General features: G+C 29.0%; 2 protein-coding genes across 3 annotated transcripts; one reads left to right on the top strand and one right to left on the bottom strand.

The window, feature by feature from the left end:
* Positions 1 to 9,173: 9,173 nt before the first annotated feature.
* LOC100569723 lies at positions 9,174 to 20,247 on the top strand. Its single transcript, XM_003245108.4, has 7 exons — positions 9,174 to 9,790; positions 10,344 to 10,440; positions 10,579 to 10,643; positions 15,887 to 15,922; positions 16,011 to 16,125; positions 19,783 to 19,847; positions 20,001 to 20,247. Exons 1-7 carry the CDS (start codon positions 9,737 to 9,739, stop codon positions 20,070 to 20,072), a joined length of 504 nt encoding a protein of 167 aa, XP_003245156.3. The 5' UTR covers positions 9,174 to 9,736; the 3' UTR covers positions 20,073 to 20,247.
* A 2,055-nt stretch (positions 20,248 to 22,302) lies between these two features.
* On the bottom strand, positions 22,303 to 64,957 carry LOC100163711. Of its 2 annotated transcripts, XM_003245107.3 has the most exons (9): positions 64,376 to 64,957; positions 35,325 to 35,444; positions 34,720 to 34,822; positions 34,516 to 34,643; positions 34,198 to 34,387; positions 31,533 to 31,728; positions 29,177 to 29,394; positions 27,980 to 28,249; positions 22,303 to 24,809 (listed from the first exon to the last, which is right to left on the bottom strand). In XM_003245107.3, exons 1-9 carry the CDS (start codon positions 64,481 to 64,483, stop codon positions 23,848 to 23,850), a joined length of 2,295 nt encoding a protein of 764 aa, XP_003245155.1. In that variant the 5' UTR covers positions 64,484 to 64,957; the 3' UTR covers positions 22,303 to 23,847. The 2 variants fall into 2 exon arrangements, with proteins under 2 accessions (XP_003245155.1, XP_001945493.2); XM_001945458.4 differs by lacking the exon at positions 27,980 to 28,249.
* Between the last annotated feature and the right edge of the window lie 7,132 nt (positions 64,958 to 72,089).

The following is a 72,089-nucleotide window of genomic DNA, read 5'->3' as shown; positions in this document are numbered from 1 at the left end:
TGTTTTGAATGTATCTCCATTTTTTTGTATGTAAATTAGGGTGCAGTCGTAAAAAAAAGTTGAGAAGCTCTTAAATAAAAAAACTGTTGTGATTTTTGACAATTTGGGGTATTCTTAAGGGTGCCAACCTTACAGCAGATTAAATTTGAACTTTAGAACCATAGCAGAGCGATGAATGTATTGCGGCTATATTTTTTATCATTTATGTGTCCATATTTTACACTTTTTATAATAAAAATGCTTCGATATTAAGGTGGTAAGAAATCCAATCTAGTTCATCCTTTAGGTCAAAAGCAACAACTTACTACTACTTTTAAAAATAATCGGAAAATAAAAAAAAACAAATTAGGAAAAACAGGAAATTTCACGCAAAACCAATTGTGACGCCGAAATTCTTGAAAATGTAATATGAAATCTCTCATAATTTGTAACATAATTAATTGTTCACACCAGTGGCTTAGCCAGGATTATGAAATGGGGGGTGTTTTAATAGTATAGATTAAAACCAAGTTTTTACAGTTTTCGTATATAAAGAAATTAAGGGTTCAGAACTTGACTTGTTTCACTAAAAATTAACGAAATATGCAGTCAAAATGCTCAAAATATGCTTAAATATATGTACTATGTAGCAACATTTTTATATTATTTTTGAAAAATCATAAAACATATTGCAATTTTGGTAATAAAAAACTAAAAAATAAGTAGGTTATATAAACCTGATAAATAAATAAATAAATAAATAATAACTTAATTTTTAAAAATACTGGCATACAATTCTAAGTTAATAAATAAGTAATAACTAATAATGTGATATGCGAACACCGTGATAAACGAACACGTATGATAATGTTCATTCATTCGTACAATTTACAATCTAAATGTCAATTGATAGTTTAAACACAGTTTTGTCACAAAGAGACTTATGAAATCTTACATATGCGAACATAAGGCCAACTGTAGCCAAGCTCCACCAACAACTTTAACAGCCTTCCACCCCTCCCAAACATTTACTTAATTTTTTTAAGCTCATTCAATTTTATAATAGTATGGTATTAGGCTTCGGCCTCCCCAAATCTCAAAATGATCGCCTATTGTACCTAACCAAACATAATATTTTTTAAGATATTTTTCAATGTTACCTAACCAAATATAATTTTTCCCGGTATGTACATTTAAGTTAAAAAGTACACAAATATGCAAATTCAAACTTTGTATTTAATTTCACCATGTCATAAAACAAATTTATAACATGCAAGCAGTCCCAAACCCTATATACAATATATTTATTAGGAGGGAAAATGTCAAGGGGGGGGGGGGTTCAAACACCCAAAACCCTCCCTGGCTACGCCATTGGTTCGCACTGTTCTAAAAACAACTTGAATCTCAAAAATAAATAATCACAATTTGTTTAGAATATTTTCAAAATAATATTTATATTGTCGTAATTCATTAAATATTATTCGTAAGTTCTTGTAATTTTCCACCATTATGTTTATTATTATTAATATTTGAATATATACAATGACATTTTCAAATATTTAGATTAATGTAGGTATAGCTATTTAGTATAGTTTAAACCACGGTTCTATTCACAATAGCTATAAAAGCTAATTATTATACTATCATTATATTTTACAATTTGTTGTTGTTCAATTTTTAAAATATTAAATGTTAAAAGAAAAAAGTTTTAATAAGATTTATTCTTTTAAGTTTGATGATAAAATTAGGCTTGCACGATGAGTTTAAAAAAGGGTTAGGGTAGTTTGGGTAGTTCGACTGATTTTTAATTTGTATTGTACGTTACGTGATATACCAGTAAAATATTCTCCGTTTACAATAATTATTTATTTACTGTCCTTCGTAAAAAAATAATTAAATCGTTATTATAAACTGAGGATATTTTATTATTGTATAAATAAAAAAAAATCCATTCACTTTATATAAAATACAGCCATACAGGATAATACAGCATTTGTAATTTTATAATATTAATTTAACTTACCGACTATACCGTATTAATAATAAGTATAATAACAATTTAAATAGGTATAATATAAAACATTTACATTGACAAACCATCTCCGCTCAGAATAGTGTTTCGTATACAATAATAATATTATATCATTGAATTCAAATTTAATATCATCCATTATACGCAGTAACCTTCTGTGCAGCAGAGCGACATCCATTTCCCCACCTTTTTTAATATTATTTTATAGCTGAAATCATAATAGGTTTTCTTCTTAATATTAATCATTAAGCGGAAAAGTTGTGCATACTGCATAGAGGAACATAAGTATATATAGGCATAAAAGTATTCATGCTCTAAAGTCTAGGCCTCTATAGGCCTAGAGGCCTTTTTTTGTTTTGTACAGGTTATTTTGGCTGAACAAATTATGGAAAATCAATTTTTAAAAAAAATGTTTGCCTTGAACACCTTTTAAGAAATCAGAAACTAGAAAGTAGAAAGACTTTACAAATGTAACACTTTAATATATGATTTGAAGATCTAGGCTACATTATATAGTAATATTGAGAAAATTATTAAACATTTAAAAAATCGTTTTTATTAAAATATTAATAAATAATCATAATAGTAAAAAACAACAATATAATATGCCAAACAAAATTCACAAATTATTTATAGATCTTCCTCGAATAAATTTTTAAAAAAAAACTAAAGCCAAAAATTCAGAAATATGTAAAATTAAATTTAATACCTACCTATTTTTTATAACTGCTTCTACGTGTCATAGCAAATGGAATTACAATTTGATCTGCAATGTACACACTTAAAAAAAATTTATTCGTATAAGTCATAAACATATCCGGACCCCATTTATAATATTATAGGCTTAAGCACTTCAGTCTATATCTTCTACACGCATAGTGTATATTATGCAATATATTGTAATAGGTATACGCGTATCTATTATAGTAATAATAAAATAGCAATAATAATTATCATGGCATCCAAATTTCTGTAATTATTTCGAAACAGCGCGTATTTTAGCTACGATATAATTATAAGGTAGGTATCATATTATTATTATGTGCTCAATAATAATATATTGTAGGTACCTATAACATGAATAAAATGACTTAAACAAGTGTATTGTATTTTTTTTTTTTTTTTGTAATAGTAAAGCCACGTGGAGTTCAATCCTTTATGGCTATAAATCACCAATCGGTCATAATTATTTATGAAATCCAATATATTGTATACATATTATATTATATTGTATCTGTCACAGTTATTGGGAATTTATCAATTCCACCAGAACAAGTATTTTAAAAATCAACCCACTGATTCCGCAAATTTTAAATAATTCTAAGTTTAACGGAACCTGCAACTTGTAAAAAAGTATGGGAAATACCTATATAAACTTCCCGAACAAACTTCACAAATCGTAATTTTATCGATCATTTTTAAATTGACATAGACTATATATATTATTTATATACACAGTTTTATTGATTTGAGTTAATGTATTCGGGGTGCTCTCTTCCATCGTCATGTTCTTCTATTTATTTTGTTATTATTCTATGTCTATTTCTTACCATTCTATCTCATTTCCTTATTGTATTACTATAGGTAAATATAGATTGTAAATATACCTTATTTTGTAATAATGATAAAAAAAATTAGTGTATTGCTTGAAAAGTTAAAATTGATGATCATTCAAAATGTTGAAAAAATAATTTATAAAAAATGTACATGTATTATAGTTTATATTATTTTTTATATTATTATATTGATTATGACATTTTGATTTTAATATTTAAGTGATCGGTACTGGTTTTATTATTTTGTAAATCATCATATTATCATATATGTATATTTCTTTATTAACCTTGACATGAGAAATTATTTCCAAACCTTCGTGTTGTGTGATATTCAATCATAATTAGTTTCCTGCAATGTGTATCTAAAAATGAGCAATTATATTATTTTATTAGGATATTAAAAAAAATATTTTGTTAAAGTTAACGAGTGACCAAGATGCATCTTATGCATCTTATATTTCTGGTCTTCATAATGTAATAAATTATAATTAAAAATATTTTTTACAAACAGTAATAGGCAATAGGTAATAATTTCAATTTTATACTTTTTTTTAACGTAATTGATGTGTTAATTAATCTGTTTTGGATATTTTTATTTTTGGTTTTTGGCTATAAAATTTAAAACTGATTACTTGTATAAGTATATATGTTATATACACTTGTTTGCAGTTTTGAACATTTGAAATTAAAATTTTCAAAAATAAATTAATATAATAATGCAATTTGTAGAACTGTTCGTTGAAATGTGCGTGGAATCATTCGCAATTGTATGTTGTTCTGCATTAACTATCACTGAAATTGGTCATTGTAATACCTACACACTGTGGAGTATTAGGTTACGTACCTACTATTTACATTACTTAAATTTAAATATAATTTTTAGAATTCTATAAAACATACTAGGTACACTAAAATATGAAACTACAATTATGACTATTGGTTATCAAACAATAATTTTGGAAAAATAATAAATTTGGCGGAAAGGATATGAAACGAAACATTTTTTTCATTTAGTCGGAAACAATCCGATATTATAGGAATTATCGTTGTATTCATCTGTTGGAAAAGATAATCATAGCCTACCAACAAACATAAAATATTACCAGGTTACCAGTTGCATTTTGATTTATGACAATACATAATACATGTGACTTTGATAAAAGCTTACAATTGTTTATACAAGGGAGGCTTAACTGTAAGATTTTTCATAAGTTTGGTATTCTATGTCGTGGGAATATTTGTAATTTTGCTCTCTGTACATAATTTTATTTATAGGGACTTTATAGTTCATACCGTCAAACGGGCCAAATTGGGCGAGTTTTGAAATTCTATTGTAAATAACTTTAAGATTGATTAATCTCGAGGTATTTTCAATGTGAAATTTTAGTTTAGGTTTGATTTATTAATTTCTGTTGCGTTTAAACAATACAAATTAATCCTTCTATGTTTTTTTTGTATTTTTTGCATGCCCCATGTTGTACTGAATTTCGACAACATGTTGCACTCATGTTTTTCTTATGGAAAACCTATTTTTAATTTACTCAAACCAACTTGGGGCACTATTTAAAATGTTTAAAAAAATACTGTACAATTTTCTGAATTTATACTTGTGAGTATATATTAACATTATATAAAAATGAAAACATTTTGGTTGACCAATTAAATAAGTATTATAATAAAATCAAAAAATAATAACATTCTTGTTAGGTATTAAATAATAGGTAGGTGACTTTCTTGTTTACCAATTAAATAAGTAGGTATTATAATATGTAAATAATACTAAAAAACCGGCCAAGTGCGAGTCGGACTCGCGCACGAAGGGTTACGTACCATCATAAGCTATAAACATGTTGGCAACAATGCTTATATTATAAATTCTAGGATTTTTAGTATTTGTTGTTATAGCGGTGAGATGTCATAATCTGTGAAAATTTCAACTTTCTAACTTTCATGGTTCATGAGATACAGCCTGGTGACAGACGGACGGACAGCGGAGCCTTAGTAATAGCTGGGTCCCGCTTTACCGTACGGAACCCTAAAAACCAGGGTTGAATAACTGTGGCTCAAGTTGGACTAAATAAGTAAAACGTAATTTACAGAAATGTATGCAGTATTATAATAATAATAATTTATAATATAGAGTAGTAAATTTAACACACGTTCGTATTTTTTATCATCATTTTTTATGTAAAACGTTTGATTCAATGAGTATTAGTGTTAGTTTTCGGAGATTTTCAAAACGATAGACATTAAACATAAAATTAATTAAAAAAATTAATACTTATGTTCAAAATTTGATGCGGTAATACTACTAAAGTGATTTTAAATATTGTTTAGATAACAACAGAATATTTGTATCACGTTAATTAATTGATTTGAGACCGTATGGATGTAAAACTAAAAAATAATATTTTTGACCCAAGTTAAACGCCGCAAGTTGGCCCGTTTACTAACTTCGTAATTATATAGGGGCAGATTACAAAATGACAAAACTAATTAAAAATCAAACTCCAAGGTACTAAAATTCGACTCATTTAAAATGTATTGTAGCATCATACATATGGTAATTATTCATTGCTATAAGTATTTGTTTTTTACTATTAATTTGTAGTGTATTTATATTTGTCGTTATATTAAGTATTAACTGATATTTTATGTAATTGACCCTGGTTAATCAATAATTATAGGCTATTAGTGACCATAACCATGGATTTTATAATATAATAATTAGGAACTTATGTTATATAGTATATACTATATACAATATACTATATTACCATATAATATATATAATCTATACGCATCATATATTATGCAATATAGTATAATAGGTATATACCTATAGTAATAATAATTATCATCGCATAAATATAATACCTAGTACCTATACAGTATAATATTATGAAATCAATACTTTTAATTTTAAAAGAAAGAATGGAATGAATTATGAATTCCCTTTGTATTAATACAATTTCAACATTAATAAAATAAATATATTTAATGAACAAATAATAACAAAACGCTTTAATGAACTTTCGTTAATATTTTAAATTTTTTAAATAAAAGTTATCAAGAAATTAGATAAAGATGATATTTTATAGTATTAATCTTATAGCCTTTCCGCTATTTAATAATTTCTCTAATATTTATCACCGGAAATTTCAAAGTATCTATGAATAGACTAACAAGTCTGGATCCTGATGTTGTATTTCTATTTTATAACATAGGTTTTATTTTTTTGTTTAGGTACCTAGGTAGGTTGCATACAAATAATTACAATTTTGTAATGCAAGATTACACCTTACGTTCACAAGACACTGAAAGAATTTTAAAATTCTGAAATATCGCGGATGATTGCCGCCCTCTCAGCCCATTTGGCCACGTCGCTGATTAATGATGGACGCATAAAACAAGCAAGGACTCATATTATAACAAACTTGACATAAAAACTGATTTTTTAATAATTTTTTATTTTTGAAAAAACTCATAGTTTTTTATGTCATTTTTAACCCAGATCGTGATCTCTGTGCGCACGCAACAGTGATGGCTATCAGTTTATGTTATAAATGGGTTATTTACCGACAAATGAAATAACAAAATCAAGGAGAAACGGAGGTAATAATATTCAAACGAAGGTCTGCAGCCATCTGCACAATAAAGTATAAACTACTTATAATTTCGTCATTATTTTCAATAACATCAATAGTTCCATTGGCCATTGTTTGACATTTTTTGCATGAATATAATAATATATCAAATATTAATACCTATGTACTTGATTATTTTTACACATAACAAATATAATATATTATGTTTGACATTCCATGCGATATTATGAGTGATGAATCGAATTTACGTTGCACGTCATATACGCCGTATCACAAATATCACACAAGGCCGATAGTTTGTACTTAATACCTACTTATAATTTATATATATAGCGAGAAGAAATATTTGTATTGTAAATTATTTTAACAATATTATTTAAATATTATGCGTGTACATTCGAAAGATTATTTTGTATTTGTTCACCTATATATTGTAATATATCTAGAGTTATGACATCTGGAGACGATTTCTAACTACCATGATGTATGCAATATAAATGATTTGCAAACAAATCGCCATAAATATTATATTCGTATAAGGATAACACTATGAACGAATAAATTTCTCTCAAATATTTTAAATAGAAGAGATATACTAGACTAATAGATTTTCCCTTCCTTATAATCAGCATAAAAATTAGTTTTTATCAACTGTCAACGACGTAAAGAGATGATTATTTCCATATTATAGTAATGCTAGTTGTTTCCAATATTATATACCTATACCAGTGGTTTGGAGCTTCGCGTTGGCTGCTACCAGTCGTAGAATGTGACTGAGAGTAAGTAACACCCGCTGCTACTAGCTCCTGGATGGGTGACCACCCGGCTTCATAGTTGTAAAAACATTGCCACACATACACGTGTTTACTTACCTACTGTAACAACACCCTACCGCACCAACCTTACCAACTATAGTTCATAATTCCTTACAACAGCTAATGGCCACAATCGCCGGGCTTAAGTTCAATAAAAAAAATTTAAAAAAATACCTATACCATTATTTCAACAAATATATAATATATTAACGTTTTTTTAAAACAACAATTTTTTTTTTATTTTTTATTATTATTGTAATTATTAAAAGTTTTACTTTTTTAATGACAACATGAATTTTTAATTTCTTATTCCAAAGCAGAGTCTTTTACGGGGTACTTCAATATTATATAAAAATAAATTTTGGAGTAATAGTTTTGAGTTAATCAATAGTAGTGGACCATCATTTTGCGAAGTATATCTACTTAGCACTCCACTCAGCTCATCAAAATTTAATACTTGTAAGTATAACTCAAACTACTAGTCCAAAACTTTATTTTTACAGATCGAAATAATTTAAATAATATTTAACTTAGTAATATAAAACTAAAAATTTGTCATTCAAAAAAGAAAAATCTCAAAAATTATACTTAACCATAAAAAATAGTACAAAATATTATTTTTTTCAAAAATATTGTTTAGTAACCACCTAAAATTGTAAAATAAGTTAATTTTTAAAATAATTTTATGATTTAGTGGTTTCTGAATAATTGAGTGTCTATAATATGTTAAGTGGATCACCCCACGTCCCCATATCTTATATGATAAATTACCATTTAAAGTTACCTAACAAATGACTATATAATAATTTAATAATTGGGGGACAGAGTGGCTGAGCAGGCTAAGGCGTCGGATGCGATACGCCGGTTCGATCTCAGCTACGGGTGGCATTTTTCTTTGGGCAGTCACGGTGTCCGGAGAGAAAGGCCGCCATCCCCTACCCAGGCATGGCAGATACCTACTATAAAAAAAATAGTGCCCACTTAAAAATTCTGCCAAACACAAAAATTCACTGTTTCAAACCTTACCTCCACCAAGATACAACCCTACAAACAGCTAATGGCTATATGTCGGGCTTAAGGATCAATAAAAAAAAAAAAAAATGAAATAATTTAATAACAGTTTATAGAGTGTAGTAGGTATATAAATATTATTTTTAAAGCTTTTTAATTTTTAATTACACCTAAAAGACTTTGTCAATAAAACATTTTTCAGTTTATTTTATGCACTGTACACGTTCAGTATTGACAGTTGAGATTTATTTTTTTTTATGTTTATTTCAGATAATTTAAGTCTGGAATTTTCGTTCTAGAATAACTTGGCATGGCCGTTTGGACATTTTGATGTCTTTTGTATGATAATTGATAACTCAATTATTAATACAATATTAATTCCATATTTTATTTAATCATTAATGTGGATAATGAATCATGAAAGTACCAACCTAAGACTTGCGTAGCTTGGGTTTTTACATTTTTTTTTTCAATAAACTGAATGACATTGTTGAACAAAACATCCGGCGAATAAATTAAGTAAATTAAATGTTATACATACAGGTAATAATAAATTACCTTTATAAATATTTTTGATAAAATCAAAAATTTTTTGTTTGAATAATGTGTGGTATTTCCTGTCAAATGGTGCATTGAGTATAAAACGAGAATGACTATTTTGCAGCTTCCATTGATGAGTAATTTCATTTGCATATTATACGTTGTTCGTGTGAAATAAAATATTTCAATACAAATATGTTTACCAAAATTCTGTTGATTTGTCTTTTGGCGGCTTTTTCGGTGATAACTGTGAGTATCGACATAATAATATAATATATAATAATATATTTTTTGAATCAATTAGGTATGATAACCAACTATCATATTTTTCTCGACGTTGATTAATTTCGTACTTAAGTTAAACTAGTTGGGTAAAAAAGAAAATATTTTGGTATTTAATATCTACTTATACACCGACCTCTGTCTTATATTATGTCTTCTACAATTATTATATTCATACATTTTTTTAAACAGGTAAATATAATATAATGACAAAAAAAAATAACCACAACGATTTTAAAAATAATTGAAATTCAATTTTAAAAAGCATTTATTATTTAAATGTATACCTACCTATAGTTCTATCCAGCACCTATGTCCTATATTTAATAAGTTAAGAATAAAATATTGTTTGTATATAATTATAGGTACATTTGTACTTTACAATAATATTTTCTCCTCAATCGGCCAGCCCTTTACAATCAATCAGTCTCTTTTTCTAGACTAATAATACCGAATTAAAATAAAGTTGACATCGATGCAAGATATTATAATATGTTTTGAAAAACGACTTGTGTTTCAGGTAAGTGCCGAAAAAAAATATAACAACCAAAGTGAACTCATAGATGACATGTTAGATAACGTGTTTACTTGTATGCAAGAACTGGACGTAAACCCTGGTAATTATTATATTATTATATTATGTCATTATTTGTAAGTTTAAAAAAATATTTTAGAAAACAATTTTAATTTTATAGCGGCATTTAAATAAGTACGAAACAATTTTTATATTATATTAATTGTTTACTGATCAACAGACGTTTGCGGTGAATTGTTATTGAAGGACAAAGATCACAGTGATAAGAAGTACGATAACTGCAAGGTGTGTATAATATTATATTCTAACTTCTAAGTATTAGCTAAATAGTACATTTTAGATTCTAAGCGGGGGGATTAAAGTAATAGTTCTACGATGATGTTTGTGATTTTGTGTCTGCAGTCATCACCTTTTGTAAATTGTAATGAAAACTGCTTCAATCTTCCACTTTGAAGGTGGTTTCTGAGGTAGGAAATTGGATTTAGTTGGTACATTGTACTTTGCAGGGGAGTCAAGAGTAAATAGGTGACTACTCTGCTGTTGGGTACAATAGGTGTCATCGTCCAGTATCTCGTGTATTGTAGTTATTTGTTTTAAGTAGGATACAGCTAAGTGTTTTATAAATGTATAATTTGAATTCGATAATAAATCTATAATCATTGCATAGGTACGAAAAATGATTCTGTCAGTCTATACCTCTCTATATCAGGGGTGACCAGACTTTTTTCAGCATAGATCAGGGACTGGAACCGGAACCTAAAAGAACCGGAACCTTTAAATTAAGAACCGAACCGGAACCGAAACCTTTATTTTAATAAAATAATTTTATTTATCATATTTAAAGGTATTACGGTTTTGTATATGTTCAAAAATAAAATTATTTTATTTATCATATTTAAAGGTATTACGGTTTTGTATATGTTACGGTAAAAGTACGAATATCGATTAAACCTAGGATTTACCGGTAAATCCTAGGTTTCGCCAACTACTGTTGGTAAAACCTAGGATATACAACATCGTTTGGTCAAACCCCGAATGATTTTTGTATTTCGGACTTTTACAAATGAGATTTAGTAAATCTTAGGATAAACAATCAGTGTTAGTAAAAGTCCAAAAATGTTTAAGTTATTTAAAGTTATTAATTATTATTATTATTTATATTAGGTAGGTACTACATCAATGACTAATATATTAAATACACACATTTATATTATTGTTATATGTATATTATGACAACTAAACTGAGATCGGCTTTTATCTTGATTATCATAATTATTATTATTTAAGTATTGACTTTCGGAATTTTCATTTCGACTTGCATATACATCGTGATAATGGAAGACAGAAATAAACAAAGACAAATGTTGCAAATGTCAAACAAGTAAATGCCAATTGTACTATTTGGACAAACTGTCAAAATTAAAATTCCCGAAATTGATCGAAGTAAATTGATGCTCGCACATTAATGGCTAGTGTCACAATTGTGATGGAGATTTTTATCGCCTGGTACAAAGCGGGAACTCTCTCACAACTGTCACTCGTAATCAGTTATGTGAAGAAAATTTTTAGAATCGGCAATATACCAGATAATGAAATTGTTATTCGACAAGCAGTATCGCAACTGTCTTTGACTGGTGGACAAGGTGTGATTGTTTGAAAAAATGTGTAACAAACATATGTAAATGCCGATCCAAAAATGTACAGTGCAACTCGAGATGTCACAGTAGCCAAGCCTGCACAAATAAATAACTTAATAATACAATTAATTTAATTATAATAAAAATAATATACTTGTAATAAATGTACCTATTGCATTTAATATGTCAATTTTCGCATTAGTAGGTACTTAATAATAAAATAATATACTAACACTACAGTAATAATATTATATAAAATTTCACTTGCTGCATATTTCTAACTTTGAATTAGTACTTAATAATAATAATAAAATAATAAACTAGCACTACAGTAATAATATTATGTAATAATTATATAAATTTGTTGTCATAATATATAACAATAATATAAATATGTGTATTTAATATATTAGTCATTGATGTAGTACCCATCTAATATAAATAATAATTATAATTAATAACTTTAAATAACTTAAACATTTTTGGACTTTTACTAACACTGATTGTTTATCCTAAGATTTACCAAATCTCGTTTGTAAAAGTCCGAACTACAAAAATCATTCGTGGTTTGGCCAAACGATATTGTGTATCCTAGGTTTTACCAACAGTAGTCGGCGAAACCTAGGATTTACTGGTAAATCCTAGGTTTAACCGGTATTCGTACTTTTACCGTAACATATATAACCTATGTATCTATGCTATATTATGAGTTTTCTAATATTTCTCATACCTCAATTAACCTAACCTAACCTCAATTATACTCACATTCTAGATGACTATTTGAAATTATTATACTTTTTGGTACCGAAATTATCTGGAACCGGAACCTAAATTATTTGGAATCGGTACCTTTGTTTTTTTTCATAAAAGAACCAGAACCGAACCGGAATCGTTATTTTATTTTTGGAGAACCGATACCGGAACCGATACCGATAAATTCAAAAGGTTCCGTGGAACTGCAGTCCCTGGCATAGATCTACTAAAAATATACGTAGACTTTGAGGATAAACTTCCATAATAAAATTACATCCGTATTAAGTATATTCTATGATATATATTTATATTATTGGCATTACTTAAAGTAATTTATTTTAATATTAGTAATAAGATAGGTTGAATTTATTTTTGCCGAAAACGTTGCATTTGAAAATGGCGTTGTATGAATCTATAGTGATTAATAATATAGTGATAAAAATATAGTGATTACGTTAAAATGTTCAAGTACCTATAGGTACCCACAAATAATATTTTTTTAAATTACAGCAAAATAACTTAAGTCGTTATTCTTCGTTTAAATAGGTATCTAATTTCGTCCTAAAAACTACCATCTTCACAGTTTATAATCCAAGCACTTTTTCTACTAGGAAAACTGCCTTCACCAACGTCCAAAACACACCATCGTAAATTTAATAGATTCATCGCTCTACTCAAAATCTAAAAATGACCAGTACCTAGGTACTTTAAAAAATAATTGGGGCAAAAAAAATTACGAATAATCGGGAAAATGTACACAACATAAGTTTTCGATGAATTGTTTTTTTTTTCATTGATAGTTTAAAACTATTCAGGTGCCGTACCATCAAACTGATGCACCACTCTCAGACCGCACCACCGCTGCTGTTTCACCACATTATTCGTTCACGTATAGAACAGTTTCACGTAAAGACCATTACGTAACCACTATACCTATGTATACATTTGCATAAATTATTATGACCGCAAGTAATGACTATCCTTCACAGTCATCGAATACATTTATGTATTTGATACCATATATTATGTAAAACACACTTAACGTATATATAAATTTGCATACATTCGCGTAAAGTATTATGACCGGGAATAAACATCACCCTACAAATATTTATGTAGGTATATACGATAACTATATAGAATAGTGTTTACTCCCATTTATAATGATTTATCCAAATGTATTATATATTTATACGTTGAGAGCCGTATTCATAGTGGATGCTTAAGAATAAGTGTTGCTTAAACTACACTAATGACTCAAATGAGATTCACAAACGAGATTTTGGCTCAAGAAAAGAAAAAGTATTACTTGTTTTTAAGGTAAGACCTTAAAGGGCTTTTAGTTATTGTCACAACTTTTTTTATTTTTTTTACTATCAAAATTAGCAATCTTAAGCATTCTTTAGTATTCTTAAGCATCGACTATGCATAGGGCCCTACGACTTTAAGAGAGTTCTACACATTATATCTTTACGTTATCAATATATAAATGTATTCAATGGCTGTGTAGGATAGTGTTTATTCTCGATTAAAATAATAATGCGAATTTTTATATGTATATGTATAGTAGTCATGCCGTAACGTACTAAAAAGTAAAAACTGTTCTATAACTTTAACGAATGGCGAGGCGAAACACTGAAACGGTGGTGCGGTAGTGATGGTGCTGTCGGAGAGTGTGCAGGCGTCGGACTAACTGATAGTGGGTCCCCAGAACCAGCTTTTTTGATCATACTCTTACAAATCCCACCGCTTCGCCACACGCGTAAAGTGGTACGTCAATACAACCCAAGTTGGGTAAATTTCGGTAAAAAATTAGTCTGAAGTAAAAAGTCCTACATAGAGAAAAATTCCTGATGGTAAAATGAACCGAAGCATAAAAAATTCATCATCAAATAGTACTAACGGTCGATTATCTCCAAAGACGTCTAATAAATACTCATAGGTGTAATATAATAAATATAGGTACAATATTTTCATTTATCTTGTAATTATAAATTATTATGTCTTTAACCACGGGCTAAGGTATATATTATTATAATATATTATAATTATTACTGTAGAGCGCGGATTTATATGCATTATAAACCAACCAAATAAGCGCTGAAAATCTTAAATATGCATAAATATAGGTATGCACTGAAATATTAAAATACGCTTGAAAAATAAAAATTATACATAAAAAAATTAGCAAAAAATTTTATTTTTTGAACATTTAATTTAAACAATATATTTAAAATTATGGAACCCTACTATAAATATTTTTCTTCATTTTTTTCTGAAATAATGTCATTTGTCAAAGCCCAAACGTCGTAATCGACATTTTATCATCTTGGTATACGTTTTTTATTATACCGATTATTGATCTAAAGTCATCTTTGGGAAAACCATTTATACCTCCAAGTATATCTATTGATTTATTTTGATATTAATTGAAACGATAAAAGCGTAAAATATTTTTTTCTTGTATTACAATAGTACCTATATATTTTTAAAATGTCTAATAAATATCGAAATATGCACTAAAAGATGAAATATGCAATTAAAATTGTAAAATAAGCCATTAAAATAGAAAAAATGGGTAAATGTCAAAATATGCAAAATATGCGCTAAAAAGTTTCATTTTTTAAATCGTTATGTCATTAAGCAAGTTTTGTGCTCACTTAGTAATGTTAGCATATTATCTTACAATCAACCAGAACAATAATGTGCAAATGCATATAAATCTACCTACTAATTATATTGTATAGTATATCTTAGTCCGTGTCTGTAACACGAACCTAGCTCGTATGAGTTTAATGCGGCTGACTTAAGGTGGGTTCACATTTTTAAGTCACGTGCGTGTGTCGCGTGCTTTTATCGTATTCTGATTGACCGTTGCAGTCATGTGGTACCTAATTACATATTATCATAGTCACTAACTACGATCTACCGGGAAATTTCATGTGACGGGCAGATCTCAACTTTTGGACATGACACGACAGACAACGCAGCCGTGACTCTATGTGGTCCGACATGGATCACCATGTGCATTAGCGCATCGTGCATAATATATTATAATTTATAATACCTACGTAGTTTAGTTTTGTGGAGCTTCAGCAAAATTTAAAGATTAACAATGGTATTTATTTTATTTTTTAGTGCCTCGGACCATGCGTGGCGAAGAAAATGGGAACGGTATGATTATTATTGTATACCTATTATTATTATGTATAGTGTACTGCAGTATTGGATTATTTCATTTGCGTTTTTGTTGCTATTTCAGATGAACACAGATACCGGCAAGTGGAACTGGGCTAGATTTAAAGAGTTAGCGGAATTGATGGAAAACGACATTCTCAGGAACGAGTCGAAAATAATGCAAACACACTGCATAGACGGTGATGATGATATTTAAATGCTATTTTATTTTGATATAAATATATATAATATTATATTATCAGACAGTGCCCCTACACATGCGCAACTAGATCTCTAAAACGTGAAGTGCTATAATTTTAATGCATCACAGAGCCGTAGCCAATACCCTCATGTACCCTACAGCCCTACTACTACAATTACTTAGTCTTAAGGCGTCCGTGCCGATGCCATTTTGTCCTCAAAAATACACTCTGCGGGAATAACGATACCGACTTGTAGAGTCAACCAAATTTCATAATTTTTTTTTAAATTTCTAGAGGGAAATATTCTACAGCCCGCATCGATTATTCTCAAACTTTATAATACCTATGTCTAAAAAAATACAAAATAAAAAGCATTTCTTACAAATGTTTTAATACAATTATTTGAAATAAAATACAATCAGAGATCGATGCGGGCTGTAAGAATTCTTCTTCTTTCAGATAAAAAAATAGTCATCAAAAACCGATAATTCTACAAAGCCTGAGAGTTATTCCTGTGAAGTTATCTTTTTCGATATAATATACCCTATCAACCCTCCCTAAATAGGTATCGGGCAGTAGATTAGTGGAAAAGTTTTATAATTGAAGTGGCAACCAAAGTATAAAATTTAATTTGAAAAACTGGCACCGGGACTCTTAAAAGTAAATCTATAAAACATTTTAACACACTTCGTATTAACGATATACCTAAACAAAATATTAATATAATAGGTATTTTTTTATTTATAGGTATATTAAAATGTAGCATATCATAAAACACATAGGGGCTTACCAGTAATGAGGGTTGGGCGTGATACTCAAAAAAAGTTTTGGCAAAATAAGATACATGATACTAGTATAAAATGTATCATGATACATGAAACATCGAAACTTGATACTTTATAATTATGCATTACGATACAAGATACAATTGTATCTTTGATACTGCCCAACCCTGACAGTAAGACACAGTCCATCACAGCGTACATCAGATCCTATATAGCTTTTTGGTGTGAGCCATTGACTAAAAAATGCTCGTAACAAATCCATTTCTCCGTAATGTGTCTTAATGCTAATCGTCAATGGTCCATCAATTATAGGAATATGTAATAAATTATAACAAATTAATAGTATGGCCAAAATAGTATATATTAATTTTTTTCGGTATATAACCACCTGGCATCCCCTTTCCTAGTAGCGCCAATGTGTCCTTACTGATAAATATGATATTTATTAAAAGTTTTAATTTTAATTTTTTTTGTATTTGTATACAATGACTGTAAATGAAGAGTATTCTAAAAAATGCTTTTGATTTTCAATTTCGGGGCTGGTTTCTGGTAAGAAATTGGGTATAGTTGGGACTTTTTAAAGACCATAATTGGTAATAGTTAAAGAAGTTTTCAAAAGCTTCGGGAAAAACCAAAAGAAATCAAGAAAAACCGACAATTTTTACGCAGAAACAGTTTTCAACGACAAAATCGATGTTGTTTTTTTGTAATTACTTAAAAATGTCAATAAACGTAGATACTTTAAATTGTCACCAAATGTTTATACAAGTTTCCATAAAAGAAAACATTTTCAAAATATTTTGACACTTTGTAGGCACTTGAAAGTTTCAAATTTCAATACATTTTTTTCTATAAAATATATAAAATATAGATAAAATATAGATAAAAATAATAAAAATTGAAAAGCTTGAAAAGCTTGAAAATGTAATACAAAGTTGCTTATAAATTGTTATATTAGGTTGTTAAAAATATTAAAGATACATGGCATTATTTTTTTTATAAGCATTTAAAATTCAAAAGTTTACCTAATTCATCAAAATTACGAAAATGTACAAATTATTTTGTGGTTAAAAATTATAAAAAATTTAATTTTAATAGATAGGAATTGAAAATTTAAAACAAGATTTTTAATAAGTAGCTTATATACCTACTGTAAACAAAAAATCTAAATAATATAAACGCAGTTTTTTACATAGATGTTTAAGTTCATATTTAGTATCTACTTGAAACTTTTGAAGTATTTTATTATATTTTTTACACACAAATTTATACACTAGAATTAATATTTAATTTTAATTTTATGGCTGAAATTGCATTTTTTTCTGACTCATATTAATTAATAATAATGATTATAAAATATAATAGCCAACATATTTTCAAAGGTATCTCCAAATCTTAAAACCGGTTATTAATCTTTTCCTAAGCTCGACACGAAAATATTATAATAGCAATATAGTATGCGGTATATGGTGGTATACCATATATTAGTTAATTAACGGCCATACTATCTAATACATATATAATATTATAGTCGCTATAACTATACCTACACACTATACTAGGTGCCTTCGACAACCTGCGATTTTCGATCGACTGATTTACGAATGTTCAAAATCTGCAGATCGTCCGGATGTGACGTAAAGCGGCTAATGATAATAATATGCCCTATTGACGTATATTATAGTGTCAATGACAAAAACATTTCTATGGGCATAGTTTAATGACCGCGTACGTAATAATAGTATAACGCCCATAATATATTATTATGTAAATCACACGTTGTACAAAACTGTTATATTCGACGTACAATGAACAGGTAGGTACCTAAGTATTGTCGCGTTGTATGAAAAAATCTCAAATCGACTTTTATAATTATAATCTAATAGGTATACATATTATACAGGGAGTAATTGCCAATTTTTTCATTTGATGATAAATTTATTCAAATTCTGATGTTTGGAATTTTTAAATATACTTAATACCATATTTTCAAATTTTTGGAATTTTTTGTACTACTAGGAGTATCCTGTGGTGATATAAACTTCTATTTTTCAAATGAGAACCCCTTTTGTTTACTGTAAATTATTTAGCGGATAATTTTTCTGAACATTTTTAGATATCGAAATCGTAATGCAAACGAGTATAGATTTTAAGTTATTTAACTATGTGTACCTACTAAGGACAATAGCTCCATGATAATGGGTTTAGATATGTAGGAAATGGTAAATCGTTTAGTAATTTATATTAATGAGTAATCTATCAATACCTATTTATAATTTATAATGGTCTAAGTATAATAAATACTAGATCCGATACTACATCTGTTTTATATTTTTATAAAACGACTAATTCGGAGAGCTATTTGGGGGGAGATCCCCCCTGTTCGCTGAAAGTGGAGACATAGTCGGTTGAATTATAAAAGTCGCGCCTGTTGATCGGTCAAAACTCAAAAGTCAGAGGAGGTGATAAGGCTTGGCGTTTTAGCGGTCTCGTTTCGAAGGCGGTAATGTTTGAAAGTTGAGTTTGAGCATCTAGAAATTCATCACGCCCCTGCGCCCCCTGGAAATCGGTGATTAAACGGGCTTGGTAATTGATACGGTCCAGTCGTGTGCTTTTATGAAAATCAAAAAGCGTAAATCTGAAAGCCGTATTTGATTGTCAAGCAAGTCAGTCACCTCAAGCGAACATCAATGGCTAGATTGGAAAAAAGACTATAATCCTTCCCCCAAAAAAAAAATTGGCTACAGCACTGGTTAATGGCTAGTATACTTGTGTATTATAAAATTTTTATGTATTAATCGACGCTGTATATATTGTATATTATTTATTATTATATATCTAAACGTGACATAAAATGTCTCTATTGCAGAAGTGAACACTCACTGTACAGCCGGTTACGTCTTCATGAAATGCGTCTTACAGAATTCCCCGATGGTATCTATTTATTTATTTATTCATTCATTCAATATACGGACGTGAGTCCTATAAAATAATTATCATAACATAATGTGCAGAAAGCTTTATTGTATACAATATATTATAATAACGTACCTATTTATTCTAATTTTATTTCGTTACTTTTTACAGGCTCAAGATATGGTCAAAAATTATTTGTCCACGAAAGAAAACACGCCAAACGAACAAGAAGCCGCAAAATAACAGTATTTACGTAATAATACCTATAATTAAAAAACTGTACAATACACGATAATTACAATAATTATTGTTATACGTACGCAAACAGTATAATGCACACAATGTCCACGTCGTTGTTATGTTTTCAAAAATAAATAAATACGTTAACATTAAATCATATATCTACTACTATACTTTATACATCCATGTTATATTTTTTTGTTTAATCCCACGACGAAATAATGAAAGAAAACGGCAGTTATAGTAAGTCGTGGTACCTACTCGTGCAAGTAATATTATATATTATGCCTAACCTACCTATATATGTTGTTCTTAAACGTCTATCGTGTATCGAATGACAATGCGCATGATATGTATATGATTAATAACCAGGTAACCGCGGTGTTCCATGATGTCGCATATATACCTAGGTATAATAGCCAATATACCTTCAACCTCGCCAGCGTGCGGGTATAACGTTACATTAGTTCGGTCATGACAATAATACATAATATTATTAATTATTATTGACTATTGTGCCGAGTAATGGGAATCTATAAGCTCAATATTCATCGCAATCATCCGACATTGTTCGTCAGGATACCGATAATGGCGACGTTATATTATTTTTATTACTTAGGTATTAGTTATTATTATTATTATATTATCTCGACGGAAATCGTGAAACTCGTAACACATTAACGACGACTGAATCATTAAAATGTATTATTTTTTTTTAAATAATAATATGACAAAAGTAATTATGGAAATGGAATTGTAATATTATTTAGTTGTACGTACGTTCAAACCTTTTGTGAGCATTTTTTTAAAATTTTTTTTTTAAGTATACTACTATACTAGTCTCCAGTATGCAATCTATACCTATACCTATATATACACAAAAAAACATTTTGCATTAACTAGTTATAAAGTTAATTTTTTCTTATTTCAACTTATTTTAAGCAGCTAGTTAAAATTTATTTTTAATTAACTTAACTAATTTAATTTGACACGCTGTTGAAATAGCTTGTGTTTTTTTAGTTAATTTAAAAATAATGCATCTCTGCAGTGAAAATTAAAAATATTTTTGGGATTGTTGGTTGTAATTGTTTCCCACGTTAATTACTGTATATAGTAGTATATACACGGTTTTAGTAAAAATATTATTATATATACGAGATAGATATGAACCACTCTTATTATGTAACCTACCAATTAAAAAATTAAAATAAAATAACAAATATAACTTTTTTATAAAGTAGGTTAGGTTAATATTTTTTTCTTTTTAAACTTGGTAAATGTATTGTTTGATAACTAGTAAGGCTGCATGCTTACATCCAAAATCTGCACACTCATGATTACGACTACAAAACGGTCGATATATACAAAACCTGAAAAATCCCACACTTAGTGTGAAATAAACCATACACTGTTTTTAATCTACAGACTATAGCGTTGTATTATGAACGTTAACAACTTTGACCAATTTTATCAAAAAGTTTGGTAAGAAAAATACATTTAATTTTGAATTATTGTGATATTCTTACCTCCCAAAACGAAAAAACCTAATTAAGTTTACAAAAGATATGCAATTGTTTTGTAACGTATAAAAAACGTAATTTTTTGTATTTTTTGTAATTTAAATAAATAACATATTTTAACTTTTAAAATTGATACATTTTAGAGTAATAATATTATAAAGTGTGCGGTTTTGTCCTGTAGTAAATTTGTTTATTATTAGTGGTTTTTTGATTCAATGACTATTAATTTCTAACTTGACGCATAATATGTGAGTGGATAATTTAAACGCGAAGACGATATTATGTGAGACGATAAACTAGTAAATTACCCAACAGTAACAACGTAGTTTTTATTTATTATAATTTATAACACATAAATCGCAATTAATAAAAACTAAAAAGTGACTTACACATTTGTATATACTAAAGCCATACCTTTACTCCTAATCTTTGATGATTGACGAACAATAAAAATACATAGGTACAAGTTAACGAGTACGTTTGCTTAAATTACAGGTTTTATCGGTTCAAAGTTCAAACAGACAGCCTACATTTTGTCAGTACATCCGTCTTCCGTAGCCCGTTTGGGTTAACGACGTATCTCACAACTTTTTTTCATAATTTATTAATACAGTGAACTATTGTGTCCTCTGATACAGTCGTTGATGGTTAAGTGACCATAACTAACCATATATTTTGCCTATCCAACACATAAAAACACTAGATACATAGTATTATAATTATATGTATATTATTTATTTTGTGGTTCGTTATAACTTACAAACAGTATCTGTATATAATAAAAGTCTACAAAAAACGTTGGGTTCTCTAGTTTTTGATTTTTTTCTTATATTTATTAAACTAATTAAATCTTATTGATGTAATTTAATATATCCCAATATATATATATATACAAGTACGATTCAGTGCGAACTTGATAATCAAAAAAGAAAACATTTACAAAGTTTATAAAAGCAAATAATTATTACACTGGCACGCAAATAAAAATTTAAAAAAAACACATTACATATCGTGTGAATCAGTGGACCATAGATGTAGAATTTATCGCGGTTAAAAATCGACCCCTCCAATACACAACAGTAAAAATACGTTAAAAATGTATATTATTATAATATAATAATATGAACTCGTATATGGACGCAGTAAGCTCAGGTATAATACGCGTATCTATTTTACGCGTAAAACAATATAATAATTATATTATTATTTATTACCTAAATATTATAAACAGTGACAGCACACGAATATTTTGATTTTCAATATTTTTTAATCGGCCTCGTCCCGATCATGTGGGATCGATACGCGTTACCGCTGCAGTCGTTTTGGACGATGAGATTATATAATATGTTTTCGAACGAAACTATGCCGTGGACATCTTAACAATATATATATACCTATATATCAATGACCCACAGCGATCCAGAGTAAAAAATTATTCGTCACGAAAAACTAACTAGATATTATGCTATTTCGACCATACACGTAATAATTACTGTTATTATAATAGTTTATTAATAATATAAAACATTGTACAATTGGCGAGGAGATTGTTTTCCAATGAACCTCCGTCTCGAACGTCTTAAAAATATGTACAACTCGCAGCAATATCTAGTGAAAAATAGTCTGTCACTGAAAACTAACTATAAATATGCAGTTTCGACCATACACGTGATAAGTATTATAAGTAAATGGCTAAGAATATTGTAAAATTGGCGCCGTCCAATCCGACTGTGACGGCGATACAGACACATCGAAACCGACAAGCCAATCAAATCCACTATTTCACGGTTTAAGTAAAAATTCAAACATAATACTATTATAATATACGATACGATACGGGGGTAAACTATATTATATTTTAAGACCTTAGGTATTAGAATAATATAACAATAATAATAATAATATGGTTGATAATAAAATAACGCGTAGCTTAAAACTCGGATAATAATAGTAATTAGTAATTTACTACCTAATATAATATTATATAATAATTGATGACTAGAGATAAATCTGAGGATATTGTGTAATAATATTATCGTAAATATAACGAAAGAATATGCATAGACAAAAAATCACATTATGGCGGGGTATAATAAAATATCTAATATTTGTTATGATAAAATTTCTCGTCGCGTAAAAAAAAACCCGATTACAATAGAATAGACGAGGTAAAGAATGAAAATTTAAAAAAAAATGTATAACACAATAAAATAATAATAATTAATAGTACAATAATAACGCGTTGTTGGAGATTCTCATCAAAGCCTCGTCACCTCGGGCGGCGGTGGCTGCTGATGTTGTGCTGCGTATCTGCGGCAGTCAGTCTGACTGGCCTTGTCGTTCCTGACGTATCCCGCGAAGTAACCGCCGGCCGCCAACGACGACGACGACGAACATGCGTCCAAATACTCACAGCTGGCCGAAGACTCAATAGCCGCGATCGGGTACTGCGGCGGTAGCGTGAGCAGCGTTTCGGTGGACTTGGTCGGGTGACGGATCCTGCCGCCGGCGTTGTGGCGATGGTGATGGTGGTTGGAGCGTTGTTGATTGTTGTTGTGATGGTTGTGTTGCTGCTGCTGTTGCTGCATGCTGTGCTGCTGCTGCGGGTGTTGATGGTTGTGGTGATGGTGGTGATGATGACCGCCGTGGTGTTTCTGTCCACCCTTGACGTTCTTCAGCTGCAGGTACACCATGTGATGCTGTCCGGTACCTGTGCCGCCGGCGCCGTTGTTGACGATCTGATCACGGTCCAAATACTCGTAGCCGAACCCGTAACCACCAAACGCCTTGGTGGTCAGGTTGTCCCAAGACTTGACCGGCTTGACGGCGCAGTTGTCACGCCGGTACGTTGACGACGACTGCGACTTGACTGAGTGCTGCCGGGACGCGGCTGACGGCTGACCCGCGGCCATCGGGTCGTCGTCCCAGTACAGCGTGTCCGTACTCAGCGACGTCGTGTACGACGCTGGACTGTTCTCCGTCAGGCTGTTTTGCGAGGGCCGGCCGCCGCCACCACCGCCTCCCCCGCCGATCGACGTGCTTTGGCACATCCGCTCGTCCGACGCGTACCGATCGTTCACTAGATTTGAGTAGCCGTGGTTACCGCTGGTACTGGTAACGTGCTGCAGTGACGGGTTGTGTTCGTCGGGCACTTCGTTCCTGGTCGAGTTGCGCCGCTTCTCGTGTCCCTTCCGGCAGTACGAACTCTCTGATTTGCAGTCTGCGAACACACACAACACACAACGCCGATTGCTCCGATTATAAACGTGTCGTACATGACAATAATATTATATAACAACAATAATAGTAACAGCAACGATGCAATGATTTGGTCTCGTGTTATAATGTGTACTATAAAGGTGATTCACCATTAAGCTCACACCCTTTTTTTCTTCGATAATGCAGTTTTTAAAATCTGATTTTTGGAATTTTAAATTATATACTTGGATAATATATTTTCAATTTCTTGAGACTGGTTGTGTTACTAGTGTCCTGTGAAGATACAAACTTCAGTTTTTCAAACGAGAAAGCCAATTTTATACTGTAAATTAAAGAACTTGAAAATATATGATCTTTAAGTATATTTAAAAAATCCAAAAATCAGAACTTGAATGAATAATTTATCAAAGGAAAAAATTGGGAGGGAGGGTTTTTAAATATTGCAGACCAACATTACAATTTTTATTCGTCATAATTTTTTAAGTTTTCATTTTTTTTGAAAGATTGCATACCCACATTTATAATTTATAATCTGAAGCACAATATTTTTCATTATTCAAATTTAAGTAAGGAGTGGCTGCCGGCTAAGGGTATACTCCGCCAAAATATTGGTCCACCACTTAGCTCATCGAAACTTAAAATACCTTATTACAACTAAACAACGTTTAGAATTCGATTTCTTCTGTATCAAAGTGCTTCAAAAAATATTCTGCTTCGGAACGGAATATAAAATAAAAATGTATGTCATTAAAAAATGTAAAAATTTATAAACGATGGTAAAAATAGTAAAAAAATTAGTGAGATTTTATTAAACAGTATAGGTAAGTAGGTATAGGTACTCTATTAAATTAATTTTTTTAGCCGTTGTCAAGTTTAATTACTATGTACATCGATTAGTCAGGTAAGTACATGCAAACATATTTTAAGTTAAATTATTATAAAATAATGTAAACGAGTCCTGTTTGATGTCAATGAACCCACATGGCCACATATACGCGAAATCCGAACACCGTATTTTAGATTGTTGGCTAGAGGTGACCGACAATTTACACTTTCATACCGATGTGATTATTGGCTCTACAAGCTAGAATCTGGATAAGCGCACAAACAAAAGTTTAAAAATACGCACCATGTGTGTCTGGCACCAGAAAACATTTTTTTTTGCCCTTTACGTGCTAATTAAAAATGCATGTTGCAATTTATGCCCATGTTCCGTGTGACTAAGTGCAACTTTATATACCTATGTCCTATATAGACGTTTTTTGATTGATGATTTTGGAGTTATAATGGTTTTTAAATACGGGCTGCACATCATGATTACTTGTTTTCAGTTTGACTCCAGCGCATTTCAATGATACAATAAATGTCACAAGTACAGGTATCCATATATACAAACATTTTGTAGTAGTAACTAGTTTACTAGTCTGTGGCGTGGCCAAGGAGGGTGAAGGGACTGTAGAACTTCCGAAAAATTTAAAAAAGTTTTTGGTGTATTATGTAAACGTAACCATAGTACCTATGTGTTAAAATTGTAATTTGAATGAAGATTGCTGTCCAAAATGTTATACCCACGGCATCATGATCATATGAAACTTATGAGGGATCCTAGCTGAACATCCCCCATGTAATAAATTATCTGCCTCCAAAAGCAAAATCCTGGCTACACCACTGCACTGTTAGTGTATCACATAAACCGTCAACTCTACTGGCATGCAAGACATGGCTAAAAAAATAGTAATAAATAAACGTATAAATCCATGCATTTATAATATCTATTATTATTTCTAATATATTATGATTATTTGTTTTAAATGGATAAAATAATATATTTCTCACACGAATAGGTGTATACAACAACGTGTTTATACGAATGAAAAAAAACTTGTACACGCGTAAAATATTTAGGTGATATAATTTATATAATTATAAAATACATGAATGAAAAAAAAAACAATAAAAATATTAACGCGTCCGAACGTGATATAAAAGTAGTAGGTTGGTAAAATCGAGCACGCGAGTAACTAGTGGAGTAACATTATAGAGGGACGGGGTCAGGGGTATTAATAATTATAATATTATATTATGTTTTATTATGACGACGATTTGTTAATGATTTCTGTTTTTAACTGGAAAGGTGCAAAAAACGTTTGAAAAAATGCAAGTACCTACCTACCCGTTATTTGTGTATAATATATATATATTATTTTAATTATGGGAACATATTATGCCACAAGGTCGAAAAACATAAAAAAAAATCTACCCCTGCAGTCTTCGACACCAGTATATCATAACTCTCTATACGCAGTCCTTGAATTTAGAAAAAATCAGAAGGGTGGGTAAAAGTGCAAAAAAATATAGCTACCTGAATATTAAAAATGTCTCATTAATTAGAATGTAATTAGTTGGATATACGTAGTTTTTTTTTTTTTAATAAGAGAGTTTTTGTCACTTTCAATTCGAGCACTAGCTATTTTAAAAAACAACAATAAAAACTCAAAAACAAACAAACGAACAATGATGCACCGGTGTATGCGTAGGTATACATTTACGTATATATATATAATTATCATTACACCTATCATGCTCACAATTTTATAATCTATATAACATAATATTTATATGTGGTCGGAGTAAAATATTTAAGAAAACAAAAATATTAACGAAAAATATGATAAAAAGTATTTATAGGTATATAATATATTATGGAAAAAAGTCAACGACGAATAATATATTTAGGTACATCTAATAATATTATTATCTAGTATAATAGGCGTATATACGTGCAGCTCTGCAAGTAAGTGGGGTGTGGGTGGGCAGATGACGAGTGTGCGGTATATTATATTTAAGGTGTACTATACTATATAATAATAACAATGATATATTGTCTTATACTATACACTAGGTATACTACAACATTACTATATAATATACTGTCTACGATACCGCAAACTATAATATAGGTCATAACAACATAAAATATAACAACGAAAATATAATGCGTATTTGTCGTTGCGTGCATATTATACATATCATGTATACGATTTCAAGTGCGTGTGCGAAGACCACAGCCACAACAACAACCACTAAGTTGGCATCCGCCGAACAACAGGGACAAGCAACGCGGCCAACACCGAGGTCCCCGGGACCGCTGGAGCAGCAGTCGTAGCTTGCCTGGGCTTTTGTCGCGGCCGCCACGCGCTGACGATGACTTGCGCCTGCGCCGATGTCTCCTGGTGGGCACACACTGCGATCCCGGGCAGCAGGCCGCCCCGCCGTCCGCCGAAAGATCGTACGCCTCCACGCTGCCTCCATCGTCATCGTCGTCGTCGTCGTTATCATCGTCGTCGTCGTCGGCGTCATGTCCTCCGCCGCCATCGTTCCTCCGCCGACTGGATGCGCCTCCACCGGTGCGTATGCAACCCCATCGCGGACAGTTATCGCCTACACCGGAAAGCATATAGGAAACAACAAACAAACAAAAACGGAAAAGAAGAAGAAGAAGAAGAAGAAGTAAGAGAAGTACAAGAAGAAAAATAAATACACCACCGCCTACCGTGTTATATTTAAGTATACATACGACGAGTGAGCGAGTGTAAAGGTGCAAAGCGGCTCCAAAGCAATTCATATAGGTATAAATAACGCCACGAGTTACGCACTTACGCGGCTGTAACCGCAGCAGGACTTCTACAACTCGAAAACCAATGGAGGCAAAAAAAGGCCAATAGGTACATAGTTTCAAAGTTATATTTTACGGTTGGCAAGAGCAAGTTATTTTTTTAGCACGTTTCAGGTAAATTACATACTATATATTATATAAATAGGTATATACTTGTACCTATATGTTTCTACTTTCTATATATTATGTTTTTCGAGTTGTGCAAGTTCTACTGTAATTATATTACCTATATATATATATATATATATATACCGTTATTGCAGCGAAACGCATAGTTATTATTATATTATTGGCACGCATAGACGCAATTCGGGGTGTTTGTGAGGAAGGAAGGCGATAAGGGGATATTATTAGATTTACCCCCAAAAAGAGTTTTAAAGTATATACTTGTATAGGATAATAATATAATATCTTATGCTAAAATCGTATATAAATCTACAACCCTTCCAAAAAAAATATATTTCCATCAAATTTCGCCAGTGAACGTAGCACATAATTCATAATTACCTATATATAGGTACGCAATTTGTTGGTGGGTAAGTAAAATATTTCCACAGTAATTTTAGTCTGACGACGTAAATTAGTTGCGATTTTAATATTATACGTCATATATGAGCATTATTGTTTATAATACATTACGTTATACGGACGTGTATGTACATGTCGTAGTACTAGGTATATCCGATATTTACCTTGTGACGAGGACCGCTGCGATGCTCTGTTGGTGAAGTTGTGCTGTTTGCAGTGCGGTTGTTGTTGCTGCGAACGATTTGGTACGTCCGACGACGTGCTGCATCGCCGGCTGACTTCCACCACGTAATGCGATCTTCTCCTCTGCTGAACCGGTTGATCCGGTGGCGCCCAGTTTTCTTGTTGGTCGCAGCTTTTACTGCTGTTAATCGAGCGATTGCTGAAAATACACGGTTAGGTTACGATTAGTATATGCGCATTGATGATTGACATCTATAGGTCATATATACATAGATGACCATAATATGTCCATAATATATTATGTTTTAGGTCAAAACGGGACAATAACCGTGTAGGGAGAATACAGTCGAATATTGTGTTGGCGCTGAATGTTGATATCGTGGCGATTATAATATTATGTCCTCGCATATTTCATTATTCTCTGGTTACCTATCTCGGTGCGCCAAATAAGTGTAAAAATCGGAAAAAAGTTTTTCCCACAATAGAATATATAGATGGTACAAATTATAATTCATCGACAAAAAATTATTTTCCTATTTTCTAAAAACGGGAAATTTTAGTGTCCCAAAAATTTCACCGTGGACAACGTAACAGCTTCTCTGCAAAGAGCCAAAAAACGGGACTGTCCCGTAAGAAATGGCATATGGTCACCACACTCGCACTAAGGCAAATATAAGAACCATAAAAAAAATATTGACTGTATATGTGCTACTATTTATATAATAGGTACCTATTACATAAATTATAAATACGATAATAATTAGGACCTCGCTTATTATTTATTTCATATAAAATAAATACAGAAATTATAATGTAATTGAAGTTGCTTAATATTCAAAATTAGCTATTATGGTATTAAAATTACGTCATGTCAGTCTTTGTAGAATAGTCACTATATAGAGAAGCGATAGAGTGGCTAGAATATTATTGATTGTCTATGACCACAAGTATATATTATATTTTTAACGGTATAATTATAAGTCAACCGCGATAAATAGAGCCCAAAGCGAAAAGATATTTGACCTCGCAATGAAAACGGAAAATGAACAGTCTCTTCATCGGCGATGGCGGGGAAAAGGTATTCTCGTGTCAACCCCACCGAAGCGCCATCAATAAAAGCTCATGCCGCAATTTATACGGTTCGTTCAGTGGTGGTGTTTGACAATTATAATTAATATTCTTCCCGCAGACAAAGACTGCATGTCCGATTATTGGAGACTTGTTCCAAGGATGACTCGAAGCTGCAGGAGCATTTATGTCTGTCCCATATATCGTTTCTATTTATACTATTATAGAATATCATAATCTACATAATTGTATAGAATAAGTACGGTTAAACGTTTTCACGAAAAGCGCCCAAAGGGACCCGCATATACAATTTTTCGTCATTACGATGAGTTTAAATCTCACCGACACCGAATAGCTCTACACTTAATATTTTATATAATAATGATGAATAATATAAAAATCAGGGCTACATTATTAAAATAATTTTCAGTACATATGAGTTGGTGACTGGTGAGTGTTGTGACCCTATAATTTATATCACATTTTACTTTTCAGAACGAGGTTGGCAATTTTATTTTTTATTAAAGCATCTGAAATTAATATATGATCGGGTATGAAATTATTATCAAATAAATCAAATTTGACGACTATATAGAATTGAATGACGCAAACCGTCACAATAATTTGTGACCTACCTATTAATTTTATCAGTATCTTTGAAAAAGTTAAAATTTAAAGTAGGTACATAAGTACCGAATAAATAACATGATATTGCTTAAATAATTGTAGTAATTAGGTTCACCCAAACATAGACAAATAATGATTATTTCACATTATGAATAACAACTGTAACATTAACCGTTAACACGGGTGAAAGTAATAAATTAACTTTTATTTTTTTCCTTAAATATTTAATTAGTGTATTAAACATAAAAACAAATATTACATATTAAGGTATAAGTACTATTGTATTTGATTATACTATTTGCATTAATATATTTCCATGATTTCTAGTTCATATTATATCATTAAAATTAGCATAATGATAGATGGGCTGGTAATAAATTATTAATTAGGGTTTTTTTCTTGGTCAGTTTTTGCATGTAAACTGGTACAAATTACTTACGCAAAGTTAACTCTTATTTAAAACTTAAAAACAAATTTATTTTGCACCAATAATAATATCGGAAGAATTTTAAATATATGGAACGGGAATAAAAGATTTCAAACATTTTAATTGTATTTTTATGTATAGTAAATATTGCAATGACCTATGATGTATATATGGCTGTAGGTATATACAATATACATTATACATATTCTAATTACCTGTGCCAACCGACGTAACTTGAATCTCCATTGATTATGGCAGTGGCGGGCTGATGCAAGTAATAGGAACGTCCGTGCTGATCAATGAAATGGTGTGGTCGATAAGCCAACATAAAATTTTGTTTAGGCACATAAATTGGCTGTACTTTGGCCACGTCTTCAGTCGATAATGTAGGCCTGGACATAGAACTTTCACCTGTAATTTTATAAACATTAAAAATGATATAATATGTACAGACCATTGCATAATAATTTAACTATAATGTGTGAGTTGAGTTAAATTGATTTGAAAAAGTTTAAATAACATTCATACGTATTACCGAAGTATGGTAACAATAATAATTTTAAATCTTGTAGAATATTATGAAAATATAATTTAACAATTAATGTTTATAATGTGTTTGCAGATAATTATGAAACGTAATTACGCAGAGCCAAAAATCTAAATTTTGATGGCAATTATTGTCAAACCTGTTTATATTCCAAATAATATATATAAATTAAAATGTTTTAAATCAAAATTAAGCTTAACTTAAATATGTGGGTTACTTATACTTTAATAGTTACTTGCAAAGTCCATCTTAGAACATTATAGTAAGTATACATTATTTAACAATAATAACCGTTATTATTATTATAGTTAAAACTATTTTATTTACTACTAATATTTTACAATTTAATAGTTAATAGCAATAAATTTACTCTATATTATAAATTAACTATGTTATAACTTATGTTGTAGTTTTTTGAATATTTTTAATTTTATAATATTTTTGAAGTGCATAAAACAAATAAATATAATATAATATATATAAATATTTTTAAACTTGTGTTAGGCCATCTATTACATTATAATCTGAACAATAAGCTTATAATTGATAAAACCATAAAAATAATAGAGCCTATTTCTATACGCTATAGTGCCTCCAGTATTTTGTCATGAAACAGTAGATATACTAAATGTATATACATAACAATAATAAAACAAATATCAAGCCTAATTGTTTATTTCCACGGCTTTTATACCTCTTATTTTTTTACAGTAGATATTAAACCATCCCTGAAAGGAGTGTTTCATCAAGCGTAACTATCACCTAACTAGGAGAATTCTATTTTCAGCTTCCAACAATCAATGATATATGCGTTAGTTATATCCACAGATACAAACATTTATTCACCTGACAAATTTAAAAGTAACCTTTTTAATAAGTATACAAAGTGCGATAAATAAGTAAACTATAATAATACAAATTATTATTGAATTATACAAAAATAATTAATTATTGTAGGTATGTGAGAACTATGCTAAAAATTGGTTTAGAAAATTAGGTTTTTGAGTGTAAAGAGTGATTGATATTTTTTCAAAATTATTTTTTACGTTACGCGTGGCATATTATTGGCGAAAACGTCAAATACACTAAAATTATTTTGCTACCTGTTTGGCTGTATCTGCTGTGTAGGTATCACAAAATAAATTATTCGACATTCCGTATTAATAGGTTATTTACGTCCAAAATCTCAAAACTCAAATAGCCAGTGAAAATAAAATAAAATTTAAATGTTGTTATCTGAGACGCAAAAAGTTTGTTTCATGTAGGTAATTGTAAAATATCTCTAGAGTAGGTCTCTGTGAGCTGTCAACGACTATAAACATATGTTTAAATATAATATGTATCGTTAGTACTGTAGTAGTAGTAGTGTAATAGAGGAATTATTATCTTGATGTAAATTCATTAATATTTGGTACATGTAGTAATGTAGTATGGCATTATAGCTGCAATATAACATTAATACTTAATGGCCATAGGACTGTTAAGAATTACAATATTTACTGCAGACAGGTTGAGATATCACATCACAGTTCCGGTTCGAATCCGAGCTGTGCCCGGGCACACACCCAATTATACTTGCTATTACTACTACCTATAGCTGTAACGCCTGTAACCAGTGAGAAAATTTGGCACAACAATTTTAAAAAAATTAATGAAAAATAAAATAAATATTAACTATTTTCAAGCTACGCTTCTACAAAATTCCCTTGCATATTATTATCAATAGATTTTTAAGTTAAAGTTCAAGCTGACCCGTGCAATATCGCTTTGTAATAGCTGCGCTAATATTAAATCCTATGCCGACGGTAGGTTCTGTTGCCACGCCGCCGTTGACTATTTCGTTCGACGTTTAATAGATAAAAAAAAAACGGTGTCGACGACGTCGCAGCAGTTGACGTAGCATATTATTAATAAGTAATAACTCATAAATATGACGTGTGCGGTGTGCGGTACACGCTGCATGCGGAAACGCACGTAGTTTTTACTACAAAAAAATACAAAGTGTAAAAACGCTAATGACTATACTTAATTAATTAACTTTTGTAGTTTTCTCAATAAATGCGTAAACCTTTACGCTTGGAACTTGGTTAAATAAAAATCGTGCAGATTAATTCGGTAGAACTTCAGAACCTCACGTTATAATTATTATACATACGATTATAATATTATTCTCTATCATAAATTAAGAACCAAAAACTGATTGAAGAGAAAAAAATAAAAAAAACAAATGACTATGATATAAGTAATATTAGTTATATGGTGAAAAAAAATAATATGGTAAGTAAAGGTACGTATATTTTAAGTTAATTTTACGTATATTATTGTATGATTACCGTTTTCAGTCAATATATTTTGGTTGGCAGTGTCCTTAGAAGAATGACTAGACTTTTTTCTCGCTGGCAAACTGTGCGTTTTCCATTTTCCTTCCATGAGCTCTCTCTCTTTGATTTCGACTTTTTCCAGTTCTTCAACTTTGGCCTGAAGCGTACGTTGAAGTTGTATATATCTCATGTGTAAATCAACCTATAGAAAATACATATTTTTTAATTTATTTTGTATACATTATAGGTAATATAATATGTATATATAGGTATTTTGTATGGGCGCAACGAGTTTATATTATTATTATATTCAATTATTCCAATTCTAACCTTACGCACGCAGTCTTCAAATAGTACAACCATTCTCATTCGTGAATCACAGCTTTTTATAAAGCTAACCAAAGCTTTATGGTCAGCCTTTTCCATGTCGACGCCATTTATTGACAGTATTACGTCACCTACGACAAGGTAAAAAGTGTCAGTTATTGTGTTTTATCCACGAAGGTACCTACATTAAAAATCAATTCATTTCACCTTCTCTCATCCCGGCTCTATATGCCGGTCCATCATAGTCTACGTGATCCACATATGTTATCATTTCAATCTCCTGCTCTTTTTTATAGTGAATGCCATAACTCTTAAAAAAAAAAAAAAAAACATTAAATACATAATAAATAATATATTATCTAGGTACCTATATAATATATTGTTATAATTTAAAAGAGACGCACTAGTCATAAATAAAAAGAATTTACACTATGTTGTCAGTTTAATAGAAAAAACATGTAAATACTCCATATTTATCAGTTTTTTATTCATTATCAATAAAATTCCTATACCTAATTTAACGATAACTAAAGAAATATATTAAACATTAACTATATAGGTTTTTTTTCACTACAGTTATACTGCACACGTTACAATGACATTGAACAATATGTTATAAATATAGAATTAATCGTGTAAATAATTATAGATAAATAGAATAGATAGATAGTTATTGAAAAAAAAACGATTTCGTTGATTTTATAAAAAAATAATTTTTTTTAATAAACTTTATTTTAAAAATAGTAATGATTTATGATTGACAGTTAGAAATTCGTACTAAAAAATGTAGGTAGGTACTCAATAATATTTACTTGGAGCATAAAGCCATAACTTCCATTTTTTTTCTCGACAATTATGGTCCTTCTCCGTCGATCTTCTTCTGGTTTTGTAACAGTTACATGATCACATTTCACGCGGTCGAGTATTTGATTCTAAAATATAAACAATTTAAATATTATAAATATTTTATACTCTAATGTTATTACTTTTTATATCAACAAAACAGTTATTGAATTCCACTTTTGTTGTATGTATGTACCAACATTAATTTACATATAAATTCAAATTACAGTTAAATGATAATCAGTTGTTCAAAAAACAGTTAAATGTCACATTACGTGTTAAATAGGCGTGTCATTTGATTCAGAAACCATTTCCTACTTCCTACTAAAATACAATATATTATAGATGTATCATTATATTATAGAATAAATTAAATATTATACACAATAATATGTGAATGGCTATAGTCAATGTAATTATCACATTTATTTATGTACATGTATAAGTAGGTACTAGGTAGGTGTATATACGTATTTATGAGATTAACTAATAATAATACCAATATACTAATAAAATAACTAACAAATTCGGACAGCTTTATTAAGATACAAATAATTTAAAATAATATATCTATATAAATCGTAGATCTTTGAATATGATTATTAATTTCCATTATAAATCTATTAAATTATAGAGATTCATTAAATGTCTATCGCCCTCATAGGCGCTGGGGGGGCTTTAGGGGCTAAACCCTCCCAAAAATGTCCATAACCCCCCAAAAATTTTCTACATTTTGTTTTAAACTTATTCAATATTATCAAAGTAAGGCTTTATAGCCCCCCCCTCCACAATCCCAAACGCTATTTGCGCCTATGATCGTCATATAAAGATGAAAAAAAACTTAGAAAATAGATTAGTGCTACCATCCAACAAATTTCAAAATAATATAAATTTATGTAATTTGCATGAAAATATTTTTACGTTAATTACCGGGAATATACTATAAAAAATTGTACGAAAGGTTATTGACGTATCTATTTGTATTAACTATTTATTTTCACATGTTAAAGACCTATGACATTTCGAATTGAAAAATTTACCTGAAGGACGACATAAGCACATTTATTATTTCGACTGACAACTTATGTTTGTACTAAATGTTTTCACGTAAAACATTTAAATACCTATAATAAAAACACAACACGCAAGTTTTTTGATGCCTAAAAGATAAAAACGAAACACAGTAAGGTAATAAAGCCTATTTAATAATTATACAGGTAGTTATCTAAATATATTTTCATGAAACACATCTAGTGAAAGCAATAATATAATAACTTTATGGCGAATGTGGAAACAATCAAATCGTGATGAACTAAAATACTCAACGTTTGCCAATTTTTTTGGTAAAAATCGCAATTAATCGGTAAGAATAGAAAATTTCGATTTTTGTATATATTTAAGATGGTACCGGTAAATTACGTAATTTTAATTTTATCGTCTTTTATCGGTTGTGGTCCCAACACACATACAAACATACAATATAATAGATCATGCACAAGAACTGTCGAATTTAATACGATGAACACAATATTATGTCGTATACACTCATATACGTATTAGGCTCGTACACGAGATTGTTACTACTGACTATAGTGACTTCTGTTCGACATCAGCTGGAGCTAGGGTTAAACTCGTTTTTCTGCAATAGAAGAGATGGGCTGAAAGGCAGTCGCCTCCGGCAATAATACATCTAAGCATAGAGAGGAGGTAATGTTATATCATCATTATCATAACTATTATTATGAGTATAATTCTATTTAACTATACACACATAAGAATATTACTTAATAATGAATAATAATACATAAGATACCTACCTAAAAAGTGGGCAGATTTTAGCAACAGAGAGATATAGATAGTGTTAAAACTTAAAAAACTATATACGCAATGGAGCGTTTTATTCGATCGTCGCTGTAGTAATAACTCCGCACAACTCATATACTATATTTTAATATATACATATATAAATACCAGATGGCAAGTATCGTTTCGTATAAAATATTGCAAAGAATAAATAAAACGTAACCGAATTTGTTCGATGTTAGATATAAGAGCCAAAATTACAGTGAATATTTTATAAAAACGTTTAACTTCATAATTAACAACTTATTGTTTTACTTTAAAACTTAATACATAAGTTATGTACATTCAAAATGAGGATAATAATTTATTCTATTTTCAATGTATACCGCCAGTGCCCATGTAATTTGTATTGTGCGAGTGCAAACAGAAAAATTTAGGTTTTAATTTATATATTTGGCGTTTAAAAAATGCCCTTGTCACTAAACAATACAATTTTAATCAAAACTGATGAATAATGATTTATGTGAATAAATGCGTAAAAAAATTATGGTTTTATAACTACACTCAATATACATTTATCAATTACCTACCATAGTTTTAGGTTTGAATAGGTACCTGTAAAAAACTAGTAAAATAATAACGAATCTATAATATTTATTATTCTGAAACGATGACGGGGTTTATCATTAGGTATCAGAATTTGAGAAAAACAAATTTAACCAATATTTATAAAAGATAAATTATCTTTTATATTGATAATGATATAATATTAGATAATTTAATAATCAAATAGGGAAAATAATACAAATGTGAATTTCTTTTTTCTAGACGCGTGAATTAAATTTTAATTAGAAAATGCATTTGCGTATAGCCGTATAGGTATTATGTTGTAGAAAAATACCGGTACTTTTGACGATGACACGTGCATTTTGAAAAGTATTAGTATTCTTTTAGCACAAAGCACTTAATTTCACATTTCAAATGAATAAACTTTATTAATATTTATGTGATATCGTGATAATAACGTTAATACAAAATTAAAACTATAAGTACATAAATCATTATATGGACGAGAATTCAATTTGTCACAAATAAATTACGCTTGCACTTATTTACTTAGTAAATACCTATGCTTTAAACTTAAAATATGCAAACATACCCACTTTCAAATATTATAAGAATTAATTTTGTTTATTATTTGTTCAGCATTGTAAAAGCATATGGGTCCCCACACGAACATATTCAGTGGGGCCCATTTTCTTGAAGAATAAATAAGAAAAAAAACGAAATATTATTCATCGACACAATTATTGTTACTGACAACAAGAATCAAAATTATATTTATCAAATAAATATTTATTTTTGAAGATAAAAGTCAAATTGTTATAGGAATTACTGGTTAATTAGTGATAAATTATTGATAAAATTATAAATCTATTCAAATAAATGAAGAAATCTAGGTTTCCAAATTCAATCCAAATTTGGTTACTTTTACCATTGATTTAGACATTTAGTAAACTAAATACTTCTACAAAGTAATAAAAAAAAATACATGGAAAATGGGAATGCATTGAATATTAATTATACAGTATTTTTCATTATTTATTATTAGTTTTCAATGACATATAATATATTTAATCATTACGGACATCACTTGCACCGGACTCTCAAAACGGTCTCAATAAAAGTTGCATCATAACAATAAATATTACATTAAAACTAGTCATTGAATATAATAATGTTGTCGGCGAAAGTAAATTCAAATATTTCATAAAATAATCGAATATATGATTATAGACATAATATTCCCACGCATTTAACACAACGGTGTTTCACATGTAAGTAATCACTTTTGTGCTTATAGGCATAACAGGAAAAAAAGTATTATGACACCAAACTGGACTCTCCAAATACGTAGGAACACATAAGTTTTCTCTCATCATCCATTTCAGCGTTGGCAGCAAAACACTATATAATAGTATTAATTATGAACCAATAAATAAAAAAACCTAAATAAATTACGATAATGCACCTAAATATTAAACAAAATCATTTTGAAAAAATTAATATATTTTAAAATAAACTTTTTGAAAGTTCCAACCTCTGTATAACTCCGTTTAAGGTAAGCCGAATCTTTGGAGGATTTCAAGAATCTTTCACTTTTAAAAATAATAATTGGCACAACAAACAAGAACTGAAAATAGCTAGTATGACTTCATATCAATACGCTTTAAAATTAATGATAAAAATACAAATCCAAATTTTATCATAATATTACAATTATTGATTTTCGAAAAGATATATTATATTAAAATTATATTATATTATCATTATTATTATTTTCAGGACCTAAATACTAAATATGTAAATTATAAACTATATGTAATATGCGTATGTTTAAATATATTATGTATATATTTTGTAAGTATTCGATATTCCAACACTACTTTTAATTATTTACCAAGTAGTTCAATTTAATATTTTAATGTAATAAATTCATAAATAATCTATCTATACAATATTTAAAACATTAATCATCAATAAGAGAGCTATTTAAAAGTTTTTTTTAATTTTATCAAAAAGTAAAATTACCTATATGTTTTTAAATCATTTTTTTGCCTACACGGAAACTAAGTACCTTATACTTTTTAAGATATTTTAGCTATAAACACTAAGTATAAATCCAGAGTAAATATGAAAACAATTGTTATTTGTTTTGTTTGTAATAAATTTAAATAGCATAAAATATACATAAACACGTACTGGCGTAAATGCCGTTATTGGGTACTTTTAAATTCTAATATTTATAATTTATTTGAATTTTACCTTCAATACGGCCTTCGCCGGGATGTACATAATACATAATAATATAATACCCAGTATTATATACACACAAATAACATTATATTTATACGTATACGTATAATGTTATATATACTTATAATAATATCATAGGTTGTCATGAAAAACGGGATATTAGTTAGATTTAAATTATAATTCATAACGACAACTTAGTGTTACTTCCCCTCCAACTCGGAAATTACTCTACAATACGCTTTTATTTGAGACAGTTTGCTCTGATTGACCTCGTACACTCTTTCAGGTTTTAACATATGAGCCGAGACAAAATTGGATTACAAAACACGTCTTATTTTATATTGTATAGCTATTGTATACTATTGAAAGTCACTATTGCTATTCAGTTTGTTGATTAAGCTTTAAACTTAAAAATAAATATTTACTTTTTTTTATTATTAAATAGTTCAATAAAACATTTAAAATACCTAGCTATTAAATAGGTGTACCGTGTACTGTGTACCTAAATATACATATTATTATAGGTAATTACTAATTATATAATATATTATAATATCGTCATATTGCATATAATATATTAAAATTAAAAACTGAAAGAGATTATATTTTTATTAATAATTAATAAAAATATAAATATAACAATTATTGTTATATTTATTTGAATTAGAAATATTGTCAAAATTATACTCAAATATAGGTCTAGTTCAGTAGTACGGCGTAACATCAAATTTTTTCAAATTTTTTTGCTTTATAATATATCTATGAGTTATATAAAATATAATCAAGTTCCAACAAAATTTAAGTTAGAAACCATTAGTGTGACACTAATTACTTACTTACACTGAACAATTTCGGTAATATAAAAACTCATGTTTCTAATTCAAACACTTTAAGCTTTTCAGTACCTAACTTAAGACTAGTCTAGTTTATTGCTTTTCACATTTTACATTGAACTGAGATGTTCACAATTCCTACATGTTCCTCAAAAATTACCTAGTCGTAAACTTTGTAAATAAAACTAACGTAGGTAAGTATTTCCGAACATTTTCATCGCCATAACCCAAGCCTTGAAAAATTCGACAACTTTATGCTAATTATCTAGGATTCTAGTAATTTCATACTTTAATTTTATTTAGTTTTATCTTATTTTATATCAGTGAAATAATATTATGTAATATGTTTAGTACATTGTTTACACTTGGAATTTTATTCCAAACATTAATTTATTATTGTGCTGCGTATCAATATCAATACAGGCAATTATTGTTATAGATTATAGGTAGGTTAAGTTAATAAATTTCAGATAATGAAATCGTTGTGGTAGAAAATACTATACATTTGTCAACAAAATAAAATACAAGCTAATCATATTACCAACTATAAAAATAGGTTTAACACGTATTTAAAAATGTTAAATATTAAAACCATATTTAACAGTCATATTATTATATCTCAATATATATTATATACAATAAATTATAATAACAACTCTTGTAAATGTTAAGGTATAATTTATACAACTAAAAACTTATAACAAAAAAAAATATGATTTTGATTTTGGTTGTTCAGAAGCTGTAAATTTCTTTGTCGGAGAAAACCAAATAAATGAATAATTGATAATTTTTATTTTGATCGAAAGATAAATAAAATAAGTAGTAGGTATGTAATATAGATAATACGTTGTTACAACATTTGAATAGTGTACAATAACATTTAAATTTACTGCGCTATAGGCGGCTCATAAATATTGACAGTAACAAAAATAATGAGATCATAGTTCTACTTTATAATTCAACGAATTATGTTTTTGTTCATTTTATATTATGATTCCCTATAAATAAGTACAAATTATAAGTCTATAGGTTGTTTTAAACAACAACAAGGATTTTTCGTGAAATAATAATAGACATTTTATGGCCTCGCAAACAGTTAGTAGGGACGTTGGGTGACGTTAAAAAAATGTGCACTAGAGCGTGCGTGAGAAAATTATTCAACAATTATAATATTATATAAACCAAAGAATGATCGTCAACTCATCGCGACGGGCGGTCGACGGGTAAATCACTTAATATAATAATATTATAATAAACTACACGTCTACACGACGTATAAATGTGTGATTCACGTCCTATATACTTAAACGAAGACACACGCATCCTCTGGGTGCGTGCATGTGTGTTAATAGCAAACAATATAAAACTGTTCACAACTACTACACTACAGTCTGCATAAGGAAAACAATGATTACGGATCGTCAGACGTGGTCGGTGAAACAATCGCTTCTGAATTATTCTGATACCTATTATATATTACGATTTACGTTCATACTATATTCGACACGGTCACTGGAGTACGTACCTACAATATTATATTATTAAGTATACATATTATATATTATGTGTATTGTGTATATAATATATATTTATGGGCTATAGTAAGTTCCGACATATCACATATGGTGAAAACAAATACAACCGGACACTGTATGTAATAATATCTAATAATAATATAATATTATATATATATATATATATATATATATACTGGCGAAGGCCAAATTCTACGGCACTTTCCCTCCGAATGTCAATGTAAATAAATAAGTAGGTAGGTAGGTATAATGCTATTATATATAATGTATATATATATATTTATATAGAATAATAATATTGTGCGTTGGTTAGTATCCGATAATCACCGGAAACAACTGAATCTATTGGCACCAAATTTTGCACAAATATTCATCGGAACTCGAGGAGTGTAAATAGCTTATTTGTTCAACATATATATAGATTGTTATAAGGTAGCTCAAGCAAGAATTTTGTTCATGTTTTCACGAAAATCGAATATTTTTTTGCTTGTGTATAGGGTCGTTATTGGTTACAGAAAGAAAAGAGACTTATACAGCTTACATGTATAATACAATTTAATGTATGTTTGTATCTTAATATCTTATGTACTCAAAAACAACTTTTTTAATAAAAATTTCAGCGAGGTTGTTAGAAATATCAGTAAAAATTAGAGAGTAGTTTAAAGTTTCGAACCACATTCAAAAATAGATCAATTAATGGCATATGCCAGGGGTGGCCAAACCGCGGCTCGCATCTTAACGTTACATTAGACGTAAATTAATATATATAATAATATGACCTTTTTTTTTTTACATCTTGGCTCTTCCATATTTATTAATATATTTGGTGGCTCGCGAGTCTCTTCTCGCTGGCCACCCCTGGTATATGCATAAATCCAATCTGCGACAGGCGATTGATTATCTTCACAAAACCAAATAAATGCACCGACGTTTGATTTAGACGGGAACTGATATGTACACCTACCAAGATACACCTACTATAGCGCCATACTTTATTTTTGTTTATTTTGATATATACATGTTAATATGCTGCATTTATTATAGGTTGCATAAGACTAAATTATCCATATAATAATCTTTAATGTAAAACTAAATTTTCCCTATTCCATTTTCCTCTATTCCACCATTTTGAAAATCCTAAATACGGCATAGGTACGCCTCCTATGTAGGTTTATATATCTAATCGGAAAAAAATGTTATACGTTGACAATATTTATATAATAAATAATGTGATTATCCTGACAGTCATTATAATATATTATAATTAACCATTTACTTGCACACGCAGGTTATACGCCTGAATGGTTTGAAATGTGTGTAAAAAAAAATAAATGTTGAAAACCATATGAACAAACTTATTGCATTAGTAAGTGTATACCTGCAATGTTTATTTGTCTTAGACGACGTCTTGAGAGGTTTGAGCGATTACAGATGTATCGACTATTCCATTTCACTAAATTCTATATGGTTGCAGTATGTTAATATTATAGCCAAATGGTCCATTACGCACGTTTTTGCGGTTAGGTGAAAACTATCATTGAAAACGAAAAAAACAAAAATACACCCACACGCCCTGACATTTTTTTTTATCTACAATTGGCCTATGCGTCATTGATACTATGACCTTCAGTTTACCAATCTTTAACTGTGTATTTTCCCTTTTGTTTGGTATCCTAATTTCAAATACCGTGTACTCTCAGTAACTCATTTAAAATACTAAAAATTTCGAGTTTTCAAAATCTCAATGTGTTATTGTTATTTGAAGGGGAATCTTATTTGTTCGAGATGTGGACAATTTCGAGTTATCAAGATTCCAGTTACCGAGAGTACGCTGTAAGTAACTATTAATCAAATTTATGCGTTCAAAAATTTAAAATTAATAAAAGCCGAATGATGAATTACTTACCTAAAATATGAATATTGTATATTTCATTTATTAATTTATGTTATGTATGAAGGCTAAGTATGTTTATGATAATATAAAATAGAAATTCTACAGTGAAAACACGATAAACGTTTTTTTAACGATTGGCCTGGTGTTGGGAAAAAATTTTCCTCTTTAATTGTTTGCACACCCGTAAAAAAAAACTGAAATGGCGCCCCAGCGAGGTACGAAATGGATTGCAATTGTTTAAAACGTTTCATTACATTAAATCATTTTACAATATCATAAGATGACGGCAAGATCTGGATTAATATTACGAATGTTTAGTAGTTCCGCTGAGCGTTTTGGTGTGGCGCCAATATCATAACGTAGTCTAAATTTAAACGTCCCCGCGCGGGTTACGGAAATCGTATCATTATAATTTATAATAGTGTTATTATTATACCATAATAGACTCGGTCCGGTATTCTGATCGGAGAGACGCGTCACTTTAATAAGATAATATTATGTCATTTATTTTATATAATAATAATATAATGTATACTACTGCAGTCTACAGTACGTACATCATATTATGCATATTGTTGTCTTATTATATTGTATATACTATGTGTGCAAATATAGACAACGGCATTGTCACACTCGCCACGGTCAGCCACCACGGAAGAGAAAGTGTTACATTTCAATTTCTACGACGATTATAATTACGCCTGCATATTGTTATTAGGCAAAATTATCCTGTGATAACGGCACAGCTGCGGTGTTTAACAAACCGTTGCCGTTGTACCGATACGTGGCGATTATAAAATCTAACTTTATAGTTATTGGTAACTACTATTGCGCCAAATCAAACCGTTTTTCGATTGACTGTTTGATTAAACCCTATGTATACGAATATTACTAGAAAACAATTAGAAATTTAAAAATTGCAACACGAGCTTTGCTTTATACTTTATACTTTGCAGATACGGCTTGCTACAGCGATTACCCAAACCAACTAACCGATGGGCAATGACAGTCGACATCAATAATAATAATTAATAATATGATATAAATTTAGCAACAGTATTTGATAATATTATAGAGGGTGATTTTTTAAGCATGCTCACCCCCATTTTTATGTTTAAATTTACATATTAGGTATTATATTCCAATTCTGATTTTTGGAATTTTTAAGTGTGATTAAAAAAGTTAGATTGTTAGATTATTAGATTGTCAACTTAAGTGTCTTTAACTGAACTCACTTAAAATCACAAAAATCGGAATTTGAATATATATATTCATTAAATATACATATATGTGAATGATGTAAACGTTGTAAATGTAGACATTCCCCGGTTATTGAAGTCAATCCCCAGTTTAGTTTGAGAATAATGTTCAAACACATTTATGTCGTTGTGAACGATCAATGATAAGTGTATAGGTACGCGACAAAGCTTCGTTAGTTAAAAAATATCATGACGGAAGTTGATAAATAAGTAGAAACCTGGCAAGTCATAACGCCGATAAGCCAAGTAATAATATGAAATAGTCTATTAGTTGATTAGTTAGTATTAACCTGTATATTCTAGTGATTGTATATGAGAAGAGTGCCTGTTTTATAATTATTTGTAATAATTTATGTTAATTGTGAACTAAATATAATAAAATATAAATTCAATTATAGTGTTGTAGTTTTATTTAATTATAATATTTAAGTATGGAGAACCAGAATAAATTTAAAGCATCAATCGAAAAAAATATCAACAGTAAAAAGAGAGGTGATAATATATATTATTTTAGTTCTGACGAATACAACAATAAGATTCAAAAAGTAAAAGAATTAAAAATTGGAACACAAAAAAAACTGTAATGAATAATAGACTTATGCATAAATATGATGTTGTGACAATTGGTGGAAAAGAAAAATGAATTAAACCTATAGTTGAAAATTACTCGGATGTTTTATAGTATGCCACAACAGACGAATTGTTTGAAGTACTTAATTCACACGGCACATTTAGCAGTAGCTAGGGCATGGTGGTAGAAATAGGATGATGGCTGTGTTAAAAACAAAATATTGAAATGTGACAACGGAGGTAGTTATGGCATATTTAGGCTTATGCAGTAATTGTCGAGTAAAACGATCGAATCCAAAGAGAGGACTTGTAACAAAACCAATTCTACATTTCGCATTGATTTGATTGACATTCAATCAAAACACTATAATAATTATCGCTACATAGTGAACTACCAAGATCACTTAACTAAACTTGTCATTTTAAAACCTCTAAAGACAAAAAGGGCCGAAGAAATCGCTTTAAATCTAATAGATTATACAACATTTGGTGCTTCCGCTATACACCACTTATAATAATGGTTAGGTTAGGTCGTAAGTTTGTAAATTCTATAATAACAAATTTAAATGAAATGTGGGGAGACATCAAAATTGTGCATGGCAAGCCTGGTCACAACCAGACCCAAGGATAAATTGAACGGGCGAATAGGGATGTTGAAGAAATATTGACCTCTTAGATGGCTGATAATAAATCGGTTATTTGTACATAAATATATGTATACGTATAATTGCTTGAACAATTCCGGAGTGAGGCCAAAATTTCCGTCGATAAACCAGGTATCAAATTTGGCCAATAACAACAAATAGTATCAGTGGCGAACATTAAAATTCTATTATTAGCATTAGGGCCATTGTCATACAGCAAAAATCTTTCATTTTCATATTCCCGATACTCTCCTAGTAAATTAAAAAGATTATGTGTAAAATATATAATTTTTTTGAAAAATGTATTTTTTTTATTGACATAAAATTATGTGAAAAATATCAAGTAATGAGTGTTGTTCGATAAAACAATCACCATGAGAGTACCTAGGTTAAGTTACCTAGGTTTAATATAATTTTAACTTTTAATTATTTTATTCATTAAATATATGTACTTAATTTAAATAAAAATAAATAAAAAATGACTTTTAAAAATGTACAATATTATTTACCTTCAATAATTATTTCGTTTCCACAAGTAGGTTAGGTTAGGTTAGGTTTAGGTGGATAATTACCAGGTCTCGTAAGTTCATGAATTTACATATAAATCTTAAGTTGTATTTAATGATAGATGACATAGAAATCCATTTCAAGGTACCACGGTTAAATATGTGAAGTCTTATTTTGCATTTTTTTACATATTAGAGGTTTTTTGCCTATTTGGCATATTTATGCATATTTCTATTTTATCGGGCATAATATTATACATGATTTTTATATTCCTATTCATATTATTTTATCAATATGCATTTTTTCATGGAAATAAGTACTATGAAAGAATCAACATTTGGCGAAAAAAATCGCGACCGTTTAAAATCTATTTTTTTTAATAGTGACATAAAAAAATAAAATATAATATTATAAAAAAATAAATGGATAATTCATATTATTTCAAAAATTGTTTATGATTTTTTTTAAATAAGCATTTTTAAGTGAATATAGTTTTAGATTTTTAGTGCATATAAATGCATATTTTTTTTAACTTTTTAAGGCATATATCAATGCATATTTTGCCAATTTTTGAGTGCATAAATGCATGCTCATTTAGGCAATTTTTAGAGCATGAACTTACGAGCCCTGATCATTACATATTATGCTCTGTGGTTTCTAATTGTTCTTTTTAGATATTCTAATCTTGGAAATTCAACGAGTATACTTCGGGGAATGTTTGATACTTTGATACCATCTTCGAGAAAATTTGAGCAGGCAAATCGTTTATTAGTTTAACTTTTTGCACCATTAATTTTTTTATTTTAGTCACAGAAATAAGATTTTAATTTCCTTGATGCACATAATCATTATTTACAGAAATCAAAGTTGGCTTAATCATGTTTGAATCAGTTTTTACAAAACATGGACATAGAGCTGTTTTTTGAACACCTCCAACGAAAAAAATTATAACATTCTTTGTGGAAATTGTACAAAAACCCCTTATGCGCAAACTGAGGGTATTTTTGTTAGAATTAATTAAGTCCATTTTTTAATTTTAAACTTGCTTATAAACTGCGAAAAATACATAAAATTCAAATACAAACGTATTATAAACGATACGATACCATACAATGTCATCCAAAAGACTGGCAATTGTCTCATTACCTATATCATGACTGTGTCTGATGTTCGGAAACAGGGAATTTTCTAGTGTATCAATTAATATAGGATCAAAATATAGGGCTTATGAAAATTTTTATAGTAGAAAACAAATACATTTTATACCTACCTATACATTACACACTAAAATAAGCACAAAGTACAACTGTAGAACTACAGTAATTTGGTACATTTTCCACTAAACTTTTTTTTCTATATTATTTATTATTTATTATTTATTATGGTAGATAAAAATATATAATATGTATAAGCATTTTATACATTACACTATTACACTTAGACTAAAATACAAAGCACAACTGTAGAGCTGTACAAGAATAAGATTTTTGGTACCTACATTTTTCACTAAACTTTTTTTCCGATTACCATTTTCGTCTTTCCCTGTAATATAATTATGCATAATTTAAATGGAATGAGCAAATTTCAGTAAAAATCACTATAAATAATATATTAAATTAATATTCCCTTCGAAAATATTATAATATACGTTTAAAATTTTTACCATTAGTACCAACACAAAATATTAATGAAATAAACACGAGAAGTGAAAATATTTCAATAATAAATTAATAAACAGTATTTTTATTATGACGTTGTACAAATAATATTATCAATTATTTTTAAATCCAAATATAAAAACAAATTATACCTACATAGTTAAAACCAATCCTTATACTGTAGTAACTTTAAAATAATACAATTAAAAACAATTATGTATTGTGAGCTCTAAATGTGTGTGTGCTGACTATGTCTGTATATTATCAAAAATTAAAAAAATCAATATTATCATAGTCTGTGGTTATATCAGCAATAGAAAGTTGAGATTATACTAATATACTAACATAATTATTCATAAACAAAATGATAGAAGAATATATTATATGGAAAATACATCTACAAAAAAATTTTAAAACGACAAAAAGTTAACTCAATTTCACGTTGCAATTAAAAGAGATAAACAACACATTCATAATATTTTCTTCTTGTTAAAATGACTTAATATTATTTAACTGTTATGAATCGCTTCATATTTTACAATAATATATTAAATGTTTGTTCTATATATTATATAAATAATAGTATAGTATAACACATTATAAAGTTTATTTCACAATAATCTGAGCATATAAAAGTAATGAATACACATTTATTGTGACCTTGACCAAATAGTATTTTTCCACTGCATTTTAAACATTTCCTATACTAGTACGTATACGTAAACAAAATTGAAGGCTAAAATGTAACTAAAAAAATTCGCTTCACAAATATTCGTCTAATATTTAGTCTTTAAATAAATAGTTTAATATATGTATACATAATATATTATTATTCATTACAAGGTAATGCATCGCTTTAAGCTGATAGTTATGACTTATGGACCACACTACTGCAGTATTACCATAACGATAATGTTCACAGGGTCTTTCATTTTAAGTCAACTCATATGATGTTAAATATATTTTATGTAATAATGGCAAAAATATGTTTTTTTTTAAATATTTTATATTTAGTTAAAGTAAATTTTCATCAGATGTCAATAACATTGAAATTTTAAAATAATGAGAATACCAATATTTAATTATTAGAGACCGGATTTATATGCACAAAAATACCCCAAAATATGCTTCTAAAAATGCTCTAATATTAATTTATTTTTAAATATGCACTTAAAATTGAATCGAAAACATTAAATTTTATTTAAAATTATGTAAAAAATAAGAATTAATTAATTAAGTAATAAAAGAGGTATATAAGGGTTTTATTAGTATAAAAAAGTATATTTTTTGTCATCTTCACTAAGTTCTTCACCATTTAACGTTATTTATCTTCAATCTATAAAATATTAGCCCTGATCGGCTTCCGTCGAACACTTGAACTACTCTATTATAGGAACAACGAATTTATTTATATTAATATTATAATAATATATACATATATATATATCATTTTTTTTTTTTGGCAATAATGACTGGTCGTAATATTATCGATATTATGTGGCTGTGAACGTGAAAATACGACGAAAAACAAATATATGTGCTATAAATAATAATATGCAAAATACAGTTCGTGTTATTTTAATAAGAATGATCTAAATCGGAGACAATTCTCATCAAATTTCAAAAAGCTTATTCCAATACGTATATATGCATTTGCATATAAATCCGGTCCCTATTAATTATTAATTATCAAACAATATATAGATTGCAGTGATAACATTTATTAGAGATATATAGCCATATGGGTAAGATTTAATTAGTGCATTATTATAGTCACCACGAACAAAATCTAAATGTGAATTTTGATTTTTAAACATGTTTTAATAACTTATCGAACACGATAAAGGAATTAGAAAGCTAAACTATCAACCTTTAAAGAACTTGTTCCAAAATATGTTTATATAGATTATGGGTTATAATATAACATTTAAAAACTGCAGTTTTTTTTCTTTTAATACAATTTTAATTTAAATCAAGTTGTAAAACGTTGCTGACCTTCTTCCCGAACAACTTAATTCTTAAATAGTATTTTAACAGAAAAAAAAATATTTTTATTAATACAAATTATTATTATTTATTAATACTATACTAAACATAATTTTAAAGGGAAATATTATATACTACTATACCCACAAACAATCCATGTCATTGTAGTCGCGTCTTACGTAATCCAACCATTTTATCTTTGGCTATACTTTGAATTATCACCCCTCGCTCACATTAGTTACTTGTTAGTTTAATCCAAGCTTGCCAGACGACTTTATTTCATTTATTTATTTATTTAAGAAGATAATGTGTTCCAAAAAACAAGTTGGAGTATTACATTTTTCCCTTGTATTCAAAAAGTTCAATAAAAAATGTAATTATATACCGAAATTAAAACATAAAACAACAAGGAAAGAAGGTATATTAAAAATTTTAGAATTAAATAATATTAATATAATAACCATACTAAACTTACTAAACTCAAATTATAACAATAATAGAACATTTAGATAATTATTTTACATGATTATTTTGTACAAACAACGGGTTAAAACTCATTCAAAGATGTCCACTATTAATAAATAGGGATCAAAATGCTGGAAAATTTCGGAAAAGACCGTTTTTTTCCCAGAGCCTCGGAAAACGTGGAAAAATTAGAGAATATTAAAATAATATATTTCCGAAAAAACCGAAGTTTTTAGAAATTAAAAAATTGTATTTACGCTTAAAAATTAAAATAATCTATCTATGTAAAAAAAAACTATTTCAAAAAATAGATAAAGAAACCTGTAATAGTAATTTCACATTTGCCAATACGGTTGTATCAATGTATTATTGTATTCAAATTTAAAATTAAACTATTAAAAATATTAATACGGATATTTCAATATTTGTTCTTATTTTTTTTCGTATCATACAACAACAATTAGATGATTACAAACAAATGGTAATAAAACATAATTAGATAAGGAAAAATAAAAATAAAAATAAATAAAATAAATATATACTGAGTCTATATGGATATAAATATAAATATAATTAATATTATGATATAAAAATGCATTAATTGGTTAACTAATATAGTTAGAGATATAAATAGAATTTATTGTAGTTTATGGTAACATAGTTTTCAGATTTCGATGTTTGTTTAGTTTTAGGTTTAGATTACCCTTAACCAAAATCTTACTACTTCGATAGCATTTGGATTTGCATACAGGAGATCTTTTTTCGTACATGAAAATGGACAGCTTTGGCAGTTCAGTAGGTGTTCCATGTTTTGTTCCATACCACACTCGCATTTTGTTGAGGTGTCTTGTAGGATGCCCCATTTCTTTAGGTTGTTTTTAGATCTGCCTACACCTACTCTAAGTCTATTAAGGGATCTCCAGGTTGGCCAGTCTAATTCGTATCCTGCTGGCAGAAGTTCCGCTGGTTCGGACTCCAGTTTATTATTTTCTTGAATAGAGAGAGTTTCCACCTTTCTCTTCGTACCTCTTCAGGGTGTTTATTTAGAGGTTTTGTCATTTTTAGAAAACTCTTTCTGGATTTATGTCTGAAATTAGGTGTAGTTTGGCTATGTAGTGGGTGTCGTATGTCGGTTTCTGCTTTGGTTCTTTTCCAGTCTGCTGCGACCTCCCGGCGGATGTTTGGTGGGGCGATACCAGCGAGTTCCTAAATTTTGGGAAGTGGAGTACTCTTAAGGCAACCTGTTACTAGGCGTAGTAATATTTGTTCTAAAAATAATATAGTTACATATCAAATTGGTATTAATGTGGGAGTGTATTTCCCCGAAAATAAATCACCTGTATTTTTAAATGTTATATAATTAATATTACTTGTAAGTTGTAAATAAAATATATAGACACCACACGATTGACATACGAGTAATGACAATATTAATTAATAATTATTAGAAAAATACGTAACAACAGAACATCATTGACGGAAATGCGGGATACGATAATATATTTTTATATTATTATAAATTATTTATTATTATTTTTCAATCTTTCAGGAAAAACCTCAGTTTTTTCGTCAAACCCATTTTTCCGGAAATTTTAAATGAAACCAATTTTTTGCAATTTTTCCGAAAAAACCCTTTTTCGGAAATTTTGATCCCTATTAATAATGGTTACCTATATCAAATTTTGTAAGGACTTAGGTAGGTAAATATGTTATTTTACATTGATTATTAAAACTGAGTAATGAGTAGTGAGAATTAAAACGGGCGCATACAAATTTCGATCAATAGTCTCAACTAACCCCGGAATTGTCACCCATGATTTTTTTTTAAAGGCTATACTCAAATCGCATCCTGATTTCAAAAATATAATTTAATTTAATTGCCTTTTATTTTAGGTAATCTTGTATTTGAATCACCTCTATTGATATAATTAATCAAATTCTAGTTCAAATCATAAACATTGATTTTATTTTTAATTAAAAACAATAATGAGCACTTCATACACGATAGTTAATCTAGAAGAATATATAAGTCCGACCTTACACTATCGGAAAAATTAATAAATTTAATAATAAGTTAAAATCGATTGATTTGATGTAAATATAAGTTCATTAACAATTATAAAAATTTTAATAAATAAAATAGATAAACGCATAATATTTTTTAATATTATGGATATCGATATAATAATCTATAGGTAGTTCACGTACAACTATCAAGTATCAATATATTTACTAATAATCTAGGTATGGGAGGAAATTTGAGTGCCTATTGAAACAAATATTAAAAGACAGTCACAACTATATCATAGATACTAATCACTAGATAGGTAAGAGATATTTAAAGGAATTAAGTAGTTTTGATTGTTTGGACTTAAGAACATATGGCTATAATATTTAATAATAATTATAAGTCTGCAGTCATGATAAATAAAGATATCTACTTAATTCGATTAATATTTAATTATGACAAAATAATTATCAGTAATCTAGCCCTAATTTTAGTGCCTCATATGAAAATAAATAACGTCATTACCATTTATATTACATTTCAATAATATTCAAGAATATATTCCTTGTGGCTTGTACTTATATGTTATAATTATGTGATATAAATTATCCACTTATTATATATAATAATATAGTAGATAAAAGCGTAAGTAGGTAACTATTAATTGTTTAGTTAAAATTTCTAAAGGTTAAATTGTACATTAAATTGAACTAAATTTTTATTATTATTATTATATTTAAAATGTATCAGCAAATTAATGCTCCGACAAGTTTTATAACAACAAATTTTAATATTTAATAATAGTATAGCGTGTGACATTTATGTAATAAGTGGTTTGATAATTAAGTATACAAAACAATCGAGATTTTACAATACAATATAGCAGAGGAATTAAATACAGATAATTTTAATGAGGTTTGTAGATAAGAAATTTAATATTGAAAATAATGACTGTTATGGGAATTTTGTTTAGAATTACGTTTAGTAGAGAGATCAAAAGGTTTAATAATATTTTGAATTCGTTCAACATTTTCGATGTTGAATCTGGAGTACTGGATGTTGGTTGGCGGCTGTTACGCTGGCGTATGACTGACCGGACGAGGGTGAATGGATACATGACGATTTGTGGGGACGTGTTGTGTTTGGATTTTTCATTTTTTGGTTTGTTTGTTGATTCTGTCAGTTTTTTGTAAATTATTCAACCTTTATATGATGCTGTATGTGCACCAGAGCATAGTGCACATTAATTAGCCAAGAGGCTACTATCTTTGGTGCACTTATCAGTTAAGTGATTTTCGCCGCATTTAACACACATAGGCTGTTGACTGCAGTAGTTGCGCGTATGGCCAAAAGGTAGACACATTGGGGCGGGCTATTACATGCGTTTTGCATGTAGTTTTTCAATCACCACTGCGGAGTGAAGCAGTGTATTAATCTTGAAGATTACAGTGTTGTTCTCTTTAAGAGCCAGTTCTACGTGGAACAGTGGTAAGGTGCGATGGTTCTTTTTGATGACCGAGTGTCCAAGTTCGGTCAGGGCGTCTGAAGTATCAGTTATGATTGTACAGTGATGAAGATTTCTGATTACTACTTTGTACTGGCGTTTGCAGTGCGGCCGAAGGTTGTGAAATTTTGCATCGATTTCGCATAAGTAATCAATTATTATATTGTAGGTTATGCGGTTTTTGGGTCAGATTATAAGAAATGATGGTGTGGACTTAAATGAAATATTATTAGTACCTGTGACCTGTGAGTGATATTATTTTCTCATTGAATGTTGAAACATTGGTGACGTTCTTTATGTAGATCGCCGGTGTACGAGTAGGCTTTGGTGTGACTTCAGTTTGAGGTAGTTTCTCACTATCAACTAAGTTATTATTTAGAAAAAATACCTCGGTTTCGATCTCGCTGTCTGCCAGCGCCACATATCGATTTGGTGAGGTTAATGATTTAATTTTTTTTTTTTTTTTGTTGTGAAGTGTTAGAGGGCGAGGACAAATGCCGTTTTATTTTTTTGTCTACCTCGTATTTTTTAATGAACTTATATTTTCAACTGTACTCCGCTACTTGGGTATGACTATAGATCAAACGTCTTATCTACCAATAGTGTTCACATCTATCCAAGTAAACTTCTTTCCTTAAACGATCGTTTCTGTCTCCTTCCTGCTCACTATTTGCAATCTCACTAAATTAGCAACTTAACTAATAAATGCATTTTTCATCAAACGATCAAACCATAATTGGCACATAATGTAACTAATTATGGTGCTCTGCAAAAATGTCAAACACCAATTGTAAATGTATTAAACATAATATAATATCCAGAACTCTTCGAATTATAACCTCAGCCCCTTTTGTATCAAATCATATGTATCAAATCACTCTATACGCAATGATCTTGCTATCTCTCCAGTTCATTTATGATAAAGCTAAAGCGTATAACAAAACAATTCAAATAAAATATACAAAATCACGTAAATTCTCTAAGGACTTGTATCCACGAATATATACCAGGCAATCCTAAAAAAATACTAAAAAGGCAGTAGTGTCGTGATCCACCAACATAATAGTAAATATTACTTATTAGTATCCAATTATATATTGTTTATCAATAAATTAATGTTTGTAATGACGTGTTCTTTATGCATTCCTAAACCGTTCATCCAATCGCGATGAAATTTGGTACAGAGATAGATTAGGCCTTTGAGAAGAAGATAGGCTATATTTTGTCACGGAAAGGGGTAAATTAGAGGTTCAACCCGGGGAGGTGCTCAAATAGAGATTTTGAGATTTACGATAGACATTTTTTTTGTAAATGTTTGCTATTATGTTTGCTGGTATTGAAGTGGCACAGTTATATCTATACATACGAATGGTTGGTTTTTTTTATTCATCAAATTTTAGTACGGCTTGGTTAGGTTAGGATTTTGTATTAATTGATAGTATTAATCTAACGAAGATTGAATTGAGTAAATACGACAAACTTGGCACAGCTTTGATACTTTAGAGTTAAATTATACACTTACGTACGTACCACGTGAGGTCTACGGTAGACCGTCTACCACAGGTATGATAATATTATACTGCTTGCACAATCATAGGCGAATCTCACGGACAACGCCATTCGGGATGGCTAAACATTAAAATATAATATAATTTACACTTAAAAATACATTGCTTCCAGAGTGTGTTACACCCAAAATAGGAATTGAACAATCACTGTTGTTTACCCGGGCGACGCAATAACACAGTAAAATGTAAATATTAAATTTCTATTCTACAATACTATTCATGTCAAAGTTCCTCCAATAAAAAATTCTTCATTCTGCGCATCACGTTTTTTTTTTTTTATCATACACATCATTCCGCTCTCTTAATGTTTGTTAAATTCTTGAACACCAATAAGACAATTACTAATTAGCAATAAGATATTTAAAATTTAAAACAAAAAATATAAGTAGTTTAAAATATATTTATCATTCGAAAAATTAGCAACGCTTACCCATGAACTTAAATATTTAAGTTAATTTAATATACTTATTACAAATTTAAATATCAATCAAATATTAGTATAATATACTGAATCTCTGATAAATAAAACTTATTTAATCTCAGAAAAAATACTTGGTAGCTAACTTTAACAAATATATATATCACTAGACTCGTGTCTTTAATTGTATATATTTTTTTTAACTAAACGAAATAATAAATACAATTTTGAATTATTTTAAATTCTTCAAAAATTTAAATTTAATATTACCTACACATAAGAATCACACTGATTATAATAAAAACATAGAAAAACTAACCCATTAAATGAGTTAGTTAAGCTTTATTTGACCTATTTTAAGATAATACAACATGAGGTAACACAGCTTCTCACGCAATGTTTAGGTCTATTGCAATAGACTGACGTGAGATAATTTTTAAGTAGTTACAGATGGTATTATTAAACAAGTATACTTACTATTCACTGAATTATATTTTGCACGCATAAACAGTGAACTCATACCTGCTATAAATGGTAGGTTCATACAATATCGTTATGGAGTAGGTTGAAATTAAATTCAATAATAGGTAAATCTTATATACGAATTAAATAATGACGACTACGAGCGAAGGAGATAATAAAAATAAATAACGAAAGAGATATTATTTCTAAAGGTATATATTATATACAATGTGTCCCATGAAAAAGTGACCGGCCGGTGTCATATATGTTTGTATAACTTGAGCTATGAAAAAAACCCTTTAAAGGGTGGGTACCTATACATTTTAATTTTTTTAGTTATTAGAAATATTCAACTTTTTTTAAACAAACTGAACCTACCGCAGATTTTCTGATGTATCTTTTAAATTTTTCAACTTTTTACAGTAATTTGTTTTTATTTTAAACCTATTTTACTGTGTTATCAACTTTAACATACACAATAACAACCCCAATAATGTACAAATTATTTTTATTAAATTAAAAAAGTAGAGTTCTGTAAAATAATGAAATAAAAATACTATTTGTAGTAAATACGGCGAGATTTGGAGTTTCACGCGACTTCCTTTTTAAAAATTTGTCAACTTTTTTACTTTTTTAAATAATAAAAATAATTTGTACATTTCTGATTTGATTGTGTATGTTAGTTAATAACACTGTAAAATAGTTTTAAAATAAATATTACTATAAAATGTAGAAAAGTTTAGAAGAAACGTCAGCAAATGTGTGGTAAGTTCAGTTTGTTTAAAAAAAGTTGAATTTCTTTACCAATAAATATACTTATTTATTTACTATTCATACATTAATAATAATTGATTCCATACTTCAATTGTCATATAGGTATATCAAAGAATTAATAAAATACATACCTATTTAAAAACTGATTTATTTATCATACAAAATAAATAATGAAAAAAAATGTAAAATGTAACACTACACAGTATTTCTGCCTACGGTTAACAACAATAATTGTACAGTTTTTATTTTTTACTTCAAGCAAATTAAAAACTAATTCATATTTAAACTTGCATTAATTAGTATACCATTATAATATTTATTAAGACATTTTTTTACATAGTTTGAATATTTTCGTTAGGAAAAAAGTTTCTTATATTGTCAAAATTAACTACGAAAAACGTAGTTGAGAAGCACTTGGCGAGAAAAAAATAATAAACCGTCAATTACACAGCATTTAGCACTATAAGATATAAGAAAACAATCCAGTACAACAATGAGCAAAAATCCACGAAGTCCTTGGCATATTGTTAATTGCTACGTCAATTGCGTGTTAGAGACGATCGTCAAAGTAAGTGAAAGTACATACAAAATACAAATAAATACATATGGGTGTGTCATTTTGCCAATTGACTAAAAGAACTTAATTTTCCCACAAACATAACCGAAAATAAGCAATCAAGGTTTCTCAGTACTCACTAGTCATTACTCAGTAGTTCTCTATTTTTATGTTATGGCATTTCATTATACAAACATTACCTGACTTATGATTTAAGTATAAACAGAATATGAATACCTATGAATCCATTTTATACATTTTCAGATAAACTTATAATCTGCACATTCTAAACAAATAATTCAAACCCAAAATAGTCACATCATTGGTCATAATGCCATTATATTGTATTATATATAATATTTTATTTGTTATATATAGAGCCATAGTGCACGTATCCGGAGTTTTGCTTTAGCAAAGAATTGTTTCCCTTTATTAAACTGTGATTCCCCTATATTGTTGTATATTATCAGTGATATGATAAATCTACATAATAATATTTTGAATGAACATAGAAAAGAGAAACCATGGCCCCATGAGAAGGTTGGCTGACAAGTCTCTCAAAAATTGTCTTCTCTTTAGTTTTTTATATTTTGAAAATCATCATTATCATACAGCTTTTTAGTTTTGAATGTTTTAAGTATTCATCGTCATTAAAGTAAAACATTGAAACACATTGTTTTTAAAAACTGATAATATATCTGGTAATAAGATTACCTCGTACATACCTCTTAATAGCCACGGAATCACATTTTAAACGACAACAGGTAGGTATATTTTTAATTTATATTCTGAAACATAATATTTTTCTGAGAATTGATACACAAAAAAAAAAATCAAGAGGGTAACCGCTCTGCTGTCAGTGTCGAGTGTACCTAGTCATCGATTAGGTCAATGTAATGATTTGTTACATTTAAAAATGATATATAATTTTACACGATGAAAAATGATTCGGAGCAAAGTCAATCTATTTTTTTTATAATCAAATAACCAAGATCTCCAAACAATTATAATAATAATAATATAACAATTTTTACAAATATGCATTCATATAGCGAAGCAAGGAAGCTAGTGGTTTTATAATGGTTTTTTTTTTTTTTATTTTTTTTTTTTTAAATCTTGTATACAAAATTTCTACCAGAAGAAGGGCTTCGATTTTAACATAATATAGTACCTATCTTATCTTTTAGCGAATTGGATCAAGATGGTACTTTAGAGGTCATTTTTCGATTTCCTCAATAATTATTCCATGCCACGAGAAAAACCACCAACAAATTACAAAGACCGCTAAAAATGGGATTTTTATTTCTAACGCTATGTTTATCACCATAGAAACGAATATAAAATAATAATATTATATAATTAATTAATTAAACTTACAAGCTATCATGAATAAAACCAATATAAAATATCCTAACTGACAAACCGTCTCCGCTCAGAATCGTTTTTCTTATATAATGATAATATTATTATATCATTGAGTTCAAGTTTAATACAATCCATTATACATTGACCCAGTTGTAACCTACTGTACAGCAGAGCGACATCCACTTGCCCACTATTTTTCTGTTTTCTCCGATTATTTTCAAAAATACTAAGGAATAATTTTTACCCACCAACAGAATCCAATTTGTAAACAGAAACCTCCCTCAAAGTTGATGATAGGAGCATTTTATTTACTAGAAAAAGTGTCTTCAAGTATAAAAATAAAAAAACACATCATTGTAAAATAAATTAATTTTACTCGGACAGCGGACAGCGATGTTAGCTCCACTCAGAATATAAAATCAAAAATCGAACGAGTAATTTAGTTATAAATTACGAAAAAAATAACGGGTAATTAGTTATATACAATGGCTTAAAGTGGCGCGGTCCATACACTCAACTGCGGAAATGCTCTGAGTATACGTATCGGCCGGTGTTGCTAGCTTCCGACCACCCGGAATTTTTAGCTACAAATCCTTACCACGCATACAAATGTGTTTCAACTAACCGTTCCAACAAGGGTTCCAACCGTTCCTCCCCTCACAATATACCTCAACTTTGAATAAATGTCTTATCGTAAACCTCAATAATTGAGTCACAGACCACAGTTGTTACAAAGAAACATATAAATGTATTATTGTTTAGATTTTAGGTCTATGAAAAACATAAATTGTAAGAATAAAGCTCATAATATTTAGTACATACAATTTAATACAATGCTCCTGATATATTGTTATTTTGTACTATAGCACTTTTTAAAAATATTAAAAATACATAGGCAACATTTTTTTTTTTATAAGCATTTTAAGTTCAAATTTTGACAACATTTAACAAATTTAAAATTCATTAATTATTTTGTAGTTAAAATAAGGTTCCATGTAAATAGGTTATATATAAATTACTTTATTCAAAATAATATCATCAAATACCTATAATTAGTAATATCATAGGCTGACTGGCTATCTTCGCTCAGAATCGTTTTTCTTATACATTGATGTTATATCGCTAAATTCAAATTTAACACAATCCATTATAGTGACCCACTTGTAACCTACCGTACACCAGAGGGAACCCACTTGCCCACCTTTTTTTTTAGTAAGTTTATGTTAAAACGAGTTATATAAATTTGAATTTTTGAAGATCACCACCTACTTATAATAACTCATAATAAAATAAAATTATAAAAATCTGGCACATTTTCTCTAATATTAATTATTATTAAATTGTATAGTAAGAGTCCGGTACGTACATTCACAATGTTATACTCGTGTGCAAGCAGCGACAAAGCATGCGGGACGTCTTATTAACGCGTCTGTGCTCTGTTGTCTAGACTCTGGACATATCTCTAGACATATTATAAACACTGAACACACTTCTGAATATTTCATATTTATATTTTCATACTATGTACTAATATTTTTTAATTTTATACTTTATAGAATTGTATATTCAGTTAATAAGATCGTACATTAGGTATTAAGATTCTAGACTTGGTTTACTTCCAGATTCATCTTGAAATATATTTTAAAAGATTTTAAGTCTTTAATAGGTGCAAATATTAATTTAATTATTGCTTATTAAGATTTAAGAATATTAAATAGACATTTTAGGTAAAATGTTAAATTTTATCATAACAAATGTTTGTATTTATTATTTGTTTTAATACCTACCTACATGATATTCATAAAGGCTTATACATTCATACAACTATCTATATATATATATATATATATATATTATATTATACAATTAACTTCAAATTAATTAATCATTAACAGTTAAAATACTAATAAAAAGAATCTGCAGTGTTAAAAAAATATCTCTGATTATCAAAAAAAAAAAACAATATTTCGTATGGCTACGGTGACAAATGTTTTTAATGAAGACACGTCTGCTGAACGTCAACATACTATGAAAAAAACAATTGGTAATAAACTACTCATTATAATATACCTAGGCCTAACACAACCTTTTTCATCCATCCATTAACAGAAATGTGTTTTTAGAATTATTTAAATTTATTAAAAGTATACCTATATTATATAATATGTATTATTTATATACTTTTACGGCCAATAGATATTATATTTAAAATTAACTTTAGTTAGATTTTTATCTCGATTTTTATTTACACTAACACAAGATAAGATACTCCAAAAATAATTAAATATCACTACTTCAAAATCAAAGATGATAAAATAATATGTTATTTTGATTACACGTCTTGTAAATGATAGTTCCCATAATAATTACTCATTTAAAACTAGGAATTTTCAATTATCTACCTAATACTATAAAAAACTAGGTACTTAAGATAAGAATATAAAATTAATTTCCTGTTAAAATATTTGAAAAATACGTTTTACTATTTATTAATTGTCGAGTTAATTGTGCTAATAAAATATAATTTAAGGTAGGTACTTATAAATAAAATCTATTTACTTTAACTTCGACTGATTTTTAAAATAAATAATATTTATTTTAGTTATTGAGTACTTTGATTATTTACGAGTGCTGCAGTAAATGGAGGATAATACATTTTATTGTACTATATAATTTCTGTATTCTAATACCTTACTGTTATGAGCTATATATATACAATATACAATATATATATAATGATTTAAGATGTGCATATTATGCAATAATATTATTGACGTCTAAAATAATGTCAATTTGTAATGGTGTCTATAGTAAACAAAAACAATGAGTCATACACAGGGTGCATAATATATTATGTAAAATTACATGCTGGCCACCCCTTCATTAATCTCAAACTCTACAATATGACTACATGTGGGCATGTGGCAGTACACTTTATTTAGTCTACCACAAAAATAATAAAGCCTTATTTCAGTATTTTTTTCATTTATTATGACACATTATGATATAGATTTTATAATATAACAATATTTTACAAAAAATAATCATAACATATTAGTCATTGTTAAGACAATGACAAATTTTAACCGAAAGATAAATTTTATAGTCTACATACCTATTCGCAACTTTTTCATTGCAACATAAATTATAAAACTATAAATCAATAAAACTTGCATAATTTTTAATTTAGGTACACAATAAATTATGACTAGGAAGTGTGAAGGTACAACACTAGATAAAAACTAATTTTTTATTTACTCATTCTATTAAATGTAGGAACCAATAATTATTGTTTTTGAATAATAACCAACAAGTTATGAAACTGAACGTATGTTATACTCGGTATTAGGTATACATTGTAATACAAGTTACATATTATCTGCATTGACGCATTGTTTATCATCATTATAAATTCTGATAATATAGCTTATGCATTTTACAGGGTATTTAATTATTCTCTCTATTTAAATCGTCAGACTCCATTTTATCAGATATAGGTAATAAAAATGTTCAATAGCTCAGATATTTTATTTTTCATATTTTCAGCATAGTTAATTAATAAACTTTCCTTGTTATTACTTAATACAAATTATTAATGAAATAATTTCCAAATTAGCCCGACGTTAAATATAGGTACGTTTACAATTAAACACATTTAAAACCTTATTTAACATGCATAAATATATATGATATACGTATTTAAATTATGTATTCAGGTGGAAATCTATGTTAGTAGAACGATGTCTACTGTCGATTCCTCAATACCCGAATAATATAACAGGTATTAAGTATAAACAATTAAACGTAGCTTACTTAGGTATAATGGAATAGTGCATACTGCATTAATAAAAACAGCGTAATACTATTATTAATGTTCACGTTTTCAAACACCTGCCTATACGGCTATTGTAAATGTATATCTACAATACTTGATACATCTAGATAGTTGTTAATTCATATTATAACTATTATTATGACAACTCTAGTCGTTGAAATATTATTTCGGTAAGAATTGTCAGCTGTGAGCCCGAAATGCAACAATTCGTACAGAACGTCATAATACAACAATAATAAAATTGATAAGTTATCAACGCTTTATCTACACTTAAATATAGAGAGCTTTGTGGCGTGTCATGATTATCGACCGTCGCGAGTGCAATGTATATAAAAGACTATGTTTTGCAGTTTTCAGTGTTTGCACGCACATCGAAAAATCATCGCACATTTTTAACTCTTACTATTTAAATATAGCTATATCGACTATTAAACTACTTATAGGTGTTAATATAACTCGCGTTATTTACAGAAATATATTATTATTACAGGAATTATTAGGATGCCATTGTTAACGTCATGCAACGATAATAACACTATAACAGCAATAACTCGCTTACCGGAGTGTCGTACTCGTCCTGCTGATATATGTCCTCGTTGGAGGACCGTTGGTGCGAAAACGACTGTTTTCTACCCGATTTCCTGTCCGACGACTTTGGCGAACTCATAGCGGGTCGCACATAACCGTCGGTCGTCGTCCTATGATAATAATATGTAAACGATTATGTGGTATACATGAACAACAAAATAATTCCTGTCGACTTCGAAACGCGTTGATTTAATATATTGTGTAACGAACAGTTGTCGCTGATAATTCTATAGTTAAAAAATTCGAATAATTTAAAAACGACAATAACAAATAAAGATAAACGCAACCGTATCCAATAAAATAAAATATGTAAACAATTCGAGTGTATAAAATGTGTGGTGGCCCACGAGTAAAAAAAATTAACGGTAAGTAGGTACTGTTTAAAACGTTTTAAAAATTATTATTGCAGTCCAATGTGTTCAATTATAATGAACAGCCGCGGTTTCGACCGGGTGGCGGTCGCTAGCACAAACGTCAATACGGCGCGACGACGACTGACTGCCCGCCGTCGCACGAGCGGCGGCGGCGGCGCGTGCGTATGATCAGCTGTTCACGACTGCCGCTATCCCTCCGCGGGCAGCAGCGGCGATGGCGCATCGGTGGCTTCCCGGCGGCGCGACGTCGCCCATCGATTTAATTGATATTAATAATAATAATAATAATAATAGTAATAAATACTTGGTACGAAAATAAAAACCACATCTGACACGAGCGCCACCACAACTTCACGAACTCGTTTCGCGAAACCGGAAAGTGGCGGAAACGATACTGCGTACAATATTGCAGGTGTGAAACGTTTGTACCATGCACTCGTCGAGCGTACATTATAGGTATATTATAATATATGCACGACTGATTTAAGTACATAATATAATAATATATAAATATATAACGATGAATATTAAATATTACAAATCGATATATATACCTATAGTAAATAAGTGAACCTAATTGACGCCATAATAGATGCCGGATGTTAGGTGATGTGCTGTATTATAGCTGACCACTAAGGACGGCTCTTTGTTGAGCCAAAAATCAAAATTATAATAAACTAGGTATACCCATACGAAAAGGCGAAAACTATAGGTCTGCAAATAGGTTGCAACTTATAACATAGAGTAAAATTACAAAAAGTTAATAAACAATTATTATTTTAAATATTTGCTTCGAACATAATCTACATACTTATATATTCTATATGTACAAGTAGGTTGTAAGTATTAAGTAATAAGTGCCGTGTCAAAGATCGTAAAACGACGATTATTCATTTTTATGACACATTATGTAGGCTATACACCTATAGGCTATACATCATAAATAAGAAACAAAATATATTATTTGTATAACTATCTTAAGCGAGCATCCTGCGGTCCGAGTGAAATACGTCACTGCAATCGCAATGACATGCTATATGGCCATGTGGGGTATGGCACACAAACATATTAATACTTTTATATCCTACGAGTTACGACCTATAGGCCAATGCCTAATAACCAATAAGTAATTAGTAATAGCCAATAGGCTATAATTTAGTAGGTATATAATACTATGCAAATATTATATTACTATGGGTAGTATACTAATATACGTAAACCCAAATTTACATGATAAAACGTTCTGATGTACCTGTATAATATACGATAACGGATGCGCGTGGTATAGGTTCACTGTAAAAGTATAATTTTTACTTGGCTAAACATATTATACCACCAGTGGCATGCAAAAGTGAAGGTGGGGGGGGGGGTACTTTACATATTGATATATAAATAATGAATACAATTTAAAAAACATTTTTATTTATAAAAAAAAAACGTTTTTAGTCATAGTATTGATTATATTATGTAAATATTTATTTATAATCAATGTTTATAGTAATATGAATAGTAATAATTGATTTTGTACTTCATTCATTTTAAATTATACACTATAAAAATTTCAGCATATATAAGTATATAACTGACTGAAATACTGAATCAACTGATGCATTGCAAAGTATGAAAACAATATTTAAGAACAGTGCCTAATCGAAAATATTATAATATGTTTTTGGTTTTTATACATATAACAAAATATTATAATATAATTAGGTATCCAACGACCCGGCAGTGTCGAGCCAAGTATAAAAAGAAAAGAGCGCCTTAAAATACACACATAGGCAAACACATGCTAAACTGTCGGGCTATAACAACAAGCAACATGATTCACGAAAAAAATTTCTTGAGAAAGCATACCAAATTCATAGTTAAATAATAAAGTTTGAAAATATAATAATCTATTTGAAAATTTTGCGTAGAAGTGCATGGTCTTGTTTTCAAATAATTTTGAACAATACCAAAAGATTTATAGCCAATTTAACTAGAAACTATTGTAGCGTATTTTCAACATTTTATTGGATAATATTCCCCGTGGCCTGCATTACAATGAACTATCTGACACCTATGTCAACCAATATACAAAAAAAAAAATACTAATTTCTACTATTAGTATTATAATTTTCAACCAATGGCAACCATTTATAAACATATAAATTTATTTGAAAAAAAACATCTTTGTAAAACTAATATGTTACCGAAACATTAAGATACCAACAAAAAATGAGTGATATCCCAACAAAATACTCTGTCATGCTCCATGTAAAAAAAAAGATAAGTATAAAAAAAAATGGCTCTTAAAGTGATGATATAATCTTATGGATATAGCTAGGTCTTTGAACTATAGATATCATTAATTATGTTAAAATCAAGGTGGTTAATAAATCCATATAAATATTCATTATAAATTCATAACATCATTTTGCATTCCATATAAATCCACCTTGGTTAAAATAATCTGCTAAAAAATTGAATATAGCTTGCAGGCAACTTAAGTTAAAAATTTAAAAATACTATATCATATAATGTGTACATAATAATAATAATATAGTCTACTATCATTGAAATAGGTAGTGTAATCAAGACGTGTCTTAATGTCACCAAGCTAGATTAATTTTTTTATTAGATTATTTTAACATAAATGATATCTATATTTCAAAGACTTAGCAAGCTAAAAAATTATATCACAACGTAAGAGCCATTTTTTTAATACTTGGTGTATTTTTTTACACGGGGTATGACGGAGTGTTTTTGCAGGGATTATAAATCAAGTTAAAACAGTAAATTAGACTACCAATCACGTTTGTTAAAATGTTAAAATATAAATATTTAATTAGGTTTTGTCTAATTTGAATTCAATTAAATTATTTTTTTTCGATTTCCTATGTTGAGTATATTAGTTTTATATCTCAATGATATCTCAATATCTGATATTCGCATAGGTACTATATAAAAAAATCTCAAATTCCAAATAAATTATCGTGTGTGTTACCTACTAAACACTTATATGTATTAAGTGATTAAAAAATTTACATATTTAAGTCGAGGGTCGAATAAAAAAAAAATTTATCTGGTTTTTCAATCTTTGCAAGTAGGTAGGTACGCATATTATGCTCGTTTAATGTCTAAAAGGTAATTAACAAGTGCCAACCTATATCTGATTTTGTTGGCATTAATTAACTATAATAAAATGTTATTACAAGGTAGGTATTAATAATTTATGATAGTATTCGTTTTGTATATTATGTTTAACTTATTTAGCTAATTAACTTAAACAGTAAGTATATTTATTATGTCCTCAAAATTAATAACATAATCTATAATTTAGAAAATCTTGATTTTTACATTTTACGTTATATTGAAAACGTCGTACCAAATTAAAATAAATTCTTTCTAATTTCTAAATAGTTTTCAAAATAAACTACACATGCTATAATAATTATACTTTAACATAAAAACTTGGAACTAGTTTCTGCTGTATAATTAGGTATATATTGAGTGTAACTTGTCATTAGGTAGGTACTAGTAGTAGATAGGTACATAACTATTAATTAAGTATGTAGGTAATTTATATAAGTCAATGTAAATAAAAAACAATTCTAAGCGAGTGGATAAGTATCTAATTATTTATAGTGTTTTCCCACTGTATTTTTAACACTAAGTTTTTCCCAATTATTTAGAAAAGTACATGGAAGTTCTTATTTTTTATTTTGATCTCCAAAGTATTAACCATGAATTAGGTTACACTGAATACCTAAAGACCTATATAAAAAACTATTTTTCTGGGATCCAAACTGACTTGCCAGAAAAGTTGTTGCAAACTACCCCTAGGGCTTGTTATCATATTAGGTAGTAGCAACTTTTACAAAATAATTTAATATCAAATCTGTAAATACAAATATAAATTATTTACTGCTTAAATGCTTTAAAAAAATCATTTAAAAAATCATTACATTATATTTTTTGTATTATTTATATATTACATATTAAAATAGTCAATACATTAGTATATACCTATAGGTACCTACATTTAACTCCCTTGGAGCGCTAGTATACCTTTACACTTTTTAAAAGTTAGTTTAGGACATAGACTTCTATTATACTACTCTACATAAATAACTTCTATACAATTTACATTGTTACAAGTGAAGCTCAGCTGTGGACGGCCGCCATTTTGTCGGTTGTCAAAACATTTCATTCATTATACCTACAAAATGTATTAGGAATAACAACGTTTTTAATGGTAAAATAAAATAGTAAATTTAAAATGATTTGTTTGAAATATTTTTTTTCTCGAAACAACAGGTTTAGAAATAATAAAATACAATACAAGATAAATCATAATTAATCTTATTTGTCATATAAAATACCATACAATTGCTAACCAACCTTAAAGCTTCAATTCATGGTGGAAGTTCGATTTATCTCGTACTATATGATATATACATCTGTAGTTTAGGAGCTATCCTTATCATGTGTCGTTTGGTACCTATCCAGTATATTTTAATCCGTGGTATTAACAGAACAAATTTACTATCCCACCCTCAATTCTGATGATTGGAGCGAATTTTCTGTTCCAAAATAACAAAACAGGATACCTAACTCACATTATATTTTATAAAATTCTCATTAATATATGTACTAAAAACGTACAAAATATGCATACATTTATGCACTGATTATCATTCAAATATGCACTTAAAATATGCAAAAATATGCAAACAAAATGCATTTTAATTAATAATTAAATTAAGGGCAGCGGAAATACGTGTATTCATATTTTTTGATATGAAACAAAATCGCGGATTTTGGCAATGGTTATACATCGAATTAATAGTTTTTCCTTAATGTCGACCCCATCCGGAATAGTCCGGAAAACGAATGAACAATAGTAAAACAAATCGGTAAAAACGCTTCTGTAAAATACAGAAATATGCAGTACACATCAAAATATGACAAAATATGCAAAAATATGCATTTTAAAACCATCTATATGCAATGAAATTCATAAAACAAGTTATCTTGCATTCTTGCCGCAATATGAGAATGTGATTGCTTTAAAAATAATATTACTGATAAAGCACATCGCGTTTCGTATCCCGTATATCTTAATTCGTGCTACAGTCCTACAATAATAAAACCAATGATAGTCGATGACTATATATCTATGCATATAAAATAATATTTTTTTTATGATTTATATAAATGAATCATTATTATGTATATATGAATTTTTTGACATTATTAAGTAGGTACCTATTATTATTATAATTATATTAATATGCCTACTAGGAAAAAATGTAATTTTTTATTAAATCTATTCAAATATTATAGTAAATTAGTAAATCATTTTCAGAAAATGATGTGCATCAGCCATCAATATCAAATAACGAACTTAAAATATATGATACCCTACGTTTTTATAAATTTTCTGTAGCACTGAAAAAGGAAATTCATGATTAACCACCTTGTATAAATATTATTTAATGTTTAGACTGCAAAAACATGCAAGTGGACTTGGTTTTTAATCTTTAACTATGAGTTGGAATATTATAATATTGTTTTTAACACTACGTAGTATATACAGTATATATTTTAATACATTATACATTTATACAGACTTAAATAGTATTCATAATCAATGTTATTACCTACGAAAGTACGAACTACAGTACTACACTACTATACTACTCTATAGTAGATATAGGTACCTGGGTATATCGCATGATTAAATCATGAAATAAAGTAATGCATTTTGCATTAGTCATTTTATACGACATTTTAATATTTTATACGCATTACACTATAATAGGTATATTATTAAAATCATACATTTATACAATCTCAGTATTTATTAATTATTATTTATACCTACAACCTTCTATTATATGCACACAATTATTCAAATTACAAATTACAAATTAAAATTAAATTCCTTAATAATCATTGTAACTACTAACTACTGCAGCACAACAGATTAAAAAGAATCCGGGGGTAGTCGGCCCATAGGCGCAAATAGAGGGGGGCTTTAGGGGCTAAGCCCTCCCAAAAATGTCCATAGCCCCCCCCCCAAACATCGCCTACATTTTGTTGTAAGCTTATTCAATATTATCAAAGTAAGGCTTTAGCCCTTCCAAATCCCAAACGCTATTTGCACCTATGGTTGTTAATAATATTACTTATTTTGTTTTTTTTTTTTGGTCAAAAAGCTTGAGAATTCAATACTGCAAGGTTCCTCGTGAGATTTAAACACTATTAAAGAAAAACCGAACGTATACCTGTACAATATACCCAGACAACATACCCACAAGTTAAGTTTACACCAGCATGTTGACGCGTTTATTAATAATAATATCAAATAAATACCAAATAAATAACAAAAACGTTTATTCGTGTAAACTTATATAAAATAGGTTATCCGATTATACATTATACATTGTACATTATACATTATACATTATAAGTAAAAGGATTTTAACTGATTTTCCGGCGAACAAGTTCAACCGGACACAAAAATGCGGACCAAACTCGGCATATACACGCACATACACTATAGGTATACATTGCGGTCTATGCCGATATAGCGCCGCAACAAAGCATTCACCGGACGAATATCTTCATTCGGCTCCCCAGAGAGTGGCGTTTGGGAATTACCGCGGTTACCGTCGGGTTCGTGACTGCATCACTGCAGCCGCCGCGGGTTACCACCATATCCTGGATACCATTTGCCTGGTGGACCGATGGTTCCGCCGAACAGTTTATAGACTCTTCACCGTCAAACTGCAGTACTGCCGTGTTGTATGTCAGACTTGACTGCAGCACGTCGTCTTCGATTGGCTGAACATGTGGCAAAGATGACGAGATGTTTGACGGCGCCTCGATCTCGCCAATTTCTGCAGTGACAGGTGTCGTTACTGACAACTCGGTGGACAGTAAATCTGTCGAAACTTACCTACAACTACACCATGGTTGCGACAGAAGTAACTCGATATCGAGTACTTACATCGTTTGCGAAGTTAGATCGCACAGCCATATTAGGCATCGATTTACACCGTCGCATAATTTCGGTTGTAGACGGCCACCCGGTCTCGGGTTCATCTGCACCTACAGAGTTCTTCTGCAGAGTCACATTAGGCGTCGACTTATATCGCCTGTGCGCCTGTGAACTCTTGATATCTCGAGATTCCAACGTTTTCGCTCGATTTGCCTGGAGCACGTTGAAAACCTCGAAACAATTTTCGGTCACGGACTGGATCATGGATTTGGGCGAAGTTTCCAATGCTACAATATTTGACATATTGATCTTATACGGTT

This window comes from Acyrthosiphon pisum, chromosome A1, assembly GCF_005508785.2.
Source record: "Acyrthosiphon pisum isolate AL4f chromosome A1, pea_aphid_22Mar2018_4r6ur, whole genome shotgun sequence".
In the NCBI taxonomy this organism is placed as follows: domain Eukaryota; kingdom Metazoa; phylum Arthropoda; class Insecta; order Hemiptera; family Aphididae; genus Acyrthosiphon; species Acyrthosiphon pisum.
The sequence above is the reverse complement of the archived record's forward strand: the minus strand, read 5'-3'. Positions and strand labels throughout refer to the sequence as shown.

Coding starts and splice junctions, on each gene's coding strand:
- LOC100163711 (XM_003245107.3), bottom strand. CDS start 64,483: ATGAGTTCGCCAAAGTCGTCGGACAGGAAATCGGGTAGAAAACAGTCG. Junction 35,445..64,375: donor AGGACGAGTACGACACTCCG/GTAAGCGAGTTA, acceptor TTTATATTTTAG/AATCAAATACTCGACCGCGT. Junction 34,823..35,324: donor GTTATGGCTTTATGCTCCAA/GTAAATATTATT, acceptor TTTTTTTTTAAG/AGTTATGGCATTCACTATAA.
- LOC100569723 (XM_003245108.4), top strand. CDS start 9,737: ATGTTTACCAAAATTCTGTTGATTTGTCTTTTGGCGGCTTTTTCGGTG. Junction 9,791..10,343: donor CGGCTTTTTCGGTGATAACT/GTGAGTATCGAC, acceptor CTTGTGTTTCAG/GTAAGTGCCGAAAAAAAATA. Junction 16,126..19,782: donor GCAAACACACTGCATAGACG/GTGATGATGATA, acceptor TCTCTATTGCAG/AAGTGAACACTCACTGTACA.